This window comes from Ailuropoda melanoleuca, chromosome 5, assembly GCF_002007445.2.
Source record: "Ailuropoda melanoleuca isolate Jingjing chromosome 5, ASM200744v2, whole genome shotgun sequence".
NCBI lineage: Eukaryota > Metazoa > Chordata > Mammalia > Carnivora > Ursidae > Ailuropoda > Ailuropoda melanoleuca.
The window spans coordinates 74734775-74806646 of NC_048222.1; the positions used below are offsets into that span (position 1 = coordinate 74734775).

The 71872-nt window shown below is 42.7% G+C and overlaps 2 protein-coding genes across 4 annotated transcripts; both read left to right on the forward strand.

Moving 5' to 3' along the window:
- The first annotated feature begins 18923 nt into the window (after positions 1-18923).
- ENTPD4 (ectonucleoside triphosphate diphosphohydrolase 4) lies at positions 18924-55404 on the forward strand. 3 transcript variants are annotated; one of them, XM_011219142.3, is made up of 13 exons: positions 18924-19108; positions 27460-27559; positions 28716-28913; positions 29435-29640; positions 32745-32895; positions 33460-33563; positions 40527-40586; positions 41075-41229; positions 43303-43469; positions 47759-48083; positions 50046-50131; positions 51032-51193; positions 52353-55404. In XM_011219142.3, exons 2-13 carry the CDS (start codon positions 27552-27554, stop codon positions 52579-52581), a joined length of 1851 nt encoding a protein of 616 aa, XP_011217444.1. In that variant the 5' UTR covers positions 18924-19108; positions 27460-27551; the 3' UTR covers positions 52582-55404. The 3 variants fall into 3 exon arrangements, with proteins under 3 accessions (XP_011217444.1, XP_002914833.1, XP_034517149.1); XM_002914787.4 differs by having other exon boundaries at positions 41075-41205; XM_034661258.1 differs by lacking the exons at positions 27460-27559; positions 28716-28913.
- On the forward strand, positions 43478-44531 carry LOC105235619 (ubiquinol-cytochrome-c reductase complex assembly factor 2-like). Its single transcript, XM_034661259.1, has one exon. It carries the CDS (start codon positions 44030-44032, stop codon positions 44417-44419), a length of 390 nt encoding a protein of 129 aa, XP_034517150.1. The 5' UTR covers positions 43478-44029; the 3' UTR covers positions 44420-44531.
- Positions 55405-71872: the final 16468 nt, after the last annotated feature.

Sequence of the window (71872 nt, forward strand, 5' to 3'; positions counted from 1 at the left end):
AGTAGATGATGTGTTTTTATCTAATCACTCCTGCATTGTTAGACTATTTCCAATGTTATACTTTTATAAATAACATCGCATTCACATCTTTGTAGGCAGCATGTTCTGTAACTTGAATTATTTCTTTAGATTAAGTCCTCAAAATAACATTCATATAGTTAAAGGGCATAAACATTTATAAAGCTTCTCATGTTATAGGTATCGACAAAATTTCCCAGGTTTTCAGAACTAGTATATGTAATATATACTCGTGTACAAATGTCAAAACACAGAGCTATGTAAAATTAATGGAAAAAATTATAAATAATCCTACCATCCCAAAATAACCACTTTTGACAATTTCATCTACTTCCTTCCCTATCGCTCAGGGATCATTTTTTAAGTAAAATCATTATTTTCATTTATTTCTCCACATCATTAAGAATCTGTCTACCACATGAATTTTAATTACCGTGAAATAGCTCTTTATGTCTGTATGTCGTAATTTATATCCTATTGGGGGTTAATGGTCTTTCCTCCCAATGTCTAACTACTATAAATAACACTCAAGGGGATGATAAAAGACCACTACGTTCATAAGAAGGACCCTACCTGGTGGGAGTCACAGAACTACAATCTCAAGCACTGATGTACTTCAAGAGATTCACTCATCCAGAGCCCTGCAACTACATGCAAAACCACGATATCCTCGTTTTACAGATAGAAGATACTGCACACACCACATTGGAGTGGCCTGAGCGAGTTCATAGATCTAGTAAGTATCCGAGATGAGAATTGAAACCTAATCTGTTGGGTCCTTCTATACATGAATCAATTTGATTGTTTTCATTTTTCTGAAACATTCTTTTTGAGCAATTTGAGAGCAAGGTGTACATAAGATGAGAATATGCTAAGGGAAGTCTAAAGAGGATTGACTTTTATTCACATCAGCCTGAGGGAAGGTCTCTACCAGTGTGTCACAGATCTCTATCCTTCACTTTATCCTGTTCAGCACTCTTTTAAAGATTTGATTTATTTATTTGAGAGAGAGAGAGCATAAGTGGGTGGAGGGGCAGAGGGAGAGGGAGAAGCAGATTCCCCGCTGATCAGGGAGCTCAACGTGGGACTCAATCCCGGAGTCCCAGCACTCAGGGATCATGACCAGACACTCAACTGACTGAGCCACCCACGTCCCCTATTCCGTTCAGCATTTTAATGAAAATGGAGAAAGCAGGCTTATCCAAATTTCAGGTAACCTGTAACTAAGGTGCTGAGTGACAAAAGCAAGGATGGACCCAAACTCTACTACAAGGAGGAAGTATAAAGATTTCTTTTCTATCCAAAAAGGGGAGGGGGAATAGGAGAAGAGGAGAGGAGTAGGAGAAGAGGAAACTACACAGAGAAAGGAGGAAAACTGACTTAATAGCATGTCTATTAAAAATGTTTGAAAATGCATATAACTCCCTCTGCTTAGTGCTGGCCAACTTGGGAGCCACTATGTTGCACAACTCCAGGGGGCCCCATTTCCATGTACTTCAGTGAGGCAGCCTTAGATGTGGTTGCCAAAAATAGCAGTGGATTCAGGCTGTCTTAACAGAACTATAGGATCCTTAAAGAAATTTTCATGATACTTGTTAAAGACTGTATGGTCAGACTTTATTCAGCGGGGACATCTACAATGGAGTTTTGTAGAAAGGGAGAGAGCTTGGGCTCAACTCCAAATACAACAAGGACAAGTGAAGATTTATAGCCCAGGAGCAGAGGCAGTGGATGGAAAGTTACTAAGATGAAACATGAGGGGTAGAGGGGATTCCGGCTAAACCAACTTGACAGGATTTTTGCTGAAGGCAGGCCAGACTGGTGAGATATTGGGGGAGGGAGGGGTAAGAGGGTAAGGAATTTGCCCAGAAATCAAGGGTGGGAGTTTTGGCTCAATTGACCCAGAATTTTTGCTGAAACTTGACTAAGCAGAGACAAACACAGGAGCCCAAGAGTCAGGGCCTCGTTGAGAAGGGAGTTCAGAGTTGATGATAAAAGGTCTGAGAAACATATCATGCTTATCTTTCAAAACACATTGAGTACCTACTATGTGCCAGTTGAACAGTACAAACAACAAATTAAATTACTGTCCCAAAGAATTTTACATTCTGGTGTGAATATAAGGAGATACTAAAAATAAGCTAGTATATGAAAACAATAAGCAAGATAATTATAGTATGATAAATACTATGAAAGAAATAAAGGAGGGAAAATGGTGGAGTTGGATATCATCTCTAGAGCAATGAGTGAGGCAGAGGACAATGGAGTTTGGGGTGTCAGAGAGAGAGGAATCTCAGAAAATGAGGGAGGGGCTAATTGTGTTGAGTGCTGCTGGGAGCACACAAGAGCAGAACAGAGAAGTAGCCACAGAATTTGGCAACATGGAAGTCATTTGTGGCCATAATCCCAGAGCAGCTTTGGCTGGGATATTGAGAATGGAAGCCCAGTTGGAGTGGCTTGAAGAGAGAATGGAAAGTGAGAAAGTAGAAACAACCTTTTCCAGATGTTTTGCTGTGATGGGGAGCAGAGAATGGGATGCACCCAGTGGAGGTTGTAGAGTCAAGGAAGGATGTACTTGAAAAGATGGAAGGTATGAGGACACAGCTGTGTGCAAATGGGAAGGATCTAGAGAAGGGTAAGTGACGGTCAGGAGAGTGGAAGGAGAGGCATGTCATCTTTGAGATGGCAAGCGGAGATGGGTCCAGAGCACAGACGGAGGAGTCCGCTGCCAGTAGGTTTGCAGGCTTTGCGGTAGGAAGATGTTGCACGCTTCCATCTTCTGAATGAAGAATGAGCCTAAAGTTGGGTGGAGCAGAATGGAGGTATGAAAAGAAGGGAAAGTTATGAAATAAATGCCTTGCAACTGACGGGGGAGGCACAGCAGGACTGTTGCGCGGAGCAGAGTGCCCATGTGAGGTTCCTGCAAGCCTCGGATATTGACTCTAGCTAAGTTAAGCAACAAATCTGTTGGAGGGATGGAGAGAGTTCACGTGGTCCTAGGAAAAGCCAAAGGACCAGATTACCAGGGATTCCATAGCAAAAACTCATAGACAGCAGCTGTTGGGATGAGTGGGTCCCATCCCCCCCACATTCAGATTCCAAGGAGAGAGCATCTGATTGGCCAGACTGAGGCAAAGGACAATGATTCTATTGTAAGTCTCACCAAGTCTGTGCTCAGTGGGAGGGGGATACTTCATCCAGCAAAACTGTGGTGTTATTACCTGAAGAAGATGGAAAGGATTCTGGACAGACAAAATCAGATGACTACTATGTAGTCATGAATTAAAGGATAACTAGTTAGTAGGATTGTGTGTTTTCTCCAGCAATACTTTTCTCTGGGGCAAGCTCAAAGAAAGTGTGTCATTGGGATTGAACTAAGTAAGCTTTCTGGAAAAAGGAGCTTATTATAGTAATTAGCACTTACACAATCTTGGGAGGAGCTGGGGAAGTAAAAGTCCAAATTTGGAGCTGAGAGCTGAAGAATCAGAGAAAAGCCATGAACCAGCCCTAGCACTGGGGAATGAGTGGGCATCTGTAGGAATTCTGGAAGCTAGCCACATCTAGCTACTGCAGTAAGACCACAAAGGAGGCTGGTGTAGAAGTCCAAGGATGATTGTTGGTTCTCCACTGCTACTGTGTCTGTGAGTTCACACCAAAGCGTCTAGAGTGGGCCACCTGCTGTCACCTGGTCAGCTATGCCAGCAGGTGGGAAAGGAGACCCAGACAGGGGAAGAGTCAGTACCACCTGGAACTTCTGGCACTTCTGTGTCTGCCTCTCACCAACAACAACTTTCAGTGCATGATGGCTGCTATTGCACTTTGCCTCCCAAATCTTGCACAACCTCACTTTTGACCAACTCTAACCCTGAACCATTCAGCAAAAGGGATTCTGCCAGTGTAAATAAGTCATTAAAAAATACAACATGGTGAGTGTAATAGAAGAAAAGACAGCCAAGGAATTTAGGATTTTTTGGGGGGAGTGATTATAGTGATGGACTATAGGATCCAGAATATGGGGGTGAATTTGTAGTCTTAAGGTCAAAGAATTTTGTACGGAGGTCTGCTGGTTAGGTGAGCTGTAAGGATAAAAGATGATAGGAAGTGGGATATGAATTTGAGATTTTAGATGTGTTGTGGTTACGGTGATAAGGAGGTCTAGGGTGGCCCCGGTGATGAAGGCCCACATGTTGGAAGAATCATTCGTGTGGCTGTTGAAGTTGCTGAGAATGATAGGGAGAGGGCCAGAGGGGAGGTGAATGAGACAAGAGCTGAAGTCCTCAGTGAGCAGTAAGGACAGGTGGACACCGAGCTCAAACGAAGCTGGAGAGTTTGGAGTAGAAGGAAAAGAAGTGGTTTTTAAATGGCGATAGAGGGCAAGAAGAGCTCCTATCCACTTCCTGGCCCTGAGGGGTATACCTGAGGTGAAGGGAAAAAAAATTAATCGGTCTTCCGAGAGTGCTGCAGGGGAACCAGTGTCCTGAAGGGGCGCCAGATTTCACTTAATGAAAGGAGGTGGGCGGGGCATTCAGGGAAGAGGTGAGAATGTACCGGGGAATGTGGCAAGCTCTCAACATGTCTTCCAAGAGGGCGCAGGGAAATGTGCCCCCAGAGAAGAGAGGTGGTAGGGTGAGTCAGGTTAGGAATTATATTAGGACTTTTCAGTTTCAAATGTCAGAGATCCAGGGACGACAGGGTGGCTCAGTTGTTAAGCATTTGCCTTTGGCTCAGGGCATGATCCCGGGGTCCTGGGATCGAGCCCCACGTCAGGCTCCTCCACTGGAAGCCTGCTTCTTCCTCTCCCACTCCCCCTGCTTGTGTTCCCTCTCTCGCTTGGCTGTCTCTCCGTCTGTCAAATAGATAAATAAATAAAATCTTAAAAAACAAACAAACGTCAGAGATCCAACTCAAACTTAATTAAGCAAAAGAAAAGAGAAGTTATTTGCTCGCATACCTGAAGTCCAGCGGGACTGCTGGCTTTAGTCTCAGATGCATCAGGGACCCATACAAGTGCTCAGGGGGCTTCCTCTGCGTTGGCTACATTCTCAGGCAGCTTCTCCCCACAGAGTAGGGGATGCTGTCCGACAGATACACATGGTCTTCAGCCCCTGCCTCTTCCCTTATCACACCAGTGAAATCCCAACCCCAACCATCCACTGTGGTTAGTGGGGAGGCATCTCTGATTGGCCAGGCCTGCATCCCGGGCCCGCTTATGGTGGATAGCGCTCACCAGAACCACATGTTGGTAAGTAAGGAAATGGTTTTTCAAAGGAAGACTAATGCTGTCATCAAGAGAAGGAGGGCCGGTACTGGACAGGGATGTCCATGTCAGGTACATACAGAGCAAGATTGTGATGAGAGCTGGGGTGATCCTGAATCAGTGCAAATGCCTGTGGTGGCCACTGAGGAAAACGGATGCGACGCAAGATGGGGCTGGCGCTGATCACTTCTTAGGGGAAGAGGGCAATCTTTACGGTAGTCTTAGAGCACCGGAGTGGGGCCTTGTCCTTAGCGCCATCTAGCGGTGCGCCATGGCATAGCCGGGAAGCCAAGGCGCAAGATGGCCTTCCGGCGATTGTTCGCTCGCTCTGTTCCGGATAGTTTGTGGTCTAAGAGAGGCAAGAGTCCTTTGAAAAAGTCTGAAAGCAGCGGGAACTTTAGGGGAGAAAAAGTTGAGAGATGTGACTGACAGCAGCTCTTCTCAATCTGAAGAACTGACCTCGGGAAGAGGGAGGAAACTTTTTAAGGGTCTCCAGAGCCGATCAGCACCAATGTGATCAAGGGAGGGCCAAGTTTCCATCTCGTAATTACAATTGGAACCGTTTGACAAGACGGAGGCTTTCTTCTGAGGTGGTGAGCTCCCTGTCCCTAAACGTATTTAAGCAGTGATTTGAATGCCTCTAGTCAGAGATATTATGTAAAGGCTTCTATTTTGGGTATGATATCAAACCAGAACACTTTTAAAGTAGCTTCCAGGTTTTTTTTTTAAGATTTTATTTATTTATTTGACACAGAGAGACAGACAGCAAGAGAGGAAACACAAGCAGGGGGAGTGGGAGAGGAAAAGTAGCTTCCAGATTTAAACTCTGTGACTTTATTCACACAAAGAAAGAGGGAAAAAAATCATCAGCCAAACGGTGCATTGGCTAAATGTTATCTTCAATATCTTCTCACTTCCCTTTTTTTTTAATTCCGTTTTTCTGTCTCCAGGTACCTCCATCCCATCCCCAGAAGCTTCACGCTCTCATGCTGTCTACTGGATTCCCACCCAAGTTGGTCCTGTAAGCACAGTGTCCCTGCTGCAAAATTAGTCTTCTTGTTTCTCATCAAAATGTCCAGCCTACTACCAACAGTACAGATGTAAACTAACACTGTGAATGTCGGAATTTGAAAAGCTGAGCCCTGTTGGAGGAACTATAAACTTAATTATAAAGTCAGTACCATGCATTTTTAATCATTTTTAATTTATTGGCTTCTGCACTCACTCTTTTTTTTTTTTTTTTAAAAGTAGGCCCCATGCCCAGTGAGGAATCCAGCACGGGGCTTGAACTCCGGACCCTGAGATCAAGACCTGAGCTGAAATCAAGATTCAGCTGCTTCACCAACTGAGCCCCCCAGGCGCCCCTGTGCTTACTCTTAAATGTGCCTTGATTAATCTTGTCTCGTATAGTCAGTCTGTTAGAAACTTCAGGTAGGAGATAAAATCTGCTGAGTCCTCTACAAAACTTGGTATTTCAGTAATAGGAGATTAGTCTAGTAAGGTGAGTGAGTTCTATTCATGAACTAGTTTGTTCATTTGTTCAAAGCACATGTGGAGGAGTGCCTCCCGCCAGGCACCAGGACCGCTGAGAGCATACGCAGGTGCATGGGACAGAGCTCCTGCTCCATCTGGGGAAGAAGTGAGACAGAAAAGCACCTGCCAAGTGCCAGGCATCATGCTGAACACCTTGCGTCATTCTTCATTTTACTCTTTGCCAACCCCATCAGGCAGGGATGATTCATTTTAGAGGAAAACTGAGGCCCAGAAAGGACTGCCCAGAAGATGAGAGCCAAAGCTCAAACCCAAGTAGGTCTGGCTCCGTGTTGCCTATAAACAAATAAGCAAGACACAATTACAAAACAAATCGGCTTTCACACTTTCTTTCTGGAGCCCCCAGGAATGAAAGGATTTTTTTTTTTTTTTTAAGCCTATGATTGGATCCAGAGAACGAAGCAAAAACTGCCTTGTTTGGTCCTGGTGGATACCAAAATGGATTCAGCAAAACCAGGGACAGGAGTGGCTGTGTCTTACCAAGTAGAACTTGGTGAGCGACCCTGTCTGTCCTGTGATGGGCCCTGCTCCAGGGAGGGCATGGGCCTCAGACCACAAGTTTCTGACCACCTTGCTGCACTGTGGGGGGGAGAGCAGCGGATGGGGTGCCATCTGGTGGTGAGTCTGAAGTCTTGTTGCCGGGCTTGAGAAAGGATCTGGTGCCAACGTGCCTTCAGGACAGGCGAGGAGCTAAGACTCAGTCAGCTGTACCGGCTGAGCCCTGAATCCCAGGCCCAGAGCCCATCTCAGCATCCCCAGAGAAGTTCATTGGCTGCTCATGTTGCCATCAGATCTATAACCCTGAACTCAGTGGCCTCTCTCAGCCCACACCTTCACCTTCCAGGCTTTCCAGAAAGAAATCTGAATGCCCTTCTATACTCTCCTTTGTACTTCCATTCATGTTAGTGACAAATGAAAAAAACAGGACTCAGTTAATCTCATCTTGCAGCTCCAAACACACACAGACACACACATGCTCGCACACCCGGGGTCATTCATCAGAGAGCCTCTCCAAGGGACCATTTCCTAAACGTGAGATCCAGGTGGAAAAAATTGAGGAGCACGAGAAGGCCAAGGCATGAAGACCACCAAGGAAGAAAATGCTGTTCTTGCAAAAGGAGCCACCATAAACCAGAACCTAGCAAACAGGAGCCTCCTCAGCTCTCTCTCAAAGTTCTGGCTCCCTTCAGGTCCTCCCTCCAATTCTCCTGTCCCCTCTCTTTGCCTGGTGTGCCATATTTCAGCTTCGGCCCCACCTTCCATGGGGCGAGCAGTAGTGCAGAGCCTGGACCTGGACAGGAGGGGAGACTGGCAGCTTCAATGGCCCAGAGCTGCCTTGGACCAAGGTTTGGCCTTGGTGTAAGAGGCGCTGGAATCTACCCGGCGTCTGGAGGATTTTCTTGAATACAGCGGGGTGAGGAAGAGTTCTCCCTGCTCATGCTGACTTTTGTACCTGATTCACCCAGTTTAGTCATTCATGAATAATGTGATATATTCCGTGAATGCATATATTTTCATTTAAAAATGTATTTCCATTTGAGGTCTTCTCAGTAGGCAGATTAACCCTCCCTCCAATAATGTTCACACCTTTATTCCCAGGACATACGAATACATTACTTTGCATGTCGAATGAGACTTTGCATATGTAATTAAGGTTAAGGACCTTGAGATGGGGAGATTATCTTGGATGATTGAGGTGGGCCCAATCTAATCACATCAGCCCTTTAAAAGCAGAAAACCTTTCTAGACTATGGTCAGAGAGAGAGAGAGAGAACAATAGGAGATAAGTCTGAGAGATTTGACACACAGGCTTTGAAGGCAGAGAAAGTGGGCCATGTATGAACCAAAGATTGTGAACAGCCTCTAGAACCTGGAAAAGGCTCCCTTGAGCCTCCAGAAAGGAATGCAGCCCTGTGGACGTCTTGCTCTTAGCCCAGCGAGGCCATGTCAGACTTCTGCAGAGCTGGAAGATAATTTGCATTGTCGTCATTTGTGGTCACTTGTTAGAGGAGCCGTACAAGCTAACACAGGTCTCCTTGGGACTTGAGATCTCAGAGTCTCATTCAGCATCAAAGCAAGAATCGCCTGAAGCTATGCTTTGTCTCTTTTCTGTTCCCGATCTATTTTGTTATTCAGAATCCAAAACATCTACTCAGCCCCACCTAGTGGGCCTCCAATATATGTCTTCAGACTCTTCAAAGAGCTCTGAATTAGGGGGCTCTTAGGGATAGCTTCTGTGCCCCTCATCATCGACTTGGACACGCTCCAGAAGTAGGTATGTGAATATATACCAGAGAGCAGGCGTAAATGGATTGTCTCTACCAGAAAGCGCTGGCTCCCTAAGAAATCTTTATTGAATCATAAAGTTGTCCAAAGTTCCTAAACACACAGTAATTCCATTCTTGGGAATTTTTTATTCGAAACAGATACCAAAAAAGCTAAATAAAATGTGCATTAAAAATTTCATGATAAGATTATCTGTAAGAGTAAAAGCAACGACAACAGAGGAAACCTCAAAATTCCAACATAAGGAAACCTTTAATAAATTACTAGCCCATGCTATTGTGGAAGCATTAAAAACTGCAATTAGTCATGCTATGGAAACAAAGGGGAATGTTCTTATGATGCTAAATGGAAGCAGCATATTATAAAATAGTATTCATTCAATAACCCCTTATTGACCACATGCAATACACCAGGAATTGTACCAAGTGCCAAGCAATTAAGTGGAACCAAAGTAGATAATACTCACGGCCTTTGTGGACTGAGGTATGCCATGATCGCAGAAATGTACAATGATCAATACACGTGGAAGGAGACGTGTCAAAAAAATGAAGCAAGGTGTTATGTTAGGGCATGGTAAATATTCTCCTTAACCTTCTCAAATTATCTTCCCAGTTAAAATCATTATATTAAAGGATAGGAGAGGAAGAAACGTAAACCACTGGACCTAAGTCCCGATATGGAGCAGGAGTGGCAGCAGGCTCCTCGCAAAGGAAGCGGGCTTAGATCCACCATTTAAAAATACAACAAATGGGGGCGTCTGGGTGGCTCAGTCGTTAAGCGTCTGCCTTTGGCTCAGGACGTGATCCCAGCGTTCTGGGATCGAGCCCCACATCGGGCTCCTCCGCTGGGAGCCTGCTTCTTCCTCTCCCACTCCCCCTGCTTGTGTTCCCGCTCTTGCTGGCTGTCTCCCTCTCTCTCTGTGTGTCAAATAAATAAATAAAATCTTTTAAAAAAAATGCAACAAATGGGGATGCCTGGGTGGCTCAGTGGGTTAAGCATCCTGCCTTCGGCTCAGGTCATGATCCCAGGGTCCTGGGATCAAGCCCCGCATCAGGCTCCCTGCTCAGTGGGGAGCCTGCTTTTCCCTCTCCCTTTGCCCCTCCCCCTGCTCATGCTTGCTCACTCTCTCTCAAATAAATAAAGAAATCTTAAAAAAACACACACACACACAGAGCAAACAGCAACCTGGCAGGTCAGGAGGCCAGGCTCTTTCCTACCAGGGGAGCAAGAATCCAGCTGTATACACAGGTCCTTCCCAATGGGGTCAGCTCTGGGAGGCTGCACCTGAGCCTGACCTGAGCCTGACCTGAGCCTGACACCCTCAGTTCTGTGTTTGGGAAACTTCCGCTACGCTAGGCATGGCCCTGAGGGACACCACCTGTCTCTGCCCGTCTCCTCAGTGGCTGACATGTTAACTGTGAAAGCAGACGCTGCATTCATTACCCAACGCTTGTACGCTACTGTCTGTATCTGGCAGGCCACCTACACTGGGCCTGCCTCAGTTTCCCGGGGTGACCAAGGAAAGTCAGGGCTTGTTCATTTCTAAAGTGCCTTCTAAAGGCTGCAGCTGTGGGAGCTGTACTGGGCTCTAGGCCAAGCGAAATGTATCCTAAGTAGGCACAGCCCTGACCATGAGCTTATAATCTGATGACACTTTTCTGATGGCACAGGTCGGAAGACCACTTAGATGACTGAACCAGTGCAGAGCTCATAACAAAAGTGAGAGAGAGAGAACTTGTTAGCGATGAACGTTAATTGCACAACATGGATGTGTAGGGTAGGGTGTGGTTAGGAAAGGCATTCACAGAGGTCTCAGCTTCTCTTTTGACTTGCTTTCTCCTATCAAGCCCGAAGTTGCTTTTAAGCAAAATGAAAATGACAAGTGTTGGCGAGGATGTGGAGAAAAATGGGACGCTTGTGCACTGTTGGTAGGAATGCAAACTGGTGCAGCCCTTATGGAACACAGTAGGGAGGTCTTCAAAAAAATTAACAGTAGAATTGCCATATGATCCAGCAATCCAACTTCCGAGTATATACCCAAAAGCACAGAAAGCAGAGTCTCAAAGCAGTATCTGTACACTTGTGCTCGTAGCAGCATTATCCACAATAGCTAAAATGTGGTAGCATCCCAAGTGCCCCTCAGTGGATGCATGGATAAAGAAAGCGTGGTCCATCCACACAAGGGATATTACTCAGCCTGAAAAAGGAAGGACTTTCTAACACAGGCTACAACACGGATGAACTCTGAGGACATTACGCTAAGTGAAATAAACCAGAGGCAAATGAAAAACACCATAGGATTCCACTTATATGAGGTATTTAGTGTAGTCAGATCCACAGAAACAGGAAGTAGAGCGGTGGTTGCCAGGGGCTGGGGGAGGTGGGAATAGGGAGTTGTTATTTAATGGGTATAGAGTTTCAGTGTTGCAAGACGAAAATATTCTGGAGATTGGTTACACAACAACGTGAAGATATTTAACACTACTGAACTGTACACTGAAAAATGGTTAAGATGGTAAATCTTACGCTGTATGTATTTTACCACAATAAAAAAAGAAAAAAGAGGTCTTTCCTGTTCCTCGCCGTAATTGTTCCCTTTGTGTCCTCCATCCTATTTCATGCTACTTTTTTAAAGAGACTAATCCTTCTGTTTTCACCCTTCCAGAATGGACACAAACATCTGTAGGATGGGCAGTAAGAGTACATGCATCTATTCAGAGATGCGGGAGATTACAAATCCAAATAACATACAAGAAAAGAGCGTGTTTGATCATCCTAACTTGAAAAATGTATCTTTATAACTACAAAATGGGAAAGTATGTAAAGCTGTGGTTTCTAAAAGGCTCTAAAAAAATAAGGCGTGGATCTGAAGCAGGGATGAATTTGGAGATCAGGCAAAGGTAGGATCATTGCGGCAGGAGTTGGGTGAAATCTCTTTCTGTCGTGGAAGGCAAGGTAGCTAGAGCCTTAGTTCCACAGGGCATGGGAGGAACACATCATGGACACACAAAATGCATTTGTTGAATTGAACTCATATTTGCTCCAGGCTAGGAATACACAGAGGAATAAGATATTAGCAAAGACCAACAGCAGTTATACCAAATGTTGGTGCTGAGCCATAAAGGAGAGAGAGTTTCTTGCCTGGGAGGTTAAGAACAACTTGACAATAACACAGCAGCAGAGGGGCAAGCTCAAGAATGAATAGATTTTTTTTCATAGGCAATCAAGAAAGAAGAAATTATTCCAGTCATAGGAAATATGTGTAAAGACAGAGAAGCATGGAAATAAGGAACACTCTGGGAGCAAGCAACCAGTTAAGGTTGTCAGAACCAGGGGATATGAAGAAACATGTTAGCACTTGGGCTTAAAACCTGGAGGGGACTCAGTCATGACCTTGGGGTGTCGTGCTCAGGAGGTAGGCATGAGGCCAACCTGCCAATAACATCTAATCACCGACTGATTCCCAGAGATGAATTGCTACAGTTACAACTCTAACCACAGGGTGATAAGGAATGAATGAAGGATGCGGAGGAGAGTGGTATGTTAGCTGGAGTGAGGAAGGAACACAGAAGTGGTGAGATTCAAGGAGCCCAATAAATAACCCACTGCCTCCTGCCCAAGTCTGAATGGTTTGTGAAATGGAACAAAAACCGCATGAAAACCAAAATCTCATCCTTTCTGCAGATGAAGCTGATGTTGAAGAAGGAGGCTTACGTTGATCAGAGTAGCGTGATGTTTCTGCCAATCACGGTGGTCAGGGGACGAAATTACTCTGCTTAATCAGGCCAGGGTCATGTGTTCTGACCCAAATGGACCAAGTGTGAGACGGGTGTATTCTTTCAGAAATGTGAGGTACCGTTCCCAAAAACAGAAGGTGGGTCCTGAGCAGCGACCATGTCCACTCACTCCCTACGTGTGTGTGTGTGTGTGTGTGTGTATAATGACCCATATCCCACATGATCCCTTTATGTACAGTTGATCGTGCTGCTGTGAAGAGAAAAAGTTGAAGGAAACTCTGAATTTTGTCGTTGCTTTAAATAAGTCACTTGCTCTTTCTGGAGCTCAAGCGCTTTCTCTCCACAACAAAACACCATAAAATAAGAATTTTCTTGGCCCGTTCCCTGCCTTAGGAATGCTGAGCTTATAAATGAGGTCATGTCTGTCAAGTGCTATGATCTCCTTGAAAACAAATTCTGTACAAGTATATAGGATTATTAGCCAAGTTGCTCCAAAACTTGTCTGTGCATGAATGTATTAGAAGGCAAACATGACCGCGGAGAACAATATCACTCAGCATTTCCAGGGGCCCCTTGGTTCCTTTGTTTCCGTGACATCCAACACCTCACAGTTACCTCCTCTGAACATCCACACTGCCAGGGGGACCATGTAGCCAACTTAGGCTCCCCGGAATGATGGGTTAAAACATTTGAAGAGCAAAGCCAGCAGGAAGCCAAACAATGGCCATGTTAAAGGGCTTTTTTCCGAGAGATAATTTAAAAGAAATGCTGTTTGGGCTTGAAATACTGATGGTTAAATACTGAGCCATTCATCAAGGTTCCCATATGCATAAATTGAAAGCAATCCAGAGTTCAATGAAAAAAGGAATGAGCTCTTTTATGTTTGATATCATAAGGAGGGAGAGGAGAAGGAGGAAGAGGGGGACCCTGTTCCTACTCTTCTCTTTTGCCTCTTAGAAATTATGGATTTGAGACCTGAAAAGGACCTTAGAGGTCAGCCTAGCTACCTCCCCCCACCCTTTTAAAAATAACATAGTGATGGTGAGGACCAATGAGGTAAACTAAATTGTCTGAGCTTACACAATCAACTGGCAGCATAGCAGGGGCTAGGGCTCAGGGGTCCACCTCCCAGTTTCATATTCTCCACGTTCAACGATCCTGTCTCTCAATCCTGGGATCTTGTGCAAGCTGCTTTGCCTCTGAAAGCCCAGCTGTCTCATCTATAACATGTAAATAGACCCTACACTAACTAAAGATAAAGGCAGCTGGGAAATAAGACCTCTTGAGGGACCTTCTAGTTTTCAATCCACCAGTCCACAAATATTTTTAAAGACCTAACAGCAAGTAATGGAATATCCAGCCAAAATTAATTTGAATAAAGGCTTTATTTTCCTTTCATTACAGGAAGTGAGGAGATAGACCCAGGAGCTGGTATTAGGCCAGTGGTTTCACGATGCCATGACAGACCCAAGCAACTCTTCCTTTCTATTTCATCGTATTTAGTATTGCCTTCTTATCCGCATTACTGTTGCCTTATGGTTGCGAGATGGCTTCTGCAGTCCAGCTGTCACATTCTTCTTCACTTTTAAAATACCAAACTAGTAATGAGGTATTTTGTTCTTGCAGCCGTGTTAGCTATAGTTCTGTCGATATATAGTTCTGTAGATCTTCCTATCAAACTGAGGAAGATCATTCCCTTTAGAGTTGATGAGAGCTTTTTGGTTTAAATCATGAATGAGTGTTGAGTTTTGTCAAATGTTTTTTCTCCATTGACTGAGATCATGTGAATCATATGAATTGTCGCATTTACGCTGTTTAGGTAATGAATGACATTGACTGATTTTAAAAGGTTGAACCAGTCTTGCATTTCTTGAAGAAATTCCACTTAGTTAAGCTATCTTTTTTTTTTTTTTTTGGTTTTGCTGAATTTGACTTGCCAATATTTTATTAGAATTTTTGCATCTGTGTCCATAAAGAATATTGATGTGTACTTTTCTTTCCTTTTTGTTTGTTGGTATCAGGATCATTTTGACCTCCTCTTCTATTTCTCTGAATTTATATAAGATTGGCATAATTCCTTTCTTAAAAGGTTGATAAAATTTGCTTTTCTTATCCTAACTTCTCTCTTTTTTTGAGATTTTATTTATTTTAGAGAGAGAGAGTGAGGGAGCGCATGAGCCAAGGGAGGAGCAAAGGAGAAAAGAATCTCAAGCATACTCCCCGCTGAGCGTGGAGCCCATTGTGGGGCTGGATCTCACAACCCTGAGATCATGACCTGAGCCAAAACCAAGAGTCGGATGCTTAACTGACTGAGCCACCCAGGCGCCCCTCTTATCCTAACTTCTTAAGATGGAAACTTAGAGAATTGATTTCAAACATTTTTTCATTACGAAAATAAACTTTTCAAGCTATACATTTCTTCCCCGCTGCTACTTCAGCTGCATGCCATGAATTTTGACGTATTTTCATTATCATTCTATTTGAAATGTTTTCTAATACTCTAGAACTGTGCCTAGAATAAAGTACTCAGTAAATGTTATCTCCAGTTAGCTTAGTGGTTTTTTTTTTTTTTAAGATTTTATTTATTTATTTGACAGAGAGAGAGACAGAGAGGGAACACAAGCAGGAGAGTGGGAGAGGGAGAAGCAGTCTTCCCGCTGAGCAGGGAGCCGAATGCGGGGCTCAATCATAGGACCCCGGGAAGGACTCGATCCCAGGACCCTGGGATCACGACCTGAGCCAAAGTCAGATGCTTAATGACTGAGCCACCCAGGCGCCCCTCCAGTTAGCTTAGTTTTTAGCTTCTTCTGTTAATAAGTGAGAATAAGTTGATGGATCACTCTGATAGTTGTGTTCCTTCCCCCTTCAGAGCATCTTTGCTGTTTCTACTATACTACTTCTCCATACAGACCCAGATTCCATCCTTCTTCTAGTTAATTCCAGTTCATCTGATGGGTGTGACCTCAAATACCACTCCCTCAAAAAGGTCTTCCTTGACAAGACTGGGATGGTCCTCTCATGTGCTGGCTGAATAGTGTCCCTCAAAAGTTCATATCCCCCCAGAACCTGGGAATGTGACCTTATTTGGGAATAGTGTCTCTACAGATGTAATTACATTAAGAAATCATATTGGATTATGTTGGGCCCTAAATCCGTTATGACTATAAGAAGAGGGGATTCTGAGAGACACACAGGAGAACAGCACACAACAACAGAGACAGAGACGGGAGCAATGCATCTACAAACTGAGAAATGCCAAAGATAGCTGGGAACTACTAGGAACTAAGAAGGGGTAGGGAAAGATCCCCTCCTAGAGTCTTCAGAGAGAGCATGGCCCTGCCAACACCTTGATTTCAGACCTCTGGCCTCTAGAACTGTGAAAGATGAAATTGCTGTCATTTTGGCACCCACTTTGGGGTAGTTTGTTAGGGCAGTTCTAGGAAATGAATACACCACGTTACATGTTTTCATACATTCTTTATACTTTTCTTTCCTAGCTTTTATGAGATCGTAATTACATATGAATTACCAAGAAATGCTAATAACACTAGTCTGTCATTTTAGTGGGGGCCTCCTTAAGAGAGACCACCATAATCCAAATAAATATCTCAAATGCTAAGGACTTTGCAGGGCGCATCATTTTGAGGGAGACTGGCCCGAAAATCACAACACGTTGGTAGCTAACTACTTCAGCTTCTAAAAACTATACTTAAGTATCACATAGGTGTTTAACGTGTAAGCTATCCAAATGGGCATTTTTAAAATAGAAACAGATTGCCACAAATGAGCACTGATGTAGGAGTCAGAACCATTGGTACAGCTTCCCCCTTTGTGTCCAAGGATCTTGGGCAAGTCACTCAACCTCCCTGGGTCCAGGTTCCTCAGCAAAAGGAGGTCGTTTGGACCACAGTTTCTACAGTCCCTCTGGTTCGAACATTCTGTGGCTTTATGATTCTAATGTGGAGCAATAGTAAAAAGAAAGTATTTACTTTTTTTTTTTTAAGATTTATTTATTTATTTTAGAGAGAGCAGGAGGAGGGGCAGAGAGAGGTAGAGGGAGAGAGAGAGAATCCTAAGCAGACTCTCTGCTGAGCACAGAGCCCAACTCAGGACTCAATCCCAAGACCCTGAGATCATGACCTGAGCTGAAATCAAGTCGGATGCTTGACTGACTGAGCCACCCAGGCACCCCAAGACAGTATTTACCAGGCTCCCTGGTCACTACTGGCCTGCTTCCATGAACAGTATCAGAATCCAATGATGAAACATTACTCCAAGGAGATGACCCAGGCTGGTGCTGGAACAAGAAGGATTCTGCTTGAAATATGTAACTGTCCAAGTTTGTTTTACTTGACAGAAATAACGACGTAGATATTTCCAGGGCTTTCGTTTAAAAACAGCAACAACAACAACAACAACAACATTTTAAAGTGGCTATGCTAGCTGGTCACTTCCTATCTTTGGACAGCCATGTATTCACCTGTAGAAAAAGAGGGAAAGGGGATGGAAGCTGTGATTTTCAATGCCTCTTCCAGCGCTGTGACTTCAAGGCAGTTTTTTGTCAAGCTAGATAGAGTGGCCTTGAACTAAGTACCAGGTCATCAGGTCAATCTCAGGAACTGGTGTTCACCCTACTATGTCTTCTCAGAACCACTGTGTGTGGGGGCAGTCTGTCTCCCCCAAAACATACTTTTGGCAAGGATGAAATCCTAACTCTTACCAATTATGCGGACCTTGACAGAGTCACTAGATGGTTTGAGCCTAGGCTTCCCCATCTGTAAAACAGGGATAGCTACTTATTTCGCTGAGCATAATACACTCTAGCTCCATCCACCTTGTTGCAAGTGGCAAGATTTCATTCTTTCTTTATGGCTGAGAAATATTCCATCATATATATGTATGTATCATATCTTCTTTATCCATTCACTTGGGCTGTTTCCATAGTTTGGCTATTGTGAACATTGTTGCTATAAACATTGGGGTGGGTGTATCTGCTCGAATTAATATTTTTTTATTCTTTGGGTAAATATCTAGTTGTGCGATTGCTGGATCAGGCTAGTTCTATTTCTAAGTTTTTAAGAAACCTCCATACTGTTTTTCAGAGTGGCTGCACCACTTTGCATTGCCACCAACAGCGCATGAAGGCTACCCTTTCCCTACATCCTCGCTAACACCTGTTGTTTCTTGCGTTGTTGATTTTAGTCATTCTGACCGATATGAGGTGGTATCTCATTGTAGTTTTGATTTGTATTTCCCTGATGATGAGTGATGTTGAGCATCTTTTCATGTGTCTTTTGGCATCTGGATGTCTTCTTTGGAAAAATGTCTATTCATTTCTTCTGCCCCTTATTAACGGGAATATTAGTTTTTTGGGTGTTGAGCTTTGTAAGTTCTTTATATATTTTGGATACTGACCCTTTATCAGATACGTCATTTGCAAATATCTTCTCCCATTCCATAGGTTGCCTTTTAATTTGATTGTTTCCTTCACTGTGAAGAAGGCTTTTATCTCGATGAAATCCGAATAGTTCATTTTTGCTTTTGTTTCCCCTGCCTCAGGAGACGTATCTAGTGACAAGTTGCTTTGGCTGATGTCAAAGATGTCACTGCCTGTGTTCTCTTCTTGGATTTTAATGGTTGAATCACTAAATTGTACATCTGAAACTAATATTACACTGTATGTTAATTAGAATTTAAATAAAGACTTAAAAAAAACAGGGATAGCTACTGGTTAAGTTGTAAACATGTCAAGAGTTGAGCTAAAATGCCTAGGTTTTCAAGTGTTATTTTCCATAATCCTTGGGGGCACAAAGGAAAGGTAACCACGGTGTCGTGAGCACTGTGCGGCTCGCTGACTACCAAACCAGCTACGACTGGTGGTAACCAAGCCACACTACCCGTTACTTCTGCGCTACCACTGTCACTTCTGACACTCACTGCGCCCAGCCGCGCGGGCAGGATTACCCACAGCTCTGCACTCCACGTCACTCATCCCGGCTCAGGCCCCGCCCCTGGCTCAGGCCAGCTCCCGGAGCCGCGCTCCCCCGCCCCCCCCCTCCGGCGTGCGCGCTCCCTGTCCGGGCGGTGACGCGCACGGGCCGGAGCCGGGGTGGCGGTGCAGCTCCCGGAAAGGAACGAAACCTCCAGGAAGCCGGTTCCGTGTTGCCGCCGCCACCGCACTGCGGTGGCCGTGATGCCCTCCGCTCACAGCTTTCCGCTGCCGGAAGCCCCGGCCGCCGAATCGGGCGCTGCCGAGCAGGTGAGGCGGCCTTACCGGCGCTGTGAGGGGAGGGCGGGGAAGCGGCCGGCGGACCTGGGACGGTTGAAGTGTGGGGCCCGGCGGGGCGGCGAGGGCTGCGGACGAACCCCTCTGTCCGGGGAGCACTCCCCGCGCCTGCTGGCGGTCTTCCTGGCGTCCGCGCCGCCCCCGCCGCCCGGGCCGCGCGGCCACATCCGGGCGCCCCGGCGGTCGGCCCCCGTGAGCCCCGGAGGCAGGTGCTGTCCCCCAGCCCCTGGCAGGAGAAACTGGCATGGTGCTGTCGCGCTTGCTTGGGTGACCACGCTGGATTTTCCCTCTCTCACGCGCAGTGTGGGCGGATCTGGCCCTCACTGGGGCGGGACCTAGTCTGGGAGAGGGGATGCTGCGCCTCTTGGCTGCAGCCTTGTCCTAGCACTGGTACTTTCAGCCTCGGTTTTGCTTTGCTCTGCTTTTACTGAGTTTTATGCTTTAGACTGCTCCTTGGAAAAATGGAACTAATTGGGCAATAAAGTGATAGCGAGAGCAGTGTTTTTCAAACTTGAGTGATGCGTGGACACCTTTTAAGGACACAGTTCTCATTCTGTAGAGTATGTCCCAGAACTTACAATGTTAGATGAACACTGGTGTAGAGCATTTTCAGAGAACATTTATCACTATTAGGAAAGAAAAGAGATGCTTTACAGTTCTGGAACTTCAATGCTAGAAGATAAATGAGAAATTATTAAAGAATTCAAAATTAGAGACTCAGATCCCTAGTTTGATTTCACATGGCAGCGGTTACCGTGTCTTGCTTTGCCTAATGAATTTTTTTTCCAGCCTTGGAGGCTAAAATGAATCATATTCCTTGTGTTATCTTGTATTTGATGTTATCTTTTCTTTGTATTAGGTTTATTCAGTTTGACACATTAGCAGGATTTTAGAATGGGGTACTAATTTGCATAAGTGGTTTAATGAGTTCTTTCTCTGTTTACCTTAACATTGATTAATCACTTGTGTCTGTTGAATCTATGGTTTTCATTTGTCCAGGTCTAATAGGAAGGCCTGATCCCAACTCTTGGTCTATAGTCTAGAAAGAAGAGAAAAAAAAGTTGATCTAAGGATTTATATTCTGTACATTTTTATTCAATATGTTTATTTAAAATAAACTACACTTGGGGCGCCTGGCTGGCTCAGTCAGTAGAGCATGCGACTCTTGATCTCGGGGTCACCAGTTTAAGCCCCATGCTGGGCTTGAAACCTACTTAAATAAATAAATTAATTAAAAAAAAACCCAACTACACTTGAATTAAGAGAAGATTCAAAATGTGGTAAAACATTGGAAAGTAAAACAAGTTAAATCTTACCAAAGAAAAATATTGGACCAGTGCTTTGAAAGAAGTGTAATATTGAGAGTAGGACATACTAAGAGAAGTGATATTAGTAAAGGCCAGAGGCAAGAATTAGAAGAGTGTATGTGGGCAACAAGAGACCCACCTCACTACAGGAGAGAGGTGTTACTTGGGGCTGAGGAGAGAAGCTGATAAAATTAGATGGGACCAGTTGATGGATGTTAAGGTTTCAGATGCCACACAAGGAATTTGGTGTTGACCCATAGACTCCAGAATTTTCTTGAGCTGATCATATTTTGAAGGTAGCATTTTACACAGGTATTTCTGAAATGTGGTATTCAGCGTAAAGGCAGAAGGTGGGTGATCTGCCTAGAATCTGCCTTGAGGTACTGATGTCTGCTGTGGTGATTTTAGATGTGTGAACTAACTGATTTAGATGTGTGTTTGAAAAAGACTTGACAGGACCCAATGAATGATATAATATGTAGACACACAGATGAGTAGGATTCAAGGTTAAGAACCAGGTGACCGCAGTCAATAGTGATACCCACTTAGGCCTGGAGAATTTGGAAGGTGGTCTTAGTTTCTGCCAAACGATTGTGACCCCAGATTTGGACTAGACAAGTTGTAGGAACAGGGTGTCAGTAAGCTTACGATGTAGAATTGGAACTTAAGGAAAGTCAGAGTTGCAGATTTCAGAAATTGCAGAGGTGATGCAGGAAGAGTGTGACCAGAAAAAGGTCATTTAAAATAGGGACCAGAATTTTGCAAATGAGTAGGAAGGAGTTTGATTAGGACTGGTTATTGAAAAATAAAAATTTTAACAATAAATATTGAAGAAACTGTAGATCATAAATGCAACTATGTGCATTCTTCTTGAAACAAAGACTGAATTAAGTTATTTTGATGTCTTTCCCCACAACCCAGTGAGGCACGGCATCCAGCACTTCACTTTGGCTTCTCACTCTCCCAAGGCAGTTGTTTCTTTTTCTTTTTTTTTTTAACATTTTATTTTATTTGACAGAAAGAGAGTGCAAGCAGGAGGAATGGCAGAGAGGGAGAAGCAGGCTCCCCGCTGAGTAGGGGGCCTGACTAGGGGCTCAATCCCAGGACGCAGGGATCAGGACCTGAGCCAAAGGCAGATGCTTAATGAGCCACCCAGGCGCCCCCTGACCGTTGTTTCTTTCTTTTTTTTTTTTTTTTAAAGATTTTATTTATTTACTTGACAGAGATAATGACAGCCAGTGAGAGAGGGAACACAAGCAGGGGGAGTGGGAGCGGAAGAAGCAGGCTCATAGCACAGGAGCCTGATGTGGGGCTCGATCCCATAACACCGGGATCACGCCCTGAGCCGAAGGCAGACGCTTAACCGCTGTGCTGACCATTGTTTCTTACAGAGTTCTGCCTAAGTGTTTGTGGGCCCTTTTGATTGTTCAAGGTCCTCTTGTAATCCTGTGATATTTATATCATTCTTTTCTTCATGTCATCTTATCTTTTCTTACGCAGGTCTAGCTCTTCCAGAGTCTCATTTGTCTATGATTTTGTTTGCTTGTGATTTGAGAATTTGCTAATGTCTGTCTCATTGCATGCTGCATTTTTCACCAGAAGAGCCATTTCACTCTGCAACTGATTTATATTGTTTTCACTGTTTTCCTTAGGACTAACAGTGACAAACCGACAGAGACATTGAACCATGACCTTATGGACTTTTTTCCAGTAGAGAATGTTCAGCTAAGGAGGGCCTCCCCACTAGCTGAAATCATGAGTCAGTGTATCTCTCTGGTGGTAGGTCTAACACAATTTAGGTCTGTTAAAAACATGGCAGTTTTATGTAACATTAGAGTTTGCCTTCCTAAACTCTTGTGCCAAGATTCTTAGCCACAAATACAATTGGAGTTTACATTTTGAGATCAGATTACCATATTGCTGACTGCTGGGTAATACTCAGTCATACTTTTGTCCTAAATAAAAGTAATTACTTCAGCAGTTTATAAGCTGTCCTATTTTCCTCTCTCTTTAAGCACAAATTTTGTCATTTACAAAAATATCTATTTATCCTTTTTGTCAAAATCCTCGCTTATCTCAAAAAAAAGTTCTAAGACAAACACCAGATTAAATAACGTTTACCAAGTTAGCTGTGATCATTCTAAACAGTGCAACTTCCTTGAAATGTGTTCTCTTTTCCCTTCTCCCATTGAAAGTGTCCCTCTCACCTCCAAGAATCTTTTCCTGTTCCCTAGCCTCCTCTGTGCTCTTCTCTGAACTGTTATAGCAAGAGTCTGGGTAATTTAACATTGCCTTTCGTTATTTTCTTGATCATTTTATGGGTATTAGAATTTTCTCTGTAACCAGTCTGCACACTCCTTGAAATCTGGAGCCAGGTTTGTTAATCCTCTGTGCCCTTCGTATCCCCTCCAAGTTCGCATCATTGAATCATTAAAGGTCTTTCTTCCCCGTAGGACCTTGACTTTAAGCTGTTAACTAGAATGTTCTTTCTTTCATTCTTAGTTCAGTTGTCATGTAATTATTAATTTTTTAAAATGTTCAGATTCGAATTCCTATGTCATGGTTTTTGAGATAGGCTTTCTTGATATACCCAGAAGAGAATTTGATGCTGGAAACTGGAGATATCAGTTGAAGGAAGCTTGTTAAAAATAGTTGTGTTGTCTCTTCTGCTGAAAAAATTAATATATGCCCTTTAAGAAATAAAGGCAAACCTAGGGAAGAAATCCTAGAATCCGTTGTCTCACTACTTGGCAGTAACCAACCACTGTTAACATTTTGGTTTTTGCCCTTCCATTCCTCTGCTCTACGCGTGATATGTTTTTTTCACTTAATATATCATGGATATCTGTCCATGTCAATAAATACAGATCTGCATCATCACTTTTAATAATCATATCTTGTTCCACCACTGCAGAAATGGTCCATGTGTAATCTACCCCATCCCAAAATGCACATCAGTAACCATTTTATGCTATTACACCCAATACTATCACAAATTTCTTTACACGTATTTTTTTTTTAATTTTATTTATTTAAGAGAGCACACAAGCAGGGGGGAGGGGCAGAGGAGAGGGAGAAGCAGACTCCTGCTGAGGAAGGAGCCCGATTCGGGACTTGATTCCAGGACCCTGGCATCATGACCTGAGCCCAAGGCAGACCCTTAACCAACTGAGCCACCCAGGCCTCCTACACATATTTTAGTGAATTTACCCTATTATCCTAAGGTTGGATTTCTGTGTGATAGAGCACAGGGTAAGCATGTTTAAAATTTTCGTGTATGTTACCCATATGCCCATACCCCAGAAGGTTAGTACCTATTTAGATTCTCCGTGACAGTACTCCCCTTTGTTAGCAAAGTATTGTCAGACTTTAATATCCACCAATCTGATAGTGGCAAAGTCTTGTTTTTCTTTATATTTCTCTAAATAAAAATGAAGTTATATCAGCCATTTGTATTTCTAATTTGGTTAATTTCCAATTACCCTTGCTCATTTTTCTATTTCAGTGTTTCTCTTATTTATTGAGAAGAACCTTTTATATGTCAGGGATATTTACCTTTTGTTGTATATGTTTCAAGTAATTTTCCCAAGCCTTGTGTATTTGGGAAGGGATTTTTTTTTAAACGCTCAGAAGTCTTAAACTCATATGGTCTGTTTTCTTGCACTTATGGATTGAGACATGATGTCAGTTGTAGAAAAGTCTTACTCATTCTGAGTTGGGTACATTTTCATCTTACATTTTTGTGCATATTTTTAACATTTAAATTTTTGAACCATTGGAATTGTCATAAAAGTTGTGATGTAGTAATTGTACCATATTTGAATGCTAAAAGATAGCTACTTTATAAAAACATATTAAAATTCATTTAAACATCTCAGTAATTGACATTTTTTTCTTTTTTGTGTAAACTTTTAAATCACAAATATTGTTTGTCCCAAGTTTTGGGTACATGGTATGATACAAATATCATATTGAAACCTGAACGAATTAAAGTGATTTCCCCTTTTGTCAAGTAGGCATTATTAATACTTTTTACTGTAATATCTGTTTGCGCGTGTGTGTTTGTGTGTTTTATCCCCTCTACTGCATTATAAATTATTTCAGGGCTGGGTCCATACTTGATTTATCTTTACTTCTCCCATTCCCAGCCATCCATGAAGCAGACAATACTTGTGTGACAGGCTCTGGTCATTGCGGAAACAGAGGAGGCTGCCCCTGCCAATGAGAGGCTTCCCATGTAATGAGAAAGTCAACCACAAGTATAATACAATAGCCCACTGATGTGATGAGCAAATGCTCTGGGGATGTGAGGACTAGGGACGCTTTCACAGAGGAATCAGGCCTGACTTGTGTCACGGGGAATACATAGGAGCACCAACAGATGGACCCGAAAGAGAGAGGCATCCTAAAAAGGCGGAGGAATGTGGGGCATTTCAGTGACTTGCTGCTTGTGTTTAGTATGGCTAAAGCAGAGGGTACATATCTGTCTAGTCTGTTGGGATAGGACTAGAAAGACAGGGATGAGATCAGTGCTGTCTAATGCAGAAGCTCCATGTGCCTGTTGAGCACTTGAAATGTGGCTAGTGCAACTGAGGAACTGCATTTTTCGTTTTAATTACTTTAAATAGACACACATGGCAATGGCTACCCTATTGAACAGCATAAGACTAGGCCATGAGAGCCCTCCTTTACCATCCTAAGGAGTTAGGACTTCTTCCTGAGTGGGAGAGAAAAGCAGGGAGGTGGGGAAAAAATGGGGTGCCTGGGTGGCTCACTTGGTTAAGCATCTGACTCTTGATTTCGGCTCAAGTCATGATCTCGGTTGTGGGATCGAGCCCCGCGTCAGACTCAATGCTCAGTGCAGAGTCTGCTTGTCTTTCTCCCTCTGCCCCTCCCCCTGTTCATGCTCTCTCTCTCTTTCAAATAAATAAATAAAATCTTAAAAAAAGAAAGAAAGAAAAATTGGTTGGTGGGGAGGTGTCAGGATAACCAGTTGTTTTGCACAGATCACTCTAGTGTGTAAGTTCATAACCTTTTTCGGTCCCAGTTGACTTTTTGCCAGGCACTTTCCTAGGGTTTTTCGGTACTGGGAACACAGCAGTCAACCAAGCTGACAGAAATCTGGCCCCTTGTGGGGCTTGATACATGAGCAAGAGAAATGCAAATACACACACACAGCATGTTAGAGGACAAGGATAAGAGTGTGGGTTCTCATGCTGAAATCTCAGCTTTTTTGTATACGATCATCTTCTGTTAGCTGTGTGACCTTAGGCAAGTTACTTAGCCTTTCTGCCTCTCCTGTAAAATGTTACACAAATAGTACCTACCTTGTGGGTCATTAAGAAGAATAAATTAATATTTGTAAGTAAGCAGCACCTGGTACATGATAAGCTCTATATAACTATTTCATAAATAAGTAAAAGCTAAGGGAAAAAATAAAAGAGATGGGTGGAGAGGACAGCTTGATAGCTAGATTGGGTGGCCAGGGAAGGCCTCCCTGGGAAGGTGACACTGAGTGAAGACCTGGGGGGAGGGAGAAGGTGAGTTGCCCAGATGATTTCTAAGCAGAGGGAGCAGCACGTTCAGAGGCCTGGACACCAGACAGCACCCGGCATGTTTGAAGACAGCCGGGATGCCAGTATGGCTGGTATGGAGTGAAAAGGGAGAGCAGACAATGAAATCAGAGCAGTGACAGGTGGCGACGTCCCGTGGACACAGATGTCAGAGTAAAGCCTTCAGCACTTACTCTGAGTGTGATAGGAGGCACTGGAGGATATCAAGTACGAGAGTAACAGGATCACGGGCCTGTGCAGGGACAGGGTGAATGTCAACTTCAGCTAAGGAATCTGTGCCTAAACGTCTTGGATGAAGAATTGGAGAGCCACTGGGTTGACACTGCAGGTAGGAGGCTAACTTGTTAGGCTGCTGTTCTGATAGACTGGGCAAGAGATGAGAAAATGAACAGATTTTAGATTAAGTGAGATTAAAAAAATGGAGGGAGGAATCTGTAAGAAACTGGCTGTGCTTCAAGGTGAAGGAGAACAGGGGGTCGGGCCTGACTCCCTCGTTTCTGGTTTGAGCAGCTTGGAGGAATTGAGACTGAGGCTGCAGGGTGAGGCAGGTTAAGGGAGAAGGGAGGGAGGAATGCAGTACAAGCGTGGGTTTTAGAACTGTTTTTCATGGGCCCGTGCAGTGTTTGAAGCTGGAGGTATCCGTAGGTGCTTGAAGATCTCTGTATCCGTTGCTCGGAAGAGAAGCTGGGGATGGAGAAAGAAGTTTTTGAGCGATCTACTGACTGACGCTGTCAATGAGGTTGAGCAGGAGCAGAGATCAGAGCTGGGGGAGAACGGAGCCAAGCCAGGCAGAAGCCCAGGGCACGGCGGAGCAGCCAGGCCTTTAGAAGAAGACCTGGGGGCGTCCTGAGAAGGAGCTGCTCAAGAGCTAGGAAGCCGGAGGGGGAGGGACGGCTGTCTTGAGAGGCCTGGTAAAGCCACAGAACCAAAGAAGATGGATGGATCCAGTAGGTCAGAAGGATGCCGTGGCTGTCAGCCCGGCTGGCCTTTGTTTTCCCTGTAAGTTGAGGCTTGGGGGCTGGAGGAGCACGAGGCAGCGGCGGCAGAAGCACTGGAAGGGACCAAGAGCACGGCGCCTTGTGTGCCGCTTTGTGCGTAAGCTGACCTCTCTCTTCTGTGAGTCCGTACTTCAGATTCCAGTCAGTGAATCATTCTGCCTCCCGCCTACCCCCACCCCGAATCTTCCTTAATTTCTACCTATTTGATGAGCTGGTATTTTGGGGTCACTGATTGGCTTTTCGGTAGAGAGCGCTAACTAGTGCCAGACTGTTACCATCTCTTGAAGTAGGCCTACATCTCTGACAGCCTGAAACTGACGTAGAAGCAGGGTGCTCAGAATAAGCCCTCTCACGGCTTCAGTGCAAGGTGTGTGTGGTTGGTAAAAGAACACAGATGTCGTCTTGGCTTGTGCCATCTTTGTGACTTTTCTCACTTTCTGGAACAGGACGTCTCTAACTCCAGGAGGACCCCATTATTTCTGTAAAGGTTGTGTGAGGACTGACTCCTAGAACATTGCCTGATCTCTCGCCCGTCAGCATGGGGAGGTGAGTGATGGTGTCTCATCACCAGCACTTGTAAAACCCAAGGTTCTGGTGCCACAGCAACAGATCTTGAAAGGAAAAAAAATTCCAAAATTCCAAGTGAAAAGTGTTCAGAGTGATGCTCCACTTCTGTTTCATGCCTTTGTTCTTGCAGGCCTCGCTGGGGCACCTGTTACAGAAGGTGGTCATGCCAGGTGGATTCTGCAGGGGTTGGCGTAGCTTACTGGGAAGGACAGGGGTGTTGGAATCTGTGAGGGCTGGTATTAAGCACAGGGTAACTGTCTGGAAGCCTCGGAGGAGTGGCAGGGGATGACACATTCTGTGGAGTGGCCCAAAGACCCACATGGAGACTAGATACTGCAGGTGGAAAACTGCATTGGGTTAGCAGCATATCTCCCCCTTCTGTGAGGTATTTTAGTCCAGGAAGCACTCCTTAAAGGGAAGAGTGTAGAAATTAACCACAAAACAATAACACTTATTCTAAAAGTAGCAAGTTGTTTTAAGCCTAATAATAATCTCTTATTCCTAACATAAATGGAGAAGGAAAGAGTTTATTTGCAAAAATGTCTCAGAAATAATTCTAAAAACACAGGACATACAAAACTCATTTATTGACTTTATTATGGAGATGTTGTTAAAGATACTGCTTTTCTCCCATCTTCTCACTCATCAGGGAGTTATTTGCCTCCTCCTCCTGAGCTGTTCATGTTTCTAATCTAATGGGCAAGGTTTTGGGCTCTAGGCCACCTTTACAAGCCTGTCTTATTACATGTATTTCTTTGTACGGAGTTGTTTTTTGGCCTCATCATCCTTAAACTGAGTTCATTACACATTATATATTTATCGTATCGAACTTACTCTTGTCTCTAATTTTTTTTTTTTTTGGAACAAAGCAAATAGTAATCTACATAATATTGTCAAGACGGGCGAAAAAATACAGAAGTGTCGTAACCATCAGGGTGTAATTCTCATTCATATTGTTTTATAATAATGAGTAAAACAGCAGATTAGCACTAGGAAAGATGCTGGCATACAGCTACCTCCCAGCAGGGGAATGGGGGTGGCTTTAGTCAAATGTCTTAACCTTCAGATCAGTTTAGGTGAGGAGAGGCCTCTTTGGAGCAGATTTGCTTTAAAATCAGTTTTTCTGGAATTTTAGGATCGGCATCTCCTGTCTTTTTCCTGCTTCCTGGCATTTTAGCATCTCTCCAGTGGGGTGTCCTCGAATTCTGAATACCAGTTTACGCCAGATTATGGTCATTAGCATCCTGGCTGCTGCTGTTTCGCTTTTATACTTTTCTGTTGTTATAATCCGAAATAAGTATGGGCGGCTATCCAGAGACAAAAAGTTTCAAAGGTAAGAGAAAAAAAACACTTCTTTTCTAGATGGGATGCTTCATTTCACAGCTTCAAGACTTTGGGAAGTAGGTTGGAATTGAAGGAGCGTGTGGCTATAGGAAACAGAATCTGTACTGAATACAGCATGGCAGGAAAAGTTCAACTGTTGGAAACTGTTTAATCATTAACCATCAAATCCACATCGTAAGAGTATTTAAACATAAGCTTCTTCTGTGATATCTTTTAAGCTGATTTTTCAGTTAATGTCAATAGTTTGGGAATAGTTTTGCTTCTCACAACTTGTTTGAACTTCTTAAAAGGAGTAATGACTGTGAATCTGATTTAGATTATCTTTATCACTATCGCTAGTTTTTGGTTTTTTTTTTTTTTTTTGACTCTCTAATCGTTTGGCAGTTGTAAAAATGCCATTGTGAATCAGCTCAGAATTCACGGACTTGGTGTTTATTGCATTTGCTCTGTTAAGGTTCAGGATGATAGTCTCTGTGTCAGTAAAAGCATGTGTTCATTTTTCCGAACAAGGTACTTGGCCCGAGTTACTGACATTGAAGCTACAGACACCAATAACCCCAATGTGAACTACGGTATCGTGGTGGACTGTGGTAGCAGTGGATCTCGAATATTCGTCTATTGCTGGCCAAGGCACAACGGCAATCCTCATGATCTGTTGGATATCAGACAAATGAGGGATAAAAACCGAAAGCCAGTGGTTATGAAAATAAAACCCGGTACGTAAAAGATAAATATCTGATTGGTAACCAGGTTCTGTCCTTTATTCTCTGTGAGGTCTTTTATGTTCTTCACTCCTCTCCCCGAAATCATCGTTCAGAGCTCACACGGGGACCTGATTGTTTCAGTTTCTTTCCCCTCTTTTGTCTATCCCACATGAGGTGACTAACTCCTTGATAAAATACCCAAACCATGTCTTTCTTGTGTCTCCCGCAGCATTTATCACAGTGCCTTACTCATGTGTCTGCTCAAGTGTTTGCTAGTTGACATTAAGTATGGAGGGATTTTTTTTTCCTATTTGGTAGCCATTGGTCTCTATCCCTGAAAACAGAGTAATTTTAGATAACTCATGGATATCTGTACCCTAATACATTGGCATATATTTCTCTTTTTTCCCCTCATTTTTGAAAAGTGACCCAATATATTTCTTTTTTTTTCTTTAAGATTTTATTTATTTATTTGAGAGAGAGAGCACGTGCGCACACACGTGTGCGGGTGGAGGGGCAGAGGGAGAGAGAGAATCTCAAGCAGACTTTGCTGAGTGCAGAGGGAGCCCTGAGATCATGACCTGAACCCAAAACAAGAGTCATATGCTTAACTGACTGATCCACCTGGGTGCCTCCCCCAATATATTTCTAATCGTCTAGATTATTTAATAAGAGTGACTATAGAACTTTGAAGAACTGATGTTATAATGTCCAGTTTTTAAAGATATCTCAGTTTCTAAGTCAGTGTGTTATGTAAAAATTGGGATTTGCTTTCTCCATTAAACAATTTAAATCAGTCGTTCTCAACCTTTTTCCGTATGTACACCATTTCCATGGGGATTGCCCTTCTGTCAGAACTATTAGGAATGGAAGATGTCCAGGAGTACCTTGCAATAGGCAGTTTATGTCTTGATAGTTGATAATTGCTGACCTAAACAGTGGACCACGGGGTGCCTGGCTGGCTCAGTTGGAAGAACATGTGACTCTTGATCTGAGGATCATGCATTAGAGTCCCATGTTGGATGTAGAGATTACTAAAACAATAAAATAAAGAAAAAAATAAGACAGTGGACCACAGATCTTAATTGAGATTCAGCACTTTTATTTCATCTTGCTAGTGTGTTAAATAGTAAAATATTAAACCCAAATAATCCAAGGAATTTATCTTGTAAAATATTAGAGAATGTTGATAAAAAAATAATTAGCTTAGCTTATTTTCTCCTTTTTCAAATATGAAAATGTAAAGGAGGTTCAGTTTTAATGATAAAATACCTTTCCTCATAAAATGGTTCCTAATGACATAGACTGTGGGCTCTTTGAGTCCTCCCCATTCTTCATTGAATAATTTAGGCCCCACTTCCTTCTTCAGTCAGCCCTTAACAAGTTGATTATTCTTTGATGTTTGGGCAGCTGGGCACCAGCATATTGCTCAGAAAATCCAAGACCTCTACCTCATTTCTTAGGTTAAAGAGAGGGAACTTAATCTCAGTCTCTCATATAAGCATTATTTTGATAACAAAGTACATTTCCATGAACAAAGATCATCTTTTTTTAATAAGTCTTAATGAATGACTATGAATTTTTAGTTTTCTGTTATCCCATTCCTTAAATTTTTTTTTAAAAAGATTTTATTCATTTATTTGACAGAGACAGCCCACAAGAGAGGGAACACAAGCAGGGGGAGTGGGAGAGGAAGAAGCAGGCTCATAGCGGAGGAGCCTGATGTGGGGCTGGATCCCAGAACGCCGGGATCACGCCCTGAGCTGAAGGCAGATGCTTAACGACTGTGCCATTTAGGCGCCCCCCCATTCCTTAAATTTTGATGTACTCCTAAGGTAGAAACATTTTCAGGGTTAAAGTAACGTTGATCAAATAAAAAATTCACCAGAAGATTGAAAAATAAAGCTCTGTAAAGCACACTGCATTTCATCTAGCTTTACATACCAGGTTCCATCAGTGATTAAACTGCTCACATGAAATAAGATAAAATCTTTCATGCCTTGGAGTTGTCCTTTGGGACATCATCCTAGGCTTAACATGGTTCTTTCTGATGCTACAGAAAGTGTTTGAAGTAGAAATTCAAGTACCTTTTTATGGCACTTCTCGGTCCTGAAGCAGGGACTCTCATGTACAGCATTTCAGCAAAGTTCTAGAAATTTTCTTACTTAATAGATTCTGGGTAGGTTGGGGCTTGGTGTCTGTCGAAGCAGCATTGTACGTGGAGTTAAAAAAAAAAAATCTGGCTTTTGGTCTGTTCTTTGCTGATTGCTCTGACAAATCACTTAATCTTTCCGGATCCACAGTTTCCTAATCTGTGAAATGAGAAATTTTTGGACTAAAATTTGAAGCCAGGAAGATACCCTTTGCATAGGGAGTGGTCGAGGGATCGCCAAGACTGGAGGGTAGGATGTGCTGCATCAGGCTGCCAGAAGGGATGAGGAGAAATGAAATAATGTGATAGGAACCAGGGAGAGGTGATCCATGACACCCAGAACACACATTGGGAGAGGGAGAGGGGTTTTATCCAGAATCCTGGCTTGGGCTGCTGGGTGGCTAATGATCGTGGTCACTGGAGTCGGTAACAAGCAGTAAGAGTAGATTCGTAGTGGAAGTTGAGTTCAGGTTTGTATATGTATATATGTTGAGTTTGGGGGTCTGTGAGGAAAATCACCTGGCCGTGTCTAGGGGACAGTTCCCTCATACTGATCTGGAGGTTGGGAACGTAATCTGGTGGCTGCTGGTGAGATTTGCAGATTAGAGACACAGAGATGGTGGTGGTAGCCAAAGGAGTGAGTGAGCTTGCCTGAACAAAGTGGGAACATGTTCTGGCGGGCAGGTGTGTGAGCTCACGTGCTGTCGATCCCAGACTCTGACACATAGTAGTTGCACAATTGGGCCTCAGTATTTTGGAAACTGAGAAGAGAACGTAAGACTGAACATTTGGTACCACCAGCACATAAGGAAGAGAGACTGTGGAAGTTGTCGCTAGAGGGCTAGGGAAAAACTAGGAGAGTGTGGTGTATAGCCAGAATTTCTCTCAAATGAGCTACGCTGAAGAAACATAACTTAATAGTTAACTATCAGCTTGTTAACAGAAGTGTCCTTTTTTTCTGTAGGCATTTCAGAATTTGCTACCTCTCCAGAGAAAGTCAGCGATTACATTTCCCCACTCTTGAACTTTGCTGCAGAGCATGTCCCACGGGCAAAACACAAAGAGACGCCTCTCTACATTCTCTGCACAGCTGGAATGAGAATCCTTCCTGAAAGGTGATCTTCCGCTTGGGGCTGGGGCAGGCCAGGCCGGGGGCTTGTCCATGGTGGTGGCGGTGGTGGTGGTGGTGGTGTTGTATTCCCCCCGCACCCCCTCCTCCCCTTTGCCTTCTCTTCCTCCTCTTCCATTACCATCACCAAAAGGAAGACAGTAAAAATTCTTTATTCAAATTTGGAATAGTACCAGAACTATTCCCTTAGCCAGAACTCACCAAAAATCTTTTCATGTTATTTGTTTATTACTTTAAATAGTAAACTATAACATAAACAGTAAACTATAACCTATAAAGTGGTCATAAAAAACCCTGATTTTCTATGTTATTAATTTAAGGATTGCAGTTGTAGTTTTACATCTGGGAATCACGGAATTCACACAACTCATGAAATTCCTTCCTTAGATAGTTTTATTCAGTGAATTACTTTGGCTTTAAAGTTTACTGTTTTCATACAGGATATACCAGAGCCATAGTTTTTGTTTTGTTTTGTTTTGCTTTTTTCTCTTTTTAAAACAGAAAAATTTAGGTTCCATTTTGATGTGTCAATTTTGGGGTTGTCTTCCAGCCAGCAGAAAGCCATCCTGGAGGACCTCCTGACTGATATCCCTGTACACTTTGACTTTCTGTTTTCTGACTCTCATGCAGAAGTCATTTCAGGGAAACAAGAAGGTTGGTATATTGGTCTTCAACTTGAAATTTGGGAAGTTATTCCTTTAAATCCTCCCCACTTTTACCAGTGTACACTTTATTAAATTAATTTTACTATCTTAAAATTTGGGAAATCATAGCCTTGAAATATTATTTTTAAATGGCAAGATTTTTTTTTATATGACTGGTCTTTATTATGCAAACATTAAGCCATTAGAAAAATAGCTTAGTTTGTCTTTACTGCATCTAGGAAACATGCATTGGATTCATTTTGATAGAAAAGGTTTGTGTTCCTTGCCTGAGGTATACAGCTTTTTGGAATCATAATAGTTACTATGTTATTGGAGCCTACTTTTGATTTATTTGCTACAGAGGGGAAATTATTCTTGACTTTGATACACTGAGAAAATATTAGTTCTGTTTTCAAGTAAATGATTCTGCTTGAGAATGAAGTGACAAATCAGTGAAATATTATTTGGGGAGTAGTTTGCTAGAAATGGAGAACAAAAGCATTTATTTCAAAATCATCTATCATTTCAGCAGATATCTCCTCTATCAAAGGCACTGTAGAAAATACAAACTGGGTGAAATTCAGATATTGCCATTGAGCTGTTTACAGACAAGTGAGGTACACAGTTAGCTGTCATATGAGGTGAAGTCTTAGGTGCCATAAGGAAGGTAAGGAAAAAGTACCATGGGAGTTTGAAAAAGGGAGATTTTTTTTTTTCTTGCTAGGGACATCATGGAGCAAGTGGCAGTTTAAACTGTGCCCCAGGGGATAGCTAGTTATAAGCATGCTGGAGCATGGTAAGGGTGGGGCTCTGAGCAAGGGATAGGAAGTACATTCCAAGCAGAAGAAATGATTTGAGTCAGTGTAGGTTAGAAAAGCTGCACTGTGGACAAGGGAACAAAAGTAGTTTGAGTGGCTTATGGCCCCTTTGAAAGGTGGTAGTAATATGAAAAGTTGGACAGGTCTTGGTGATGTCAGTGTCATGGCATCATGAGTTATTCCTTTTTTCTCTCCCTTTTGATTTAAAACTAATCAGACATCCATAACCCAGAAAAAAACAGCTCTGTATGGGATACCCAACAAATCCATCCATCTGAAAATGGGTGGCTTGAACGTCAGAGGAGCCTATGGAGCCAGGCAAATGGCGGCAGTGGCAGCAGTGGTCCAACAAGATTTTTCTAGCAGAGGAGGTGGAGGGTGAAGGTGGTACATTAGGGGTTTACCCGACAGCGCGTGCCAGTGATCTCTCTGAGCAGAGATCGCGGTGACTGAGAGGAGGGAAAGGAAGAGGAGGAAGGCACAGAGAACTGAAGGGATGTGTTCCCTGCTGTCTGCCCCAGGATTCTGGCAGGAGGATCACCCATGGACCTCTGGGACCCCCCCCCCACTCCCACTTGATCCCCTACCAGGTTGTGGGCACATTCAAATCCCCAGGTACTAAGCACTCACCTCCACCAACTCTGTGGTCACCCTTTTTTTAAATTACCAACCTGTTGAACTGTTAGAAACAAAGTGAAAAAATCCATACCTAAATAAGAAAGGTGTCCACGGCTTGAAATGCAGCAGAAAGAGCACTTTTTATCAAACACTGAAAGATCATGTTAATATGGTATCACAAAAAGAACATGGCAGTTTTCCAGTAATTGAGCCCAAGGACATGGAGTATTTAAATCTAACTGATAAAGAATTTAAAATACTGTTATAAAGAAATTCAAAGAGCTATAAGAAAACTCAAGCAAATACAGTGATCTCAGGAATAAAATTAATGAACAGAAGGAGTACTTTACTGAAGAGATTAAACTTCTAAAAAACCAAACATTCTGGAGCTGAAGAATTCAATACATGAGATGAAGAATGCACTAGAATGCATTGCAAATAGAGCAAATGGAGGAGAGAATAAGCAAGGTTGAGGACAGGAATATAGAAATGTTTCCTGTAAAAGAGGAGCGAGAACTAAGATTTTTAAAAAGTAGAGAAACCCTATGAGAACTATCAGACTCCTTTAGAAGAGCCAACGTAAGATTAGATGGTATCCCAGAAGGAGAAGAAAGCATATTTAAAGAGGTAATAGAGAACGTCCCAAACCCAGGGAAGGAACTGGATATGCAAGTCTATGAAGCTAATAGACCACCTTATTTAACTCAGTGCAAAAAGACCTTCTCTAAGACACATTACATTAAAACTGTCAACAGTCAGTGATAAATTATTTTGAAGGAAGCTAGGGTAAAAAAAGACAGTAATCTACAAAAGAAGTCCCATCAGAGTATCAGCATATTTCTTATCGGAAACTCTACAGGCCAGGAGAGAGTGGAATGACACTTTAAAGTATTGAAAAATACAAATTCCCAGCTGAGAATACTCTATTTGACAAAGTTATCCTTTGGATGTAAAGGCGAAACAAAGGCTTTCCCAGACAGAAGCTAAGGGAGTTCACCACCCCCATACAACTTAGAAGAAATGTTGAAATGAAAAGCTGAAATGAAAAGAGGAAGGTACACACAAGTCTCATTGAGGTGATAAATAGAAAAACTAACTTTTTTTAGAATAATATATATTAAACAAGTAAAAAGGCTAAAGGAAAAAGCATTAAAAGTAACTGTAGCTACTACAACTTGGTCACAACATCACAGCATAAAAAAATAATTTGTGACATCAAAAATATAAAAGGGGAAGAGTAAAAGGATGGAAACTTTATAGGCGAACAAAGATAAATTGGTATAAGTAGAAAAAGGACTGTTCTACCTATGAGATGTTTTATGTAAATCTCATGGTAACCACAAAGCAACATTAGAGCAGAGAGACACAGAACATAAAAAAAGGGGAAGCTAAGCAAACTGTGGAAACCTTGGAAAACCACAAACTTAAAAAGGTAGACATAAACAGAAGGAAGAAAACAAGGGAGAGACAAAATAACCAGAAGGCAAAACACAAAATGGCAGTAGTAAATCCTTACATATCAGTAATCACCCTAAATGTAAACAGATTGAACTTACCAATCAAAAGTCAGAATGGCTGGATAGATTTAAAAAAAAACAATACCCAACTATATGCCACCTATGGGAGACTCAGCTCTGAAGACACACATAGACTCAAAGTAAAAGGATAGCAGACAGTATTCCAAGCAATGAAAACCAAAAGAAGGCAGACATAGCCATATTTATATCAGACAAAGTGGACTGGAAGGCTAAAAGGGTAATAAGAGATAAAGAAGGTCATTTTATGATGATAAACAGGCCAATACATGAAGAAGATAAAACATAAGTATATATACTCCCAACACCCAGGCATTGAGATATATTAAGCAAATACAGGTCTTAAGGGAGAAATAGAGAACAATATAATAATAGTAGGGGACTTCAGAATCCCGCTATCAGCAATGGATGAATCATCCAGACAGAAAATCAACAAGGAAAAACATTGGAATTGAACCACATGTTAGCACAAATGGACTTAACAGATAAATACAGGACATTCCATCCAACAGCAGCAGAATACACATCTTTTCAAGTGTACGTGGAACATTCTCCAGGTTAGATCATACAACAAGACACAGAGGAAGTCTTAGCAAGTTTAAGAAGATTGAAATCCTGGCAACCATCATTTCTGAACACAATGGAATGAAACTAGAAATCAAGAGGAAGGTGAGAAAATCTACAAATATGTGGAAATTAAATAGCACACTTCTAAGCCAGTGGGTCAAAGAAGAATTCAAAAGGAAATTAAAAAATTATCTCAAAACAAATGAAAATGGAAATAGAACGTAGCAAATATTGCAGAATGTAGCAAGAGCGGTTCTAAGAAGAAAATTTATAGCAATAAAAGCATAAATTAAGAAGTTAGATCTCAATTAAAGTAACATTATACCTCAAGGAACTAGAAGAACAAATGAAGCCCAAAGTTAGCAGAAGGAAGGAAATAATAAAGATCAGAGTGGACGACATAAAATAAAAATCATGTGATCATCTCAAAAAAAATCATAGAAAAAGCACTTGACAAAATATAACATCCTTTCATGTTAAAAATCCTTAACAGAGTGGGTGTAGAAGAAACATACCTCAACATAATAAAAGCCATATATAACAAACTCACAACTAACATTAGATTCAATGGAGAGAAATTGAAAGCATTTAAGAGCAGGAATAAGATAAGGATGCCTGCTTTGCTTTCATCACTCCTATTCAATATGGTACTGGAAGTCTTAGCTAGAGTTATTAGGCAAGACAAAAGGCATCCAGATCAGAAAGGAAAAAGTAAAATTGTCATTATCTACTGATAATGTAATCTTATGTATAGAAAATCCTAGAGTCAGTAAAAAAAGCTGTCAATCATTTAATTAATCAACAGTTTCAATAAAGTGGTAAGATACAAAACCAACATACAGAAATCAGTTGCATTCCTGTACACTAATGATGAAGCATCTGAAAAAGAAATAAAGATAATTAGCTCATTCACAGTGGCATCAAAAACAATAAAATAAGAATGAACTTAACCAAGGAAGTGGAAGATCTTTACAATAAAAACTACAAGACTTGACTGAAAGGAATGGAAGAAGACAATTGAAAGACAACCCATGTTCATGGACCAGAAGAATTAATTTTGTTAAAATTGCCATACTACTCAAAGCCATCTACAGATTTAATGCAATCCCCATCAAAATACCAGAAGCATTCTTCATAGACATAGAAGAAACAATCCTAAAATTTGTGTGGAATCACAAAAGACCCCTAATAGCCAAAACAATCCTGAGGAAAAAGGACAAAGCTGGAGGTATCATGCTTCAATTTCAAACCATTCTACAAAGCAATGTTAATAAAAACAACATGGTACTGGCACAAAAAAGGACACATCAACCAGTGGAACAGAATAGAGAGCTAGAATTAAATCGCAGCATATATCACCAACTAATACTCAACAAGGGAGACAAGGACACCCAATGGGGGAAGGATAGTCTCTTCAACAAATGGTGCTGGGAAAACCGAAGAAACACATGCTAAACAGTGAAACGGGACCCCTAACTCCCATCACTTGCAAAAACTAATTCAAAAAGGATCAGAGAGTAAACATAAGACCTGATACCGTAAACTCTTAAAAGAAAATCTAGGGAGGAAACTCATCAATATTAGTCATGACAATGATTTTTTTAGGCATGACACCAGCAGCACAAATAACAAAAGCAAAAACCAACAAATAGGACTATGTCAAATTCAAAAGCTTCTGCACAGTAAAAGAAATAACAAAATGAAAAAACAGCCTACAGAATGGGAGAAAATTTTTGTAAGCTGTATGTTGTATAAGGGGTTAATATCCAAAATATATAAAGATCTCATACGACTTAAAAAAATTAAGAAACAATTTGATTAAAAACTAAATAGACATGGGGTGTCTGGGTGGCTCAGTCAGCTCAGGTCTTGATCGCAGGGTCATGAGATCGAGCCCCACATTGGGCTCTGTGCTCAGCAGGGAGTCTGCTTGAGATTCTCCCTTTCCCCCTCCCCCCACGCTTGCTCACTCTCTCTTAAATAAATCTTTAAAAAAACCAGACATTTTCCAAAGACATCAAAATGGCCAACGGCACATAAAAAGAAGCTCAGCTCCACTAATCATCAAGGAAATGCAAATCAAAACCACAGTGAGATTTTATCTCATACCTGTTAGAATGGCTGTCATCGAGAAGAGAAGATAGCAGGTGCTGGCAAGAATGTGGTGGAAAGGCCTTATACATTGTAGGTGGGAATGTAAATCGGTCCAGGCACTATAGAAAACAATGGAGGTTCCTCAAAAAATTGGAAATAGGTGTACCATTCAGTCCAGTTATTCCATTTCTGGGTATATACCCAAAGAGAACAAAAACAGGATTTCAGCAGGACATTTGCACTCCTATGTTTATTGAAGCATTATAAGAACCAAGATAGAGAAACAATCCAGATCCCCATCAATGGATAAATGGTTAAAAAAAATGTAGTACATATACACAAGGAATATTATTAAGCCATGAGAAAGGAGGATATCCTGCCGCTAGTGACGAGATGGGCACACCTTGAGCACATTATCCTAAGTGAGATAAGACCAACAGAGAAAAGATAGTACCGTTTGAAGTCACTTACTTGTGGAATCTGAAAAGGTCAGACCTATTAAAAAAACAATAAAATGGTGGTTATCAGGGAATGGGGGGGGTAAGATTGATAGTGTTTAAGGGTGCAAGCTTAGAACAAGTAATAAATAAGCCATTGAGTTCTAATGGGCAGTATAATGAGTATAGACAGTAATACTGTACTCTATGTAATGTGGTATCACTATAAGGGCAATCATACTACAGTGGATAGACCTATCAAAGTAACACAGTGTACACCTTAAACTTATACGATGTTACATGTCCAATTTGTTCAATAAAAACAAGTTGGAGAGGTCTTGGATTGTCAGGCTGTGGAGTTTGGCCTTTGTTCTGGAGGTCAGGCCAGTAGCAGAGAATATCGTGGGTTGGAGTGCAGAAGGGCAGGAAGATTGACTAGGTCTCGTGACAGCTTAAATCAAGGTGGAAATGAAAGTGGGTAAAGACTGGATAGAGGAAATGTTGTAAAAGGGGAATGAGGCTCGGCAACTGAGTGAAAGCAAGAGATGAAGGAACTGGAAGAGTCAGAGTTAATTTGTTTTTTCAACCTTGCAGTTGATAGGTTTAACTCCATAAAGTAAAAACTCCAGTATTTCAGAACAATTTCAAATGAAAGCTGGCACTGAGGGAATTCTATTTTTATTTATGTAAATGATAGGAAACTATAAATTTTAAAGTTGGGAGTTCTTGGAAAGCCACTAGGAAAATATAAAATACATCAGTAGGAATGCATTATTTCAAATAATGCGTCCACAGTTTGTCAGGGAGTAAAGTAAATGAGTTGTTTGCACTAACTGTGTTGATAAGAGTTGTACAAAGTATCTTAAAATTTTATCCTTCTCTTCCCCCTGTGAAATGTCTATAGGTGTATATGCTTGGATTGGCATTAATTTTGTCCTTGGACGATTCGAACATATTGAGGATGGTAAGTATCATGTTTCCAACCAACGTGTCTGACTGGAAATGATGGCTGTTCTCTCTACTCCCAAAGGATGAAAAAGGAGCTAAGTCTTGGTTTTGTTTTGTTTTGTTTTGTTTTAAAGATTTTATTTATTTATTTATTTGAGATAGAGAGCATGAGCAGGGGGCAGAGGGAGAGGAAGAAGCAGATTCCCTGCTGAGCAGGGAGTCCGATGTTGGACTCAATCCCAGGACCATGGGATCATGACCTGAGCCGAAGGCAGATGCTTAACCAACCGAGCCACCCAGGTGCCCCAGGAGCAAAGATTTGTGACAGCTAAGTGTGTAGAGTGAGGAGCTGCTTTTTCCCACCATGAACTTGGTTTTAGGTGGGAGGAGTAGGCTGAGTTTGCCCCGATGGGCGTGAAAGTGCCAGAAAAACAAGAAAACTCATCAGAAGATCCCCTTCTCCAGACTGGTTCTGTTCCAATGGCTGTTTCCTGTTCTTTGCAGATGAGGAGGCCGTTGTGGAGGTCAACATTCCTGGTAGCGAAAGCAGGGAAGCTATTCTCCGTAAAAGGACAGCCGGTATTCTGGACATGGGAGGCGTGTCAACTCAGATAGCGTACGAAGTTCCCAAAACTGTAAGCTTTGCCTCCTCACAGCAGGTTACTATCCATACAAATTTTCTTCTGTTTGGTTTGGTTTTCCTTTAACATGTCTCCATCCATTTTTGTTTTGTTTTCTGAGTCTGAACACATCTTTACTATGCTTGCTGAGGCCCTACCTTCCCAACCCAGTCGAGAACGGAGTCAGGAGGAAGCCACGCAAACCTCCGCTAAGCTGTTTGTGTTTGTTCATTGAAGTCAGCTGGTTTGTTTTCTGAACTGAGAGTTTTTGTTTGGTATAAATTTTAGTCACATGCTTGAATTTTTGTTTCTCTTTTCTCTTCAGTCACTTCCTTTTCAACAGATACTGTAAAACTTAATGTAATGGCATCATATTTCTGAAGTTATATTTGGGGAATGTACTGCAGTTTCTTTTAAGGCTCAGACAGCTTTTGACTTTCCTAGAAAGGATTGAGGTTTGTGTGCACTGCTTGCACATTTCTGAACTTAGGGTTTCCTCTGTTTTCTCCCATGCCTCTCAGAGCTCACAGTCACTGCCTGTATTTTCCCAGTAGGCCAGGCAGCCTTGTATAAAGAGCACCAGAAAGGTTTCCACATGTGTTCCTGAAGTGCTACGTGTCTTTCTGACTCTGTTTTCACCCAGCTATAAATTACTACCAAAGCCTAGTTTCCTACACTTTCCCCTAGCAGGGTGTAGTGATTAAAAAAGTCTGGCCTCCATTGTCATGCTGGCTCACTAGTTGTGTGACGTTAAGCGCAGGTCACTTAGCTTCTTTGAGCTAGGTTCTTCATCTGTAAATGAATGCAGGCACCTCTCACAGGGTTTTTAGAAAGCTGAAATGAGATAGGGCATATAATATCTCTGACATACTGCCAGCCACCCAGTGTTCACTCACTGAATTGGTATATGTATCACGCTCTTTACAAAGATGCTTTGTAAATTCAAATATTACAATTTGCGTATCCTGCTTCTCGCCCAGGCATGCTTCTAGAAACTCTTACGTTTTTTGTTAATAGTCATGTTTTCCCCCTCAAGACAAAGTAAAAGATACATAGAAAGTGAATTTGGAAAAAATACTGAAAAATCAGGGTTAAAACTTTTCCATGGGTACATCATCCAAAAAAATCATTGTTAGCATTTTGGTGTATTTCTTTTCATTTATTTTTCCATATTTATAGTTCTTTTTTTTCAAATATGGTTGTTGTAATCTTATTGTTTATACAATTTTGTGTCCCTTGTTTAACAGTGCATAAGCATGTTTCTCCATAAACTATTGATTACCATAATTAACTAAATCTTCCTTGGAGTTGTAGATTTACTTTTTTTATCTAAGATTTTTTTTTTAATTTTTTTTTTTATTTATTCGACAGAGATAGACAGCGCCAGCGAGAGAGGGAACACAAGCAGGGGGAGTGGGAGAGGAAGAAGCAGGCTCATAGCAGAGGAGCCTGATGTGGGGCTCGATCCCATAATACCGGGATCACGCCCTGAGCCGAAGGCAGACGCTTAACCGCTGTGCCACCCAGGCGCCCCTACTTTTTTTATCTTTAAAAAAATTTTTTTTCAAACATTTTATTTATGAGAGAGAGCGTGCAGGAGCAGGGGGGAGGAGCAGAGGGAGAGGGAGAAGCAGACTCTGGGCTAAACAGGGAGCCCAACGCAGGGCTCGATCCCAGGACCCTGGGACACTTAAGGCAGACACTTAACGACTGAGCCACTCAGGCATCCCACAGTGTAGATTTAGATCTCAGTTTTTTTCTCTCACAGAACAGAGAGGTCATCTTTGTATGTAGAGACTTTTCGATGTTTAGAATTATTTCTAAAGCATAGGCTTCCATAAGTAGGTTTACTAGATCGGAGGATATGAACTATATTGCTAACTTCCCTTTACAAAAAGCAACAGTATCACAGATGTGCATCACATCTGGAATTTCTTATGTCAGAATTGTCATATTGAATTTGGAGGATGCTTAGAAGGGTCCTTGGGAAATGCAGAAGCAGAAATTTTTGCTGCTTTTAGATGAGAATCTTTTTAGATCCTTCTTTTTCACAGGGGGTAATTGTTTTTGTATTGCTTAAAATATTAAAGTTTTTTTATCCTTGTCTTGCAGGAAGAAGTAGCTAAGAACTTGTTAGCTGAATTTAACTTGGGATGTGATGTTCACCAAACTGAGCATGTGTACCGAGTCTATGTGGCCACATTTCTTGGGTTTGGTGGCAATGCTGCTCGACAGAGATATGAAGACCGAATATTTGCCAGCACAGTTCAAAAGAACAGGTAAAGCACCTTGCACTTCTCAGCATTCACTTTCAAACCTAGAGCTCTTCTCATAGAAAACGTATCCAGGCAAAGCAGGGAGACCTCAAGCAGGAGAAGTATATCCACACCGTCAGCTTTTGACTCCCCTGTCAGCTGAGAAATGAGAGAACAGCAGGATCCTAGCTTTGGCCCTGAATCCTTCCAGGCTCCGAAGGAAGATCTCTCAGACTCATACCTCCCTGGATTAGACTTTCACTGTTAATGTGTTGAAATAGTTCTGAGCCCTGGGTAGTGTGTTTCATATTGCACAGTCCTTGGGAAACTCAGCACCTGGGCCACTGCAGATGTCCTGGAGGCCTGCAGTAAGTGACGAGCAAACTGTCAGTAAGTGATGAGGGAAGTGAATTATGTGATATTCCGGTGGTGTTCTGGAAAACTAGCCTGTGCAGTCATTTAGTGGATAAGACCATAGAGAGAGAAATTATTCAAGAGAAAGAAGTGATCTAGAAGTCTAAGTTAGTGCTTTTAAACATTTTTAGCAGTGAAACTTTTAAAAATGAGTTTATGGGCAGCCCAAAATGGCAACCAGCTACTACCAGGATTTCCTTAAGCTCTGGGAGGACTGGCCAGTGGATGAGCGCAAACGGGGCTGGGACTTGGGCGCTTACCTGTGGCAGCAAGTAACACAGGCCTTTCAGGAGGGAGAGAATACCCAGGTTCCAGAGCCTAAGGCCTGTGTTCAGATGTATGAGAGCTTAGCACGACTCCATTCAAACTATTACAAACACAAGTACCCTCGTCCCAGAGACATGGAAGAGTACAAGCTGATCCTGTCCACAGACACCTTGGAAGAGCTTAAGGAAATGAATAAAGGCATGTGGAAGACATTGCAGGAGAAGTTTGCCCCCAGGAATACCCAGGAGAAGCAGAAGGCCTGGGCTCAGGCCTTATCTTGCCCATGCATCTAAGCATGGAGTCTTATACCTTGTCATCATAAATAAAACTGTCCTGATTTTTACCCAAAAAAACTGAGTTTACAAAAAATTCTGCTACAGAAATATATACAAATAAATAAACAAATAAAAGCACTTTTTTTTTTAAGATTTTTTTTTTTTTTTAGATGAGATTAACATTTATTTTTTTTTTTTTTAATTTTATTTTATTATATTGTGTTAATCACCATACAGCATCCCCAGATTCCGATGTAAAGTTTGATGCTTCATTAGTTGCGTATAACACCCAGTGCACCATGCAATACGTGCCCTCCTTACTACCCATCACCAGTCTATCCCATTCCCCCACCCCCTCCCCTCTGAAGTCTTCAGTTTGTTTCTCATAGTCCATAGTCTCTCATGTTTCATTCCCCCTTCTGATTACCCCCCTTTTCTTTATCCCTTTCTTCCCCTACCGATCCTCCTAGTTCTTATGTTCCATAGATGAGAGAAATCATATGATAATTGTCTTTCTCTGCTTGACTTATTTCACTTAGCATTATCTCCTCCAGTGCCGTCCATGTTGCAGCAAATGTTGAGAATTCGTTCTTTCTGATAGCTGAGTAATATTCCATTGTATATATGGACCACAGCTTCTTAATCCAGTCATCTGTTGAAGGGCATCTCGGCTCCTTCCATGATTTGGCTATTGTGGACAATGCAGCTATGAACATTGGGGTGCATATGGCCCTTCTCTTTACTACGTCTGTATCTTTGGGGTAAACACCCAGTAGTGCAATGGCTGGGTCATAGGGTAGTTCAATTTTTAACTTTTTAAGGGACCTCCACACTGTTTTCCAGAGTGGCTGTACCAACTTGCATTCCCACCAACAATGTAGGAGGGATCCCCTTTCTCCACATCCTCTCCAACAATTGTTGTTTCTTGCCTTGTCTATCTTTGCCATTCTAACTGGCGTAAGGTGGTATCTCAGTGTGGTTTTTGATTTGAATTTCCCTGATGGCTAATGATTTTGAACATTTTTTCATGTGTCTGTTAGCCATTTGTATGTCTTCATTGGGTGTTTATTTGTCAGAGAGAGAGAGAGTACAAGCAGTGGGAGAGGCAGGCAGAGCAGGCAGAGGGAGAAGCAGACTCCCCACCGAGCAAAGAGCCTGACACGGGACTCAATCCCAGGACCCTGGGATCATGACCTGAGCCACCCAGGTGTCCCTAAAAGCAACACTTTAATCAGTTTAAATTTATAAGTTTAAGTATTTAGCAATTATTTATTTGAAATTGGTCCATAAGAAAAGCAAAGCTGTTTGGATGAATATCTGAAATCTGGGGTTATATAAAATATCCTATTAATTACTGTGTTTAGTTTTCTTTGTTTTGATGATCAGTTTTGAGGGGGGAAAAATCCCAATTCATAGAGATAAGTGATAGTATATAGTTCCTTGATCAAATTAATCTTAATAAACCTGTGGAGGCCTGAACTTTAAGAAAGACCAAGCAGAGCCATTCAGTACCACATTGTCCAGAAATTCACATACGTGAATAGGAAGAGCAAAAAAAACTTGGTTCTTTTTCTGCTCCGGACATTCATTGAATGGTATTAGTTAAGAGAATGGTAGTTCCATAGCTTCTTTTAAATGTGGTATATTATATAGTACATTTTGGTATAATTATTTTTTATAATAGTCTTAAATAGAAATATTTTGTGTTGATTCAATTAGAACTTTGGAGAAACACCTGCAATGCTAATTTTTACTAATTGGTTTCAATGTCAAGAAACTTTATAATGGACAGTTCAGTGGTCCTTCTTAATTTAGATGTAGGGCAACTAAAAACAGTAGTGTTGAAGTACATTTGACTAGTCTTGGACTTTTTTTTTTAAGATTTTATTTATGTATTTTTGAGAGAGCGAGTGCATGTGAGCAGGGGGAGGGGCAGAAGGAGAGAGACTCTCAAGCAGACTCTGCACTGAGTGGGGCCTGATGCGGGGCTGGATCTCACAACCCTGAGATCATGACCTGAGCTGAAATCAGGAGTTGGATGCTTAACTGACTGAGCCACCCAGGCTCCCCATCTTGGACTTTTATAGTAATTGTAAACATTAGTCTTCATTTTTTACACACGTCATGAATTGAACCTTAAAATGCATAGTTATCTCTTTGCCATCAGTAGCAACTGAGTTTTAAAAATAAGACATTTTTAATTAATGGCAAAGACTTTAATTTATTACATTCAGGTGCATTTTGAGTTGCCTTGATCTTAGGAATAAACAACTTGTCCATTGAGTGACTGATAGTAATATTTAAACACCTTTTAGGCCCACATGATATCACGGTATCAGACACTAACTAACGTAAGCCTAGTTGTTGTGAGCTCTTTTCTGTTCCTCGGTTGCTTAGCGGGGAGTACATGCAGTGGGATGACAGATCTTAGTGCAGAGAAACTGCATCAGGGAGTCAGTTATAAGCGCAGTGCATTTCAGCAGACAGTTAAGATTTCTTTTCCATGGGACTTCTTAGAACCTTGTATTACAATAGAAACTCTCTTACCTGCAGCAATTGGAATCGATAGTTGACTAATTTTTAAAAATCCATTAAAACAGAGAGTCCAAAATAGAATCAGCCTGCAGGCATTTTGTAAGGTATTCACCTGCCCGTCTTTGCTCCGGACGGAGGTCCTTTCTTGGGCTACACCCGTCATAGCTCCGGCGTGCACTGCACCTGCTCATCTCAGGGTCATTTTGGCTTCTTTAAAGACTACCAAGGGCTTAACAGACATTTGTGAAGCAATTTGATACCAGTTCTTCTCGATTTCCCCCATTTTTTTAGACCTTTCTAATACTGAATTTGACAGCAGTTTTCAAGCACCTTGCCCTTATCTAAGGCATGGAGCCTGGCTTAGATGGGGCCAGTGACTTCTTTCCACAGTCACATTTCATCTCCGTATACTGAAACCCACAAGCTCTAGTGTCAGAACAGGATTGGAAACAAGGCAGTTGCTGGGCATTCAGCTGCAGTGAACTTGAAACTGAGAGATGCGTAGGAACCACAGCTTGGGCTGAGAGTGCCAGGTCACGTTCCAGGGTACGGAAAGCACTGGTCATCTGACGAGGTAGCTGTTTCACTGGACCCTGTTGCAGTGTCCGCTGTACACACATGTGGATGGATAGTAAATCTCCGAGAGATTTACTCAAAAACCTCTTTCCCTAACCTCATGATCCCAGAACCCTTTGTCATTCCCACAGAACACCTCGCAGAGCTCGCGGTCCACAGAATGTCTTGAGAAACACTGACTTGCAGCTACTTCTTCAAAACACGGTTTTCTGTCAGCCTCAAATCAAGTTTCTCTTTGTTCTGTAGGCTCCTGGGGAAACAGACTGGTCTGGCTCCTCATACTCCGTACCTGGACCCCTGCTTACCCCTAGACATTAAAGATGAAATCCAGCAAAACGGACAGACCATGTACCTCCGGGGAACAGGAGACTTTGACCTGTGTCGAGAGACCATCCAGCCTTTCATGAATAAAACGAATGAGACACAGACCTCCCTCAACGGGGTCTACCAGCCCCCGATTCACTTCCAGAACAGTGAATTCTATGGCTTTTCGGAGTTCTACTATTGCACTGAAGATGTGTTACGAATGGGGGGGGATTACAATGCTGCTACTTTTACTAAAGCTGCAAAGGTAACCTTCAAAGGAACGCTCTTCCCCCGCATGCTTTTGAGAGACTGGTGTGGACAGTGGCAGCTTCTGTCCCTCCTGCACTTTGAGAGGCCTGGGTCAAGAGAAGGGGAAGGTGGAGGACGGGAGGGTATAGTACACCCTGTTGGGGATCCTGTTCCCTTGGTTGAGCAAGAGACATAGTCCCAGCAGGAATCGGAAGTCCCCGGTGAGCTGACTTCGGCCCACCACTCCATGAACCGCTCTGATCATCAGTGGCTTTCAGATGGCAGATTTGTATACTTCTGGGTAATTAGCCATGATCTGGCCACACTCCTGGCAGCCTTCCTGTCCCTTAGCTGCCAGGACCCCTGTTCTCTTGTTGGCCCTTGCCTTTCTGACAGTTGCTTAGGCTCTTTCAAGGGTTCCCCTGACCAACCCTGGGTGATGCCCAACTTCCACCTTCAGCCCTTGGACTTCAGGCTCTTAGATGGTCTCATCCATGCTAATGGGTCACTGCTACTGCCCATCAAGAAGAGGCTCCAGGGGCGCCTGGGTGGCTCAGTCGGTTAAGCGTCTGCCTTTGGCTCAGGTCATGATCCCAGGACTCTGGGATCGAGCCCTGTATCGGGCTCCCTCCTTAGCAGGGAGCTTGCTTCTCCCTCTCCCTCTGCCGCTCCCCCTGCTTGTGCTCTCTCACACTCTCTCTCTCCCTCAAAAAATAAATAAATTCTTAAAAAAAAAAAAGAGGCTCCAGTCCTGACACCTGCCTACTAGATTTCATGTCCCAAAACAAACCCGCCGTTCTCTCTCTATTCCCCTTGTTCTGTGATGTTGTCTGGGTTAATGGCCATCCAGTACACCTTCCAAAGCTCAGGAGTTCTAGACTTCTCCCTGCCATTCATTCCCACCTCGGTGCACGCACCCCATAATCAGTCAACAAGCACATTGCTTTATGCATAATCATTTCTGAAAGCCTTACCCACTCTCTGTCTTGCTCTCACTGCCCTAGTGAGGCCTGCGGCTGTCACCTGCACGAGCCTTCCAGTTGGTCTTCTTGCCTCTGGTCTCCCTTCATCATTCATCCCTCACGCCACTCCCGGAGAGTTCTATCGAAGATACAAGTGCAGTCTCCTTTCCTTTTTTACAGTCTTCAGCGGCTTCTTTTTGTACCAGGATAAATTGCAAATGCTTTCGAATGTCATCCCCCCCCAGGAGCCTCCTCTCCCCACCTAGCACACCCTTCCTCTCATCACTGCGGACAGCTCTTTGTTTCCCTGGCATCTAAGCTACCTCCCTTCTCGTCTTTGTTCACAGTGTTTCCTCTGCCCTAAATACCTGTCCTTGCCTCTCACCCCCGACCGAGTGCTGTTCTGTGTTCCCTGTGGCACGTTTCACCATCTCGCAGAGCCTCAGTTTCTTCATCCTTGAACTAGAGGTTGGAATCCTAGCCATGCCAAGGAATGGCTTTAAGTATTACGTTCAGAAAAGGCACTTAGTGCTCAATAAATGTTAGCTATTAATATTATTACAAATAACTTCAGGAAAAGATGGCATCTCTTTTCCTTCTCCTAAGACAGGCCTTTTGGAATCATGTTACTGTTCCCAGAGCCTTGCACCGTGGAGCACAGACATAGGTACCCACTCTGAAATAAAGTACCACTTAATTTTTCCAAAAGTTTATGCCTGTCACAGGCAGTCACGCAGGGGGAAGCTTAAGCAGTTTTGAAGAGGTTGGTCGTGGGCAGTGAAATTCTGTATAACAATAAGTAGTATTCGAAGACAGACCAGGCACTGTCTTTGCTCATCGGTAAGTATTTGCTGGAAGCTTGTGCATCTTGTCTTCATGTTACACATAGAAATTAAGCTGTGTCGCCTAACTGGAAGGATCGGTTTGTCACAAATAGGAATTCGGTAAACTCTTTTTAAAATGAAGAAACCATTAAATCTTTGCCAGTGATTTATTTGGGGTGAAATTTCTTCCAGGACTACTGTGCAACAAAGTGGTCAATCTTGCGGGAACGCTTTGACCGAGGACTCTACGCCTCCCATGCTGACCTCCACAGGCTAAAGTAAGCAGTGGGGGGGCTGAGCCCACGCGGTTTCGAGAGCCACAGCCTGGCTTGCTGTGCCTGCCCCATCCTACTTTTGCATCCTCCTCAATCGCTGTTTCTCCTCATCTACCCAGGGGTCCTTTCAAATGGGACAACAGAGACTTGTGTCCAAACACATCTGACAGTTTTTTACTCAGTTTTGCTCTTCCTTCCACCTGGAGTTCCCCTGTTCACCCCTTGCTTGTTGAAGTCCTGGCCAGACCTCAGAGTCAGGTCAGATGCTGTCCCTTTCGAGTCTCTCTCTGCCCATTCAAGAGACTCCATCTCTCTCTCTCGGTCTCCAGAGCACACATTATGTCTCCTTAGTGGCATTTATCAGATTCTGCCTTATTTCATAATTATTTGTTGCTTTTTAAAAATCCTGTCGTTATAAGTCATTTAACTACATGGGCCATCTTATTTGCTATGTCTCATTACTAACTTAGCACTTTGCAATAAGTAAGCCTCTGATGAATATTTAGAATCACAGAATATCAGAGCTGAAAAGGACCCTTCTGCCTTCTCATTTTATAATAAAGAAACTGAGGTCCAAAGAAGTTGGAACTTGCTCCATATTTGTCAGAGAGTAAATGATGGAAGGCCTGAGGAAAAAAATCTGTCATGGCAAGATATAAAATCACACTGAGACCAAGTTTCATGCGTTAACCAGTTTTGGCAGGTGAACTGTTTCGGGTTGTGGGACAAGGGGTACAAACCAAGTTGATCAACTGGAAGTGCACACGGTTGGTTTAGCTGCTCAGGGTGCTGGCCTAGTGAGCCCTTTGCAGCCACTGTGGCCGCGGGGGAAGGCCGTCTCGGAGAACGGTTTATTTGGACAAGTAAATGAATCCCACCTATGTTTGTGCTTGGTGTTTGTAGGTATCAGTGCTTCAAATCGGCCTGGATGTTCGAGGTGTTCCACAGGGGCTTTTCGTTTCCTGTCAACTATAAAAATTTAAAGACAGCCTTACAAGTTTATGACAAGGAGGTTCAGTGGACGCTCGGAGCAATCCTTTACAGGACCCGTTTTTTACCCTTAAGGTATGGCTATGAATTTGGTAACAAGAATCAAACAGAATAGGCTTTTCTGCATTACGACACAGCATAGCAGCTGTGGTTTGCGGGTGTTTGGGGTGCGCGCTGGCCGTGGGCTGGACTATAGACCAAAGTTTGACTTTGGTTTTCCCCACCCATCCCATCACATGCAGCACAAAAGTGTTTGATTATTCTCAAGTGTCTTTCCCTAACCCCTGCACAGAAGGACTAATTCTGGGGTTCTTTACCTTTATGGCTTTGGACTCCTCCTCAAAATATTGTTCTTAAGGTATAAAATAAATAACATAGGATACAGAGGAAACCACCATATTGAAATATATTTATCAAAATAATACAGAAAACATGTCTGTAATATAGTAAGATGTGTTCTTTTTTGTTAACACATGAAATAACCAATCTGGCAGCGGAGCTAGTACTTCTTTAATTTCAGTACAGTGACGTGTGTCGATATTTTGAGGCATCTGCAAACCACCACAGTGTGATCTAAAAGATCTTCGAGCTTCCCCACGATCAAAGTCACAAGTACTGCTGACACTACGGTAGTTGGTTGTCTGCATTCATGGTTAGTGGAAATGCCAGTCAGAGATTGGCCGATAAAGATGGACCTTTTCCCCATTCACGTTCACAGACCTGGCTGTCCGCTGACCCCAGTAAGAACCCTGGGGCACTGATAAACGAGGAATCCGCTTTTGGGGTTTTCCCCCCTTCATGTAATTGAGCATGTCCCAGCAGTCCGTTGAGCTGGGTTACCTGCAACCATTGTGAGTGGTGGGTATTGCTGCTCACAGACCGGTGCTCTCATTCCACACTGGCGTCCACGGGCTAGTGAAACTGTCACCATTCTTTTACATTTCTCTGATTGTTGTTGCCCGTGTGACAGTGACGGTAAGGGCTGCGGACTCACGAGTGCACTGTCACGTGCTCTCTTGTTAGTACTTACAACCAGCCTCTGTGAGGCCACGTGGCCTCCACCGTAGAGGTGAGGAAGCGGAGTGGCAGAGACGGCGGTGCCAGTTTCTGTCTGCAGCGCCGAGTCCTAGACCAGCTCCCTGCGGCCCAGGTCCTGCGCACGTTGCGTCGCGCCGCTTGCCCGGTGAGTCCCGTTCTCTTACCGCGCTGTTTGCTTTTGTTTCCGTGTGGGCAGAGATATCCAGCAGGAGACCTTCCGGGCCAGTCACGCGCACTGGCGGGGCTTCTCTTTCGTCTACAATCACTACCTGTTCTCGGGCTGCTTCCTGGTGGTCGTGCTGTCCATCCTGCTCTACCTGCTGCGGCTCCGGCGCATTCACAGGCGGACGCTGCGTGGCACTTCCGCCGCCGCGCTCTGGCTGGAGGAGGGCCTTCCGGCCCAGAAGATGGCCGGGAGCCTGTGAGCCCAGGGAGACTGTCCGAAGGAAAAGCCATTTTTGCCTCAGGGTTTCTCCTCTTTATTCTCATTTGGTGTTGTTTTTTCTTTCCCTTTTTATTCCTTGAAACAAAAAGAAAATCCATTGTTTGTAAGCTCTGCTGTCCCGGAAGTAGTGCGTGTAGCCGTCTGTCTACAGCTTTCAATGGAGGAGCAGGGAGACAGGAGAATCACTGCGCTCTTGCTGCATAGGATAGCTATTAAGATTTTCCGTTGTCCTTGGAGGTACGTTAAATTTTAAACAGATGCACTTTGATATTGGAGGGAGTGGCAAACCTGTGTTCCATCAGAGGAGGTAGCGCTGACGAGTGATGCCTTCTGAGAACCAGAACCCGACTGGCTGAATCATAGTCCTCTTTTTGGCTATCTCAAAAGCTCCGACCTGCACGGGGTGATGTGTAGTTTTTATTTATTGTTCAGGCCTGTCACTGTATGTTTTCTTTGTAGGCTTAAAAAATCAAAACCATTCAGATCCAAGATAGAAATATAGGCACAAGGAGGTAACTATTTTTTAAATCGATAGTCCTGGAAGATGTGAAATAATGACTAGAGCAGTGTGTGTGTGTGTGTGTGTGTGTATGTGTGTGTAAAAGAGAGAATGTAGGTGTGAAAGAATGAATGTGAGAGAGAATATGTGAGTGAGAGAATGTGTGAATATGTGTGTGAGAGAATGTGTGACATGTTTTTTTGTGCGTGAGATGTTTGTGTCAGTGTGTGTGTGAGAGAGAAATGGTAAAGAGAATGAGAATGCAGCGCTCTTTCTTTTAAAAACACACATGTCAGAATTTATTGTTTCATTTCTTTTTATGTAGAAAAATCCCCATTACCACTGTCTGTCCTGACCACAGGTAATGAGTTTCTCAGTCCACCTTTCAGCAGCCCAAAAATATTGTCTTTGAGTGAATTGGAAAATCCATCAAGTTTCACTGGTTTCGATGTCATTGGAACTAGAGCTAGTGCCTATTGACAGGCAGACACGTCAGCGTTTCTTAGTGGTACGTTTTTGCTGGTCTAATTGCGCTCCAGTTTCTTCCAACTTCAAGTCGCTGTTCCCCTCCTTAATGAAAAATGGTCTCAGCAGTTTTATCTTGGAGACCCCACACTTAATTTGACCGGTTATCTTTCTTACAGTCGTGGTTGAGGCTATGGGTGTAATGTCACTATAAATCCAAACTAAGAGAAGGGTCTGACTTTAATAGAAGAATTAAACTCACATTTTGAGAGAACAAGTTCAACATTTTAAACAAAAACCTAAAGAGAGCAACTGGATTGGCTTATGTGAGATCGATTGTTTTTCACCTGTTCATTTAGTTTAGAGGCTTTGGGAATTCTCATACCTAGTTTTTTTAGATGAAGTTCTTTTTGTGAGTGTGTGTGTGCACGCATGCTGTTTCTTAATCCCAGAACAGTTACATTCATCTGGTTGGTAGCAAATGTGTATTTTGAGAACCAACTGCTGCTTCTCCAGACATCATTCATTAGAGAAAGGATTCAGATCTTGAAGCCCTTCTTTTACTTAAAAAATTGGATTTTTATCTTGTTTATTAACTATTTAAAACAGGGCATACATCATAAGTGTATTGATGACTTGAAAAGACCACAAATATATAAAAGAAAGGCAAATTCTCTTTCTCTGCTCTTCAAAGTGAACATTCTAACAGAAAGTGATTGGCAGAATCTTTGTCTCTCGGATATCCAGAAGGTTGGAGGAGCTCGGTAGTGGTACAGCCTCTGATGTGTGCTCTTGTGTTAGAGAGGAGAGAGGTAAATGTCCCTGTGGAAGATCCAGCTTCCAAACACTGGTCTCCAGCTCTTGAAGGGCTTGGTTCCTAGTAAACACTGTTCCTTATCAAGACCCAGCCACAGATGAGCTGCGTTTTAGATACCCCAGGAGTAGAGTGAGCTGGCATGCTTCCCCTTGAATCCTCGGACGGGGCTTGTTCTCTAGACTGGGTGGCATCAGTGGTGAAGAGGAAGTGTGTTTACACTTGAGCTTTTCTACTGCCAACCATTGGGGGTAGTAAGTAACCTGGAAATGAAACTTCTCAGGCACCTGGAGTATGTGATTTTGCCTTTAAAACAAGGCAAGGATTAGCCAGCTTAGGCCCAGATTTAAATGGGCCTTAATTAAGACTTCCTACCGTAAGTAGCCACCTTTTAAATAAAGGGTGCTAGTTTGGTCCAGGTCTGTACCATTCGGGGAGCAGAATCGAGACAAATAGGAGTTCTGCTGTACTGGTCTAAGGATTCCTCGGCAAGGACCTACCTCACTGTCCAAAAGAAATCCCCAAAGCAGGGTTCCGAGGCCCAAACAGCCTTATACTTTACATAGTTAAGTGCCCGTGTTCTCCTGCCAAAGAACTCTTTGGCAAACTGTTGGCTACAGGGAAAATCTAGAAGACTCTTGAGCTGCGAGTCGTTTTTCAGTTTTGAAAGGGTTGTTAAAGAAAAAAAAGGAGGACTATGCAACAGAGACTATATGTGACCTGTAGAGCCTGAAATATTTACTAAAAGTCCCTTTACAAGCAAACGTCCCTTTAAGATGTCCACTGACCCCTGCACAAACAGCTCCATTCAAGAAAGAATATGTATTAGCATTCTCTTAATTCAGGAAGCTAGTTACTGTTTGTGGGCATGGAAAGACGGGCGAGAGAAGAGACCAAACTTTAATCTTAAAATATTTGAGTATGCGCCAGAATTCCACTTCTTTATTTTTCCCTTTAGATTCTTTTTTCTTTTTTTTCTTTTTTAAGATTTTATTTATTTATTTGACACAGAGATAGAGAGCACAAGTAGGCAGAGTGGCAGGCAGAGGGAGAGGAAGAAGCAGGCTCTCTGCTGAGCAGGGAGCCCGACACAGGCTGGAATCATGACCTGAGCCGAAGGCAGACGCTTAACAGACTGAGCCCCCCAGGCGCCCCCCCCCCCCCCGACCCTTTAGATTATTTTCAAGATGTTTTCTCATAAGCTGGCAAACATGCCCTACCCCACAGATTTAAAAAGTGCTGTTCAAGTGGGCCCACTGTGTGATGCTGAGAGGGCTGTGTTCTTGAGAGGATTGCACATGGGTCTTTCTGATGCTAGGGAGGGCCAGGCTGCGAGGCAAGTGTGGGAGGAGCTTAATTCAGGAGAAGAATTCCTATCAATTAAGGGCTGGCCAAGAAGGCAGGGAACTGGGAATACTTGGAATAGGAAACAAAAGAAATTGGACCAGTGGAAGCTTGCTAAGAGCCTTGTGGAAGAAAAGTGCTTTATGTTGAACCTTGCTGGAATTGTGATAGAGGATCCCACTGTGCAATGCTTCTTTCTAAACCTCCCGAGGACACTAACAAAGATTTTATAGTCCATTGAAGGTCATCACAGTAAAAGGACAAACATACCCATTTGTACCAGTGCTTTTTGCATATTTTCACACTGAACTGCTAGCATTAGGCCTGGGGATAAGCTGGAGAGGCTGCCTGCGGCTAGGCCTGCTCCCCCACCCCCACCCCAGAGCCTGGGAAGGTCGCTCCTTGACCTCCCATTGTCCACATACCTGTGCACTCAGGTAGGCAAGCTCTAGATTGACAGATATTTAAATTTTAAATATCAGGCCTGCATAGTTTCCTTTAGAAGAAGCATGTGTCACTTAGCAAGAAACTCAAAAAGGCAAATGTGTTTTCTAAGCTTTTAAAAAAAATCAGCTTTAGGATTTTGTGTGGTTATGTGCAATGCAGCAAAACTACGTACACACATAAATTATTTCGTTATTTATTTCTACTTTGGTGTTTTGTTTTTTATGATACTGATTTTCCTGTTCATTAATGAATGATGTGACCAACCCTAGGAGAATTCTTTGTTCTGTTACTGAGATGATATTTTACAGTTAGGAATTATAAAAACTAAGGGAGAACTTCTAAATGTTTGGGTTTTTTTAAATTTAAATGATGTTTTCCATCCAAGGTAAGAATAATTATCTTTGGGGTATTGTGGTGTCATATCATTTTCCATGTTCGGCCACCTCATGTTGCCACACTTACATACAATGGGAGTCGAGAGCCAATAAAATCAAAGCTCATCTGCTGGCCCATAGACTTTGTGTGAGCTTGCTTTCTTATGACTGAAATAGATTTTTCTCTGCTGTTCGAATCTGGTTACCTGTTAGAATGCTTAGTTGAACTTGAATCGAAATTCAGTAAAATAAATCGTCTGAGTCTGACTTCACACACTTGCTATATTTATGTGCACATAATGAAGCCCTGCTGTCTGGGTTCTGGAGGGAAGGTTCTCTGTGTCCTGCAGCACAAAAGCCAAGCATTACCCAAGGAGAAATATTTACCGAGGTGTAATATCCACCCATGTGACAACAGTAAATGCCATGGGAGACAACTGTTGGTAGGGTTATCATTTTAGGATACCTGTGAACTATGAATATAGCCCAAAAACTGAAATTAACCAACTTTTATGCATTTGTTCTTACAAAGAGCAATTACAATGCTAACTTTATATTACACAATTCTGCAGTTAGAGCTAGGCTTAAAGTCACTGGCTTACTTCCAGAGAAATGTGAATCTTCCTCTTGTTAGTAGTAACTATTAGAAACTACAACTCTCTTTCAGCTACTTGAGAATATATAAAATAGAGGTTTTCCCTGGAGTGGGGGGGGGGGAATGGGCGTGAGGCATAACCCAAAAAACAGATGATAGAGACAGATGGAGAGGAAAGAGACCAGCTATTAAAAAAAGAAGAGCCTAAGAAATATGTCTGGGAAGGGCTGAGGGACCAGCAGAGCAAAATGGGAGTGCCAGGTGAGCACAGAGTCACGGGGCTCGGAAGGCAGGAGGAATGGGATGATAATGTTGAAAGAGAACAGACTGAAATAATTTCTGAGGTAGTATAGTAAATGTAGGTCTTTGGGCCTGAGGGTAAATACACGAAATAGTTAAGCACGTAAAGATGTCTTCAGTTTTACTCCACTTGATTGAAGAGAAGTAAGTACCTGTTTCCGACGACCACCCATGTTACCAGGGCTGAAAGGCAGTGGTTTGGGATTTTTGTCAGTCTGTCACCTGTTTCCATTTGTCCCATGAATCTGGAGTGCACCAGTAGCTCTTTTTTTTTTTTGAGATCCTGAAATGCTAATGGTTTGCACAGGTTTTGACACTCACACTGGTCTGGGAGCAAAGACACAAACGTCATCTGTATTACAGTCAGACTCTCGTCTTACGGAAAGGTCACCAGAGGACAAAGGAGTGTCCTTTTATCCCAAAGGCCCACATGGCAGATTGGGCCATTTGCCTGGAGCATCAGCGTCTGCATGAAACCAAATACCTTGAAGTGTCCTCCCAGCCCCACCTTGTCTGAGAGCCCAACGGCCTCACTGGGCCACCTCACCTCCTCGGAACAAAAGGAGAGGTGACCTGTTGAGGCATTTTCATTTGTTCTTCACAAGCTGTTCGTTCCTCCTGCCCGGTGCGGTGTTGCCTCCGTCTTGAATACGTCCATTAAGACGGACTAAGCCCTTCCACAGCCCAGACGGGGCACCTTTGCCTTTCACCCTTGATCCTGTTTGGCAGGTGAATTACCTCTGGGCTCCAGACTTCATGGCCACTTAAACATTTCTGTCAACAGCCTGTTGTGTGTCAGAGACCCAAATAAGAAGCCTAAACAAGAAAACCCAACCTTCAGAAGGATTTCTGCCCTGAGAAAAATACCAAAGGCTCCTCACAGAAGATAATGGTGATGGTCACAAAAGACCGGCATCTTGTCTAAATACATATACTCAACTAAATGGAAAAGGAGACTTTTTTTTTCTCCTGGAAAATGGAGAAGGGGGTAGAGTTGGTCTGTGGCCAGGCCATCAGAAAACAAAGAGTTTCCTGCTCATTCCCCGTGTGGGATGAACTCTTTCACTATATTATTTCTAGAAAGCACCCAGGCCGGCTCTTCTGGCCATTCTCACAGGCTTATAATTGGTAGTTTTGATAGCACCTTTCACCTTTTTTGGCCTCCATGGTTCTCAGGGTTTGAAGTGGGCAACTTTGGAAAGATGAATCATGCTTTCTGCCTGTGATTTCACAGCTTCAACTCCAAGAACCACACCCCACACTTTCTCCTAAAATGCCAGCTTTTCCACCAGCACAAGCTTTATTTATTACCTAGATCTAAAATTCAAAAAGATGGAGACACGTAAATATTTAATGGGTTCTACTTAGCCTTATGAAGTTTTTAATTCGGTCATGGCAGCACAAGAGGATTTTCTGGAATTTCCTGGCCTTTCTCCATTCTGTTCAATTACATGTCTAAATCACTTTCAACCTTCTGTGGATCGTCAGTGTGTCTGCTGGCCCTGAAGCTCCTTGCACGTGGGGTCACGATGTGTTTACTTCCTGTATTTTTATATTTATAACTAAGCCGGTGAAGAAATACTTTGTAGCATATAGTTCTTCCTAAATATTTGTACTAATCAAAATCTGGTTTCTTTGTCACATCACCACTTTAGGTTCTTAGGGTTTGTGAAGCAGATCTTTTTACAAATCATTCATTCTCCGTCTGTCTGCTTCTTTCAGGATCACTGAGCTTAGTGCAGGTTTAGCCCTGCACTCGGCATGATTCGCAGGGGGACACGGGCTCCAGGCCTCTCAGCGACCCCTCCGCTTCCTCCTCCCAGCTCGAAGAAGCTCGCTAAGGGAGCGGTGCCTTTTAGAGCTCTGTTTACAAAAACTTAGGAAAATCAAAGTTACTTCAAGTGGCTTCCTTTCTTCTTAACCCATTCAGTCCTGAAGAGAGAAAGAAACCTCAGAATCAGGTAGAAGTGAGTAGGGGCAAAGTAAAAGATGGATGTTTTCCAAAGCCAGCTTAGAGGAAATAATTTCTGTATATTGATCTTACTCTAAGCATAACTTCAGCATTTTTTTTACTCTACCCTTAAAAGTCAGTCACTTTTTAACCCCCCCCCCACCTCCTAAACCACCAAATGTAAGGGAGAAAGGATGAATAAGGAAATATCAGAAGAGGGGCACCTGGGTGGCTCAGTAGGTTAAGCATCTGCCTTTGGCTCAAGTCATGATCTCAGGGTCCTGGGATCAAGCCCTGCATCAGGTTCTCTGCTCAGCAGGGAGTCTACTTCTCCCTCTTCCTCTGCCCCTCCCCTGCTGGTGCTCTCTCCCTCTCAGACTCTCCCACCCAGGCTCTCACTCTCTCAAAAATCTTAAAAAAAAGGAAAGAAAGAAAAAGAAACACCAGAAGTAAGGATTTCTGTTCAACAGCCACCATAGTCATAGCTAACAGATGGCAGACCGAGAAGGTATTTGCAGTGACTAAAATTGACAAGGGATTAATATATATTTATAAGGTTTCTTGCAAATCAACAAGAAAAAGGAAGAAGAAAAGTGGGCTATGGGTCTCAATAGGTGGCTCACAGAAGGGCAGGCCCAACTGGTTAACAAGAAGAGATCAATGAAGGAGCCAGAGAAATGCAAATGAAAATAAAGAGCCCCTCGAATGCCAAACTTTAAGCGTCAGCAGTGATGTGGGGACAGTCACTTCTGTATTGCTGGTAGTAAGGTAAACCGCTGCAGGCACTCTAGAAAGTGAACTGGAGGCACTTTAAAACTTGGCTGTGCCTATGTCCAAGGGCCAGTGCTCCCTGGAGAAATTTCTACTGGGCGCCGTAGGGCGGCTACAGAGGGATGCTCTCGGCAGTGCTTCTCAAGATGCCGTGGCTGGAGGCAAGCACGCTCTTGGATCAGTAAGTGGCAGGTGCCTACAGTAGACTACTATGCGGCTGTTACAAGCAAGTACAGCAACATGGGTGGATCTTAAAAATAGTGTTGAACACTTAACAAAGAAACGGGATTTGTAGCATGATGCCGTTACGTAATTATGGCACACAACACTGTGTCATGCGGGTGTGAGATACACACCTCTGGGCATCTCTTGAACATTAAAATGGATGTTTTGAGGACACAGATTGGTTATGGCAGGAGGACAGAGGATAAAACTGGTCTCTGTTTTCGGCTGACCAACCACACCTGTTTGCTCAGGTCTTTCCTGGTTTTAGTCCTGAGAGCCTGACGCCCCAGTGAAGCCTCAGTTCAGGGCCAACAGGGATGGTTGGTTACTCTAATCCCATCCCGTCCCTTCAGCGTGGCAGCCTTGAAAAACTTCATTCAGGTAATGACTCTTGTTCAGCAGCATCCAACCAGTTCGCTGTCTACGTCACTCAAAGGAAGAACCGAAATTTTTGTAATGGTCTATGAGCATACAGAGTGTGCTTCCCCCAGCTGCACCCCTCTCTGACCACCTCTAATTTCTCTGCCCGACTCACTCTACTCCAGCCCCACTGGCCTTGGGACCTTCAATGACTTGCTGCCCCAAGAAGGCCCACCGGCTACCTACTTACAACTGATGCTACTTCCTCCCCCCAGCACTTTCCATCCTTCTATCATTTTCCCCCCATGGTACCACCTTCTAGCATACTCTACATTCATTATGTTCACTGTGAAGCTCTCTACTAGAATGTAATCCATGGGCACTGAGGGTTTCTGTGTTCATTTCAGTGTTCTATCCCCAGTGCCTGACCCAGGATCTGATACACAGTAAAGGCTCAATAAATAATTGTGGAATGAAAGAAAAAGAGATTCTTGTGGGAGGAGGTAACTGTGGGCTGAGAACTGAGGAATATTCTTAACTCCACCTTCTGCCCCCCGGGCGTGAGGCAGGAAGCAGGGCTCAGTCTCCTTCCTGTACAGAATCATCCCAGCCGCATAACAGTGGTCTACAATGTGCCTGGCAGGCTGTTTAAACACGTTATGAATTTACATGCTCCTGAAGACATCATGAGGAGGTGCGTTTAGGACGCCCATTTTATAGGTGGAGAAAGCGACATGGAGAGGTTACATAACTTACCCATAGCTACACAGCTAGTAAGATGGGGGCTTGGGATTTGGAATCTGGCAGCCTGGTTCCTGTCTGCTTGAGAGCTACACTGGCCAGTATGGCATTGCAGTGTGGCCAGTCCTAGTTGAGATGGGTTATCGTGCAAAATACACACCAGGTTTCAAAGACTCAGCACAAAAAATTAAGTAAAATATCTCAATTTGTTTTTATTGGTTATAAAAGATGTGATACTATTTTGGCTATATTGAATTAAATAAAAGATTATTGCCACCTATTTTTACTTTTTTAATATGGACATTAGAAACTTCAGTGACTTGTGCACTTACATTTTTATTGGACAGCACTGCTTTAGGCCCTTCTCAAAGCACGGCCCTGGGACCAGTGGCATCAATATTACAGAAGCCTGATAGACATGCCCACTCAGGGCTGGTCTCAGACCTCCTGAACCAGACCTTTCGTTTTACAAGGTCTCCAGGTCATTCGTAATGCACAGTGAAGGTGGAGAAGTGCTGTTCTAGACCAGGAGTCAGCAAAATTTTTCACCAAAGGGCCAGCTAGTAAATACTTCAGCTTTGCGGACCATACGACTTCTGGCCAAAACTTACTTCACTGCTTTTGTAGTGTGAAATGGGTGATAAACCATATGTAAATGAATGGGTGTCGCTTTCTTCCAATAAAACTTTTTTTTTCCCCTTCACAAAGAGCAGTGGTAGGCCAATTCTTCCCATGGGCAGTAGTTTTCCAGCCCCTACTCTAGACCCTACACTATGCTGGGGCTTATTTTAAGAAAACATCCTGCCTCCAAGATCCCATCCTCTGCCTTGTATTTCCTTCCAGACTTCTCTTGAGAGTTACAGACCCTGATTTCTGTTTCCTTCCAGACATTACTTAGGTGTCCCACAGGATCCTGAAACTCATGTCCAAATATGAACCCCTCCTCCTCCATACCCCCTTTCTCTCACCAGTTGGTAACTCAGACCAGAAACCTGGAAACATTCTATTTGATTTCTTATCACGCTCTCTCTCCATCAAATCAGTCAACGATCAAGTATCAGATCCACCATTTTTCCTGGATGTAAGTTTCCAGGCGCAGCTTCAGCCATCCCATCTGGAAAGTTTCCCCTGAGAGCCCGACCAGGGGCCTGAGTGGCAGGTGCCTGGCAGCCTCTGGTCAGGGATGGAGTCTGCCTGCGGACCAGCTACGGAAAGAGATGTCGCCACCTAGTGGCTGCTCTAACTCCCGCGCTCTCTTGCTCCCTGTGAGAACCTGAACTACCCTACTGAAGAAGCAATGTGGCCTTTGCAACATAATCCCAACCTAAAAATGCTCATGTTATCGGTGGAAACCCAGAAATGTTGTGTGAATTGTACAAGGTGATTGATAGCGATAGTAAATATGAAGGCTTCCAGGCTCTCACTTGGACTCCACCATCATGGGGAACCAAAGAGAAGTGATAATGTGACCAGGTAGTTCGCACTGCTTGCTCCCCAGAGCAGAGCTTGGCCTGAGAAGACCTGGAGAGCTGAGCTTGAGCATGACAGGCTCAGCCTGCACTCCTGCACAGAGGAGTTCTGAGCTGTGCCGGCGAGGTGTGAGCGGCAGGCTAGCAAGAAATCCACTTCAGGTCAACCCATTGGAATAGCAGGTACATAAGATTCCAGTGGCTGCCCCAACAAATCACCACAAAATTGGGTGGCTTAAAACAACAGAAATGTACTCTCATGGTTCTGGAGGCTGAAAGCCCACGCTCTTCACCAAGGCTCTGGAGAAGGATCCCTCCTCACCTCTTCCCAGCTTCCAGGGTTTGCCTGAAAGCCTTGGTGCCCTTGGCCGTGACAGCATCACTCCGGCCCTGCCTCCATCTTCACATGGCCTTCTTCTCTGGGTCTCTTCTGTGTTTCTTATCTCTCCTTACAAGGACACTCATCATTTAGGGCCTACCCTAATCCAGTACAATCTCATTTTAAGTCCATTCCATCTGCCAAGACCTGATTTCCAAACAAGGTCAGGTTCACAGGTCCTGGTGTTAGGACCTCATCAAATCTTTTTGGGGGACAGAACTTAACCCACAACAGTGGGGGATCATTTGTTAAGTATCTTCTAGGAAGAAATGGTTCTTGAGATGACATGGTTAATTGGACAAATGTAGAGAATCCAGTGTGAGAAATGGGCAAATTCACTATTGGAGATTTTAACACTTTTCCTATTTATTAGTAGATTAAGCAGTAAAAATCAGTTTACTGAGCTTGAATAACACGCCAAGCAAACTTAATACATGAACGTTTATAGAACACACACTTTTCAAGCCCATGTGGAACATTTACAAAATTTAAGCTTAGCAAATTTTGAGCAATTCATTTCATACTGGCCACATTTTCTGACCACAATATCTTTATGTCAGAAATTAATAACAAAAGATAATTTTTAAACTCTTAATATTTGAAAAAGTAAAACACATTTCTAAGCAATCTGTGTACCGAAGAAGAAACCATACTGAGAATTAGAGAATAATTAGAGCTGACCATTAATGAAATACTACATCTAAAAACTTGCTGGGTGTGGCTAATGATCTGCTTAAGAAGAACATTTACAGCCTCAAAATGTATACGTTAGAAAGGCAGGAAAAAACTTAATAAGCTAAGTAGTAAAAAAGGATAACAACGAAAAAATAGAATAAAGCAAACAATAAGCAGAGAAATAGATCAGCAAAGCCAAAAGTTCATGCTTTGAAAAGACTGATGAACAAATCTTCAGCAAAATTGTTCAAGAAAAAAAGAGAAGGCACAAATAATTTTATGAATAAAAGAGAGCTGTAACTACAAATAAAGCAGATATTATAAAGATAAGAGAAAAATATGAATATATTAATGCCACTATGTTTAAAAACTTAGATGAGATTAACAAAATGCCATACAATTACAACTTTTCCAAAACTGATTCAAGAAGAAATAAGGAATTTGAATAGTCCTACATTCATAAAAGAATGGATCGGTAATTTGAAATCTTCTCACTGGGCCAGGTACCTTTATAGGAAAATTCTACCAATATTCAAAGAACAGAAAATTCCTGTCTTATGCAAACTTTTCCAGATAATATGAAATACAGGGAACACTCCCCAACTCCTTCTGTGAGGCTAACCTAATGCTAAAACTAGAAAAGGACAGTAGGAAAAGGAAAAACTAAGAAATGTATTTCTGTAATTCAATACCTTCATTAAAGACAAAGATCACATCAATAGGTATAGGAAATATAGGTGACAAAATTCAAATACCTGTAATAATAAAATCCTCAGACAAACAAGAAACATAAGGGAGTTCCCTGACCCTGTTAAAGGTTATGTACCCCCGCCTGCATCCAGCCTGATTTGTAACAGTGAAGAGTTACACATTCTCTCTACAATCAGAAACAAAACTAGGATTCCCACTACAACCACCTCTACTCAGCCTCTTACTGAACGACCAGGTCTGTTTGTGAGGCCAAAGAAGGCAAACGAAATTATAAGAACTGGAAAGGAAGAAATAAAAGCATCATTTTTCACAAATAATATGCTTGCCTACATGGATTCTAATAGAAGGTTATTTATTAGAATTAATAAGAGAGCTAGCAAGGTTTTCATATCCAACAGAATTAGAAAATGTAATTTTGAGGGCGCCTGGGTGGCTCAGTAGGTTAAGTGTCTGCCTTCAGCTCAGGTCATGATCCTGGGGTCCTGGGATCGAGTCCCGCGCTGGGTTCCCTGCTCCGCAGAGTCTGCTTCTCCCTCTGCCCCTCCTCCCACTCGTTCTATCTCTCTCTCAAATAAATAAAATCTTTAAAAAAAAAAAAGAAAAAGAAAAATGTGATTTGAAAAATGCCCATTTATAATAGCAGTAAAAATGTAAAGTGCTTAGGGTAAATGTAACAAAACATGAGCAAGACCTTTACAGAGAAAATTATACAATTTCCATGAGAAACCATAAGGAAGACCAAAAATTGAAAAATATACCCATTGGCAAAGATGCTTAAGATATTGATTATAAGAAATCGGTTCTCCCCAAATTGATCTATGGATTCAATGTAATTCCAACTAAAATTCTAAGAAGGTTTTAAATAGAAAAGCTGATTCTAAAATGTATATGAAGGAACCCATGGTCAAGAAGAACCAAAATACTCTAAAAAAAAAACAAAGGTAAGACTTTTATCATAATGTCGTTGCGTCATATCGTACATTACATGCAGTACTGTGCTCGTCTTTAGGGGAGTTTGGAAATGGTACTGCGCTCCAGCCCGGGCTCCTTTCCGCTTTCTCTTCCCATGGCTGTGACCACGTGGCCGCGGGGGTGGTCTTCTGCTTAAGGGTCACTCTAAGGGGATCAGTGAACCTGAAATACAGCTGGTTAACATGCCTAAATTTGAACACATCCAGCAGGATGGGCACATTAAGACAAACATTTAATTAATTAGATTAAGTGATTGATTTTTTCTCATAGATTGGCAAATGTTCAAAACCAGTATCATCCAGTTCTGGCAAGGGCATGGCAAACTTGGCAGGTACTCTCGTATGCCCTGCTTCCTGTGGGGGTATGAACTGCTGCAATCTTTGGGACTAGGAATCTGATAGTATCACCTCAAATTTAAAACACTCATCCCTTTTGGCTATATCACCCCACTCCTAGAAATCTACTCTATAGAAATAAAAATGTGTGTTGGGGTGCCGGGTGCAGGCGGTTAAGCATCAGACTCTTGTTTTCAGTTGAGTTCGTGATCTCAGGTCATGCGATAGAGCCTGCATTGGGCTCTGCACCCAGCGGACTCCCTCTCAGGGCTCCTGGGTAGCTCAGTTGGTTAAGCATCTGCCTTCGGCTCAGGTCATGATCTCGGGGTCCTGGGATCCAGTCCCACGTCGGGCTCCTTGCTCAGCGGGGAGCCTGCTTCTCCCTCTTCCTCTGCCCCTCCCCCTGCTTGTGCTCGCTCACGCTCTCTCTCTCTCAAATAAATAAAATCTTAAAAAAAAAAAAGACTCTCCCTCTGCTTTTCCCCTCTGTGTGTGCACACTTGCGTGCAAGCACACTCTCTCTTGCTCTCTGTCTCTCAAATAAATAAACAAATCTTTTTAAAAATGCGTGTATAGGGGCGCCTGGACTCAGTCGTTAAACGTCTGCCTCTGGCTCAGGTCATGATCTCGGGGTCCTGGGATCAAGCCCCACATCGGGGTCCCTGCTCCGCTGGGAGCCTGCTTCTTCCTCTCCCACTCCCCCTGCTTGTGTTCCCTCTCTCGCTGGCTGTCTCTCTCTGTCAAATAAATAACTAAAATCTTTTTTTAAAAGTGTGTGTATATTACAGGATATATAGCTGACAATCCTGAGCTTTCGTGATGTAGCCAGACATGCCTCTACACTCCTCCTTCTGTGCATAACCTCATTTAATCCCTACAACAGTTCCTACAAACAATGACAAGCAAGAGTTATTACTATCCCCATATTTCACATAAGGAATGAAACTTAAGTCTAGCAGCTTGGTAAAGCACATAGCTAGGGTGAAACTAGGATTCCAATGTAGGCAATCTGTCTCCATAGCAAACACTCCTAAACACAGAATTGCTTGTGATCACAGAAATGGAATGGATGCTCGTCCACAGTGGAATGAATGGTTGAATAAATCATGAAACTACAAAATATTACAAAATATTACAGTTATTAAAAGGAGTGAGTTAGGTCTAACTGTATTGTTTAGACCTTAGAAAGCTGTCTTTGATACATTTTTAAGTAGATGAGCAAGTTTCTGGTAATTCATATATTATTAAATGATTTCAAAAATATATGATCTATTTTTATGTATTTGTATAATAGATCAAACAATGAAGTTATTAATATTAGCATTTGGGAGCTATATTTGTTACAAATATCTTCTGGTTTGCAGGTTGTATTCTTACTTTTCTTAAAGCTGTATTTTGATGGACAGAAATTCTTAATTTTAACACAATAAAATGTGGCTTATGCTTTCAGTTTTTAGTTTAAGAAATTCTTTCTCACCCCAAGGTTAGAAGGGTAATCCCCTTTACTGTCTTCTAAAAGTTTTTAACTTTTGACTTTGACCCTTATGTTATTAATACATTGGGACAGATTTTGTGTATGGTGATAACTGGGAATCTCATTCCATTTCTTCCATATAGATAACTAAATTTTCCAGCTTCATTCATTCATTCAATAGTCCCTTTCCCCTAGTCATCTGCTTGACTCTTCACAAATCAAAAACCTATACGTGAGTGGGATTGTTTGCAGGCTCTCTGTTCTGTTTCATTGTCAATTTGTCTACGCCTGTGCCAATACCACAATTCCTTAATAAATACACTTTACATGACAGCACATCTTTGAATCTGGTGAGTCAATTCTTCCCACTTCATTCGTTTTGTTTGGAGGTATCTGCCCTGTACTTGATCAGTTGCTTTTCCATGTCATCTTCTAAAATTCCTGGCAGAATTTTGTACCCAAGTTGAAATAAACTTACAGAGCAACTTGGAGAGAATTAGCATCTTTATGAGATTATCCTCTTAATTCATGAACATGGGACGTCTCAAAAATGACAAACAGCTCAGAGAAAATATGCGCCCAACAGTCCGAAGGGAAAAACGAATCGGCACAGGAGAAAAACCCATCTGCCCAATAAACATATGAAGAAATACTCAGCCTCACTAGCAATCAGGGAAATGCAAATCAAGATCACAATGAGATACCATTCTACCCTCATTCAAAGGGCCAAATTTAAGATGCCTGATAGATTTTGGTGAAGAAGTGGATTATTTCTAACTTACTGGTGGGAGGGAAATTGGTAAACATCCTGATGTTATCATAGAAAGTTGATATTTCCACAATCTAGGACCCAGAAATGGCAGTCTAGGTCTCTATACACACTAGAGATAGGCACAAGCATGTTCCTGATAGCACTGTTTTTTCATTATATTAAACTGGAAACAATCCAGACCCATTGAAAGGCTAGAAAAATAAATTGTGGTGTAGGCACATAATTGAATATTATAGTACAGTGAGAATAAGTGTACTTCAGCTACACTCAACAGGATGAATTTCAGTAACATAAAATTGAATGAAAAAAGAAAGTTCCAGAAGATTGCATACAGTAGTATATCCTATTGAGAAACACAAAAACCAACCAGAATGATAGATTGATGATAGATAGATAGATAGATAGATAGATAGATAGATAGATGATAGATAGATAGATGATAGATAGATAATAGATAGGTATTTAACAAGCAAAACAAGAATTATAAACTGACAAATACAGACTTCAGGATAGTGGTTGGCTCTGTGGAGGTATAGATCATAGCAATGAGAGAGCTGGGCAGTGTAGGTAAATGTAATTCATTGATAATGCTCCAGATCTTTGGCTGGATGTTGTACTCATGAGTGTTCTTTTTATTAATAAATAATTAAACAAAAAAATAAAAAAATAAGTAAATAAATACATAAATAAATGAAACAAAATAAACCTGGCCATGCACAATGGCCCAAGGATGTATGTCATGGTATGACGTCATATGACCAGGGTATGTCATAAACCAGGGCTTATGAAGAGTTCGATTCTGGGCACCTGGAGTCCAAATTATAGCACACACATGGAAGGATACACAAATTTTACAGTGTTTACTCCAGGGAAGGATTTGGGGGGAAGAGGACTAATCTTTTTATCTACCTCCAAAAAGTTCAAACTGTTATAATGAGCTTGATGTGCCAATAAAATGCAGCACAGGGTCCATTAGGATTCCTCCTGTCCCTTTGGGGGAAACTAAGCTACAGTGGTGAGGGTCTCTCACATCTGTCCTTCCTGGAGTGCCTTCCTATGGTCTTTTGTACAGCTTCTGATCAATTCCACACCATATCCAGATGCCAAGCCATGACCGTCAAAGTTCTTGTCGAGAAATCCAGTGTCCCCCAGCATTTTCATGGATCAGAGCTTCTTCTGAAGACATTGGGATACCCCCAGGGAGTACAGCTCTGTGCCGTCTCCACAAACCCACCCTCTCACTCTGCACACCCTCCAAAGCCTGCACTTGAAGCATGACCCTCCCTGCCTCAGGCAGCCCCTGGAGAGCTGTGACCCCATCTCCCACCCCACTGCTGCTCTGATGTGGAGGAGCCCACCAAGCAGTTTTGGTATTTCCAAACTACACCTCCCTCCAGCTGAAACTTGGATGAATAAAAATATTTCTCCGTCTTGTTACATTTTGTTTGTAAAATGGGAATAACGAGACCTCTTTATTCTACACACCTTATGGACTTATTATGAGGATCCAATGGACCTCATGAATTAATTGGCCGTTTGTCTCCAAGAAGAAGCAAGAATGGATCTGAGATTCACTCCTTTCCAATCAAGATCTGAGTGAGTTTGTGTCTTCATTGGCACATGATTAAAAGCTGCCAATTAAAAAAATAAATAGGGGCACCTGGGTGGCTTAGTCAGTTAAGCATCTGCCTTTGGCTCAGGTCATGATCCCAGGGTCCTGGAATTGAACCCTGCATCAGGCTCCCTTCTCAGTGGGGAGTCTTCTTCTCCCTCTCCCTCTGCCTCTCCACCCACTCGTGCTCTCTCTTGCTCTTTCTCACTCTCTCTGTCAAATAAATAAAATCTTTAAAATTAAAAATAAATAAGTTAATAAAAAGAAAATAAATTAATAGAATACAGTGTATCCCTGAGCAAAATTGGGAAGTGACCACGTGGGCCCAGGGAAAGGGCCCACCCAGAAAAGACGTGAGAAGACCTTCAGTTTACACCTTAGGAGGATCCTTGGCACAGAGGCAGCCTACGACAATTAAAAAAAAAAAAAGTAAACAATAACAATAGTAAAAATCCCCAGCAAACACAAGGAAAAGGTGAAAATCTGATTCCCAGAGTTTCCTGAGCTCCAGACATTATTGGATTGAAATGTCCAGTTGTCAACAAAAAATCAGAAGGCATACAAAGAAACAGGAAAGTATGGCCCATTCAAAGGGAAAAAATACATCAACAGAAACTTTCCCTCGAAAGGCCTGATGTCAGACCTACTAGACAAAGACTTTAAAACAGCTGTCTTAAAGATGCTCAAAGAACTAAAGGAAGATGTGGAGCTAGTCAAGAAAACAATGTATGAACAGAGTGGAAATATTAATAAAGAGAGAAAAACTAAAAGCGAAAAGAAAAGAAAAAAGAAAAGAAAAGAAAAAAGAAAAGAAAAGAAAATTCTGGAGCCAAAATTACAATAACTGAAATAAAAAAATTCACCATCTTCCCTAGACTCACAAAGAATTTTTTGCCATGGAAGAAATGAGGCCAACACAGAGGGGAGCAGGGCTGATAGAGAGTAAGCCGCCAAACCTTTGGAATTCCCCCAGGTGCCACGGAATATGGGGGACATTCCAATGGTTTGGAGGCTTACTCTCCAGAACCAAGGACAAAGACCAGACAAATTCTTTCTTATACAACAACACCCAACCCCAACACACACACACACACACACACACACACACACACACACACACACTCTGAAGAAATCCGCAGCTGCTGCAACACAGCCGAACTCTGAACAGCATGCTTGCTCTCTTGTGCTTCAGTTTTCCAAACTCAGCCAAATAGACATAACTTTCTCTGACTTTGTACGGAAGAAGTGAATATGTCTATAATGTCATCATGAAAACCTGTTTTTCTGAGCGATGTCAGGAGGTGATTGTGATTGAGAGCCCTGAGATGAGGTGCCAAGCAGGATGGGCATGACCAGCCTGGCATCAGCTCCTCTGGCTCCCCTGGCCTCAGAGAAACCCGTTCATTCATTCCACAGTTACTGTTTTATACTCGAAATAGCAGTGAGAAAAGAAAACAAATTAAGAAAAAGCNATAAAAAAAAAAAAAAAAAAAAAAAAAAAAAGCAAGGTCTGCCCCTGTAGAGCTCACATGCCAGTGGAAAAGAAAATGAATAATGTATATGGTATGCTGGAAGGTTTGAGGGCTACTTGGAAAAATATAAAGCTGAGATGGTGACCAGGAAATGCCAAAGGGGGGGGGGTGGCTGGAAGTTAAAATATTACAGTCAAGAATGTTCTTCCAGAGGACATAGCTCTAGAGCAAAATCTTGAAGGAGGCAAGGGAAGAAGCCCAACGAGACCCTGGGAAAGACAGTTTCAGCATGATGGAACCTGTGCAAAGGCCCTAGGGCAGGAACAGACCTGAGGCATTTGAAGAAGACCAGAGAGGGCGGTGGAACTAGAGCAGAGACATCAAAGGGGAGATGAGGTTGGTGATGCATGCGGTTGGGGGGCAGAGCATATAGGAGTTCGTGGGCTAGTTGTAAGAACTTTGTCTTTCCCTCTCGGTGTGATGGAGGCTATCACAAGGTGACGTCAGGGCAGAG

Excerpts from the sequence above, each read along its gene's own strand:
- ENTPD4 (XM_011219142.3), top strand. Across the intron at positions 40,587-41,074 it reads ATTCGAACATATTGAGGATG|ATGAGGAGGCCGTTGTGGAG; the intron begins GTAAGTATCATG and ends TGTTCTTTGCAG. Across the intron at positions 48,084-50,045 it reads CTTTTACTAAAGCTGCAAAG|GACTACTGTGCAACAAAGTG; the intron begins GTAACCTTCAAA and ends AATTTCTTCCAG.
- LOC105235619 (XM_034661259.1), top strand. The coding sequence starts at position 44,030 with ATGGCAACCAGCTACTACCAGGATTTCCTTAAGCTCTGGGAGGACTGG.